Source organism: Semicossyphus pulcher, unplaced genomic scaffold (assembly GCF_022749685.1).
Source record: "Semicossyphus pulcher isolate SPU_LCO1_2020_fin unplaced genomic scaffold, fSemPul1.0.p SCAF_5, whole genome shotgun sequence".
NCBI classification, from domain to species: Eukaryota; Metazoa; Chordata; class Actinopteri; order Labriformes; family Labridae; genus Semicossyphus; species Semicossyphus pulcher.
Window position 1 is genome coordinate 10,347,974 of NW_027211726.1, and position 53,126 is coordinate 10,401,099.

Genomic DNA, 53,126 nt, shown 5'->3' on the forward strand with positions numbered 1-53,126 from the left:
AGAGGGTCCCTTCAAGACGCGGCGTCGTGTCAGCGTTTGATTCCAGGACTCGAAGCTTCTGTGTGTGTGAGGAGAAAGAGGAGGGGTGTGTGTGCTGACGGTTCAGCTGCCTCGTCTGCTATAACCAGCTAATAAATATGAAAACAGCAGGTTAAAACTTTTTTATTCGTCCCGTGCCTGAAAGGATTATCGCCTTCTATAGAGTCCCGTGAAAAATCCCCCAAACCTCATAAAGCCCGATGTTGTCCCATAAAACTGTGTCGGACAAAAGGCTGAGAAAGGGGGCTTTTTCACGCATAAGGGGTTTTCTCAAGAGCTCATTGAGTGGGAGCCCCGGCCGGGACCCGCCCATAGATTATCTGGCTGTCGGTGAAAGCGGCAGGTGCGTGTGCCAGGCACGGGGGGTCGCAGGGGGGGAGGGAGGGGAACCCGGCGGTGACCATGCAGAATGCTACGCAGCTGCCGGCAGGAATGTTTGCAGATTGTCACTTCCATTTAACTTGCTCTTTTTCTTTTTTCCTCTCCTCCCTCCCCTCCTGACCTAAAGATGGAGCCCGTATCCCCCCCTCGGTTTTCCCTCCCACTTCCAAGCAGGGCAGAGATACGGGGCTAAACGGTGACACCCTGTCCACAAAAGCGGCAAGCGGCGCAGGTCGCACCCGCCTCTGCGCCGTGAAATTGTGGATTAAACTGATAAGCAGCAACGACGATGCAGATCCCACATTTTTCGAGGGACTGAATGAACGCCGAGTAACTCATAAGGCCGGGTTAACACACTCTTTAATTCCGTCTCACTTTGGTCCCCAGGGGCTTCTTTCATACAGGTTATTGGATTTCAGGTTTTTGAAGCGCACACATCAACATATGGCGCTCTGAACGCGAAGAAGAAGCCGTTTAATAATGCAGCTCATGAATTTATCAACGCAACTTTGCCAAAAATTAATCAAATAAGACAAAGAATGCAAATTGTACGCTGACTCAATTCACAAACTATCTTTTGTCATCATGCGGCCTCTTACAGGAGCATCACCTCTTATCTTAAATTTCATGCATTCACAATAAAGTCTCCCTATTATTAGCAGAACCTGTTTATCAGAGAAGATCCCCCATGTTGACCCACGCAGGCTGCTGCCTGGAAGTGGCCTCTTTGCAGCGTACCTTAATGTCTAATCTCTGCCGTCCAAACTGTGTCCGCTTCCAAACTGTGGCCCGAGGCGATGTGTGGGTCCGCGACATAATCCCCCCCTCAGAACTCCAAAGTCCCCGTGATTCCACTGGGGGTTTGGCAAAAGTGCTACACGTCGACGCGGCTTTTTCACACCATCTTCTAGCGAAAAGGGATTAATGTCCGCACCATTATGAATAATGGGAATGAATAACAAACAGGCGTCTGTTTATCCCGCACGGTTAAATAAAGGAAAGAGTGTCCTTTAACCTCATGTTGAACTGTGTTTGTTGGAGTGAAATCAGTGAGTTTAGTTACCATCTGATGCTTTAAGCCAAACTATTGGCACTGATTTCATCTCTTAATTAATGTCAAAGCGACTGTTTGTTTTTTATATGCAAAAAAAAAAAGATTTCTACCATACTACAATACTGAGGTCATGCACTCCGAAAATGTGCGTTTATCTTGAAATTGGGGTCTACAGTAGGCTATTAAAATACATAAAGGGTATTTTATGAATTATTCTGGTTACTTTTTGAGTACTTTAATACTTAAAACAGTGCGGAGAAGCATCATTTAGCCCTTCATGTTAGGAAATAAAATTCACAACAGTATAAATACACAGTTAGCTGAATAATTATTGTCTGAAAGTTGTGTCGGGGGGTCATGAGGGAACCGTAGGGTTTCTAAAAATCCTAGATACGGCCCTGCTCACTGGCTCCTTTTAAATTGCTCTTACAAGGCCGAATCAACATCTAAGCTAAGTAACACTAAAAAGGGACACCTGTGCTTTTAGGTAAAGATTAAAAGTCCTCTCATTAAAGCGACATTGGCTGAATCCAAGCGTCCACCCTCTGGACTTGTTGACTGTCGGTCTGTGAGGGCTCGACACTGCAAGGCTACATTAGCCGCTGACAGGCAGGCCTAAAGACTACAAAAATAAAATGCATTTGGTCACCTCTGCAGCCGATGCTTCAGACTATTTCTGTATCATGATATATACGTTTACACATTGAAGTTATTGTTGCCCATACTGCAGTGAATTGTGGGTTGTTAAATAAGTGGAATTTGGTGACGTTTACAACCAATGTGGACTCTCCGGAAGTCTGCAAAAAGTTAGCTTGAGGTCCCTTGTGGTCTGGGTGAACTGTGGGTTAATAATCTGATTATGTATGAGAGAGACAAATAGACTTTAAAGTGATGGTTAATGGGACTACATCCACCAAAATATCACCAAAATTAAGTCTCCTTTGGGCACTAAGTGTTTACACAACTTCCATTCTGCATCTCATTCATTTGCCCCCCCTGAATTTCTCCTCCGTGCATCTTTTCTTCTTTCTTTGTGCGATATTTTTTACTAACATTCACTTCATAATAAACCATTCCACAGTTGCCAAAATGGACAATGCTCCCGGCAACGACAATAACCTCAAGTGAACGATTGATGGGGTAAAATTGCTCCTACAAATAAATCATGATTCATATGACTGAACCAGAAAGACCAAAAAATGAGGAATAGACACTTTTGGACCAAAGTGTTAATAAAATATCCTTTATATGTGTCCTCTGTGCATCTTGTCCTCTTTTTGTTTGGTAGTTTGCAAAATACACACATGGACGATACCACAATGAGAACGTGAATGAGCTACTTTGCTCTTTGCAGAAATAACAGAAAGTCAATGTGACAAAATCCCATAAAATATGAGATAAGTGTTGACAAAATGTCCCATCTTAATCTCCCTAAAGTGTCATCTACGTATCACCTTTAACATTTCTCTTTTCCCCATCCTTTCCCTCCTCTTTGCTTCGTACACACCCTGACTGGATCCTAAACCCTGTATCCACAGCTGCCAAAACGGACAATGCAGCTGGGAACGAGAATGTGAAAATGAAATATGAAACAGTAGTGTGATAAACTGGTAGATAATCATCTTTTCATTAAACTTTCATCCCCAGTGACTTAAATATTCAAGAGCCCAATTACAGAGCTTGTATCTCTCCTTCTCTCTCATATTCTCCCTTTTCTTAACAAGAGCAGTCAGAGAGAAGAGGGGGGGAGAGGAGTGAGTGGCTTAAGGGTAGAGTGAGAGCATCATTATGGAGTGGTCACGGGTTAGAGGGAGAAAGAGATGACCCGTAGTCTCCCCTCATTGACCGTATTCACACAGTGGCCGTTTTCCTCTGCCATCACGCTGAGGGTGGGAAGCTGAAATGCTGTTTTAATGTCGTACTGCTGTGTTCCAGGATATAAATTGTATAGATAACGGGTATCTGACAATAGTTATCAGACATTAAGCAGTGAAAATCAAGGAATTCAGGCCATATTTCATGTTAAAACAACATAGTTTGTAACCCAAGGTTAGCATCCAGGCACTTACTAGAAGCTGTGTCTCAATCCAGGGGCTGCATCCTTTGAAGGCGGTATTTGAAGGCTGATTGCGTCACAGTGGCGCATCGAAGGCTGTCCCATTTCAAAGGCTCCTTCAGATGCGGCCGACAAATGCGTCCTCCTTTTCCCGGGCCATCGGGTGCATCTTTCACAGCCAAACGTGTCAGATGGCAGACTCTTACACGGCCGAGGAAAATGTTTTGGGGTTTCGATCGAATATTTAGCGTTACACATGTTAAGAAAAGGGCCCTTTGAACAAAAATTTGTTAAAATAATAGGTTAAGTTACGTGACGTTAGTCATGCTAGCTAGTTAGCCCGCTAGCTACCTGTTGCTAAGCGACAGGACGACAGGAGCGGCATTTAGTGACGCAAGGGTAAGGGCAGGAACAGGTAGCGCAAACAGGAAATACTCTGTAGACCAGACAGAGTCTTTAACGGTCTACACAGGCTATGAATGGCAAATCCTCAGTAGACCGCCTCCTTCAAAGGCTGCAGCCCCTGGATTGGGACACAGCTAACATTACCGATAGCTAAAAAAGTTGCTGAAAGATAATGTTACCGTTTGATAGAGTTACACAATACAAACGGAAAGGCAAAATGTTTGATAGCCTGTTAGACAACAGCCAACGAAAGCATTCAGACACTTACTAGATAATATTACAATAAGCTTGGAAATTGCTGAAAAATAAATCTGGTTGTGTGACACAATAAACAAAGAAGGCAACATTTTTGATAACCGATAAGAAAACAAATGTTAGCATCCAGCCGCTTACTAGATAATGTAACCGTTAGCCAGAAAAAGTCTGAAAGGTAGAATTATCATTTGGAAGTGTTACAAACAAAAAGGCAACATGATAACCCATTATACAGAAGCTAACGTTAGCATCTAAGCTACAAACTAGATAGTATTGCTGATGGCTAGGAAGTGGCTAAAGGTAATACTACTGAGTAACAGTGTTACAGAATACAAAAGGAAGGCACAAATTCCTAGTTAACATAGGCCTAATGATAGGAAACAATGACGTACTTCAGAGGTAGGCTAATGTTATGTTAGCATTCAAACAACAGAAAAAGTGTTAAAAACGATACAAAAAGTAAATCAACATAGTACATAAACAGACAGACAGCAGCTAATAATCCAGCTACTTACTAGAAATATGTACCCATAACTCGGAAGCTTATTTGTATTAGTTTCGTATTTGCTAGCAAAAAAATGACTAGCTAACGGCTTCCAAGCTAACATAATGTTAAGAGGCTACGGTGAGATTGAAGGTAAAAAAGAGAGTAAAAAGCAGGGAGGAGAATGTGACACATGAATCTGAGTGTATATTCAACCTAACCTAAAAAAAAATCAACATGAACAGACTCAGAAGCAAGCACCTAAAGCAACAGCGGCTTACAAAACACGCATCTGCTTTTATTGCTAGTCACAAGCAGACATGAATACCTTGTTAAAAACATACAAAAGACATGAAGCTATATGTTGTGCTATGTTAAGAAAGGGAGGAAAAGTAACGTTATCTAAGAATTGGCTGAAAGGTTATATTACCTTTTGGAAGTGGTACACAATGCAAAAAGATATAAATTCCTATCTGACAAATTTGCTACGAAAAGAGGAATAGCTAACGTACTTCCTAGCTAACATAATGTAAGCTAGGAAGTGGTTGAAAGCTAGCTATAGCTGTTTTGTATACATAGCTAAGACGTTATCAAATGTGTTGTTTTAACTTAAAAAATGCTAACTATTGTCAATTACCTGACATGTACAACTGAGAACCTAGAATAAAGAAATACAACATTATGACAGCGTTTAAGCTTCCCACCCTGACCGTGACAACAGAGGAAAATGTTTGCCATGTGAATAAGCCGAATGGAGGACAGGGAGAAGCAGGCCTGTCCGAAAAGTGGGAAAAGAGGGAGAGGAAAAGGGGAGGAAGAGGAGGCAGATAGATGTGTGCAGGATGGAGGGATGATGGAGACAGAAAGAGAGACAAGCTGAGAGAGAGGAGTATAGATTTTCCAGGCAGATTGTGGAAAGATGTGTGCATCCTGATGAGTGCCACAAACAGGGCGCATGACTCTCTCTCTTGTCTGCCTGTGTCTGTTATGTTTTGTATGTGTGTGTGTGTGTGTGTGTGTCAGTGTATTAGCAGTCAGAGCACTGAAGCCCACGGGCGATTCCTGTGTGTGCTTGCGATAAAGGGAAAAAAGGGAGGAAGTATAACGGGGGTGTAGAGCAGAGGAGGGAGGTGGGGGTGAGAGGAGAGATGAGGAAGTTGGTTGGGGAGGAGGGGGAGGTTTTTGGAGGGTGTATGTGGGGAGAAAGAGAAAAAAAAGAGAGGAAAGAGCATCCAGCAGAGCAGGGAGCTTCCTCTGTGCTGTCAAAGCCTCTGGATCATGTCCCCATTGGTCTTTTTCTCTTTCACACACACACATGTTCCCTCACCCAATTGCTCTCTTCTCCCTCAAACCAACCCTCCCCTCTCCTCCCCCCTACCTCCCCTCCCTCCCTCTCATGAAAAGAGTGTCTTGGCAGGGTAATTAAGAATGGCCTCTAAACACAGGAGTATGGCAGGAACGCTCCAGATGAAAGTAAATGATTAAAATAATTACAGGCTGAGAGCTGACGAGCCGGAGTGTGGGGTGGCCGCCGGACATTTGTCGGTAATTAGATAATTAATCTGAATGCAAATGATGAGCCCTAACGAAGCAGTCAAGCTGAACCAGCGACAACTGCCGTGAGTGAAATGTGGGAGGGTGGGGTGAGGTGAGGGAGGGGGGGGGGGGGGGGGGAGAAAAGAGAGGAAAAAGAAGAGAGGAGCAAGGAGAGGAAAGAAAAACACATGAATATGAGTGTAAAATATCCAAGCTAACCCACAAAATCAGCATGAACAAACTCAAAAAGTAACAAGCGAGCACAAGAAGACGCAGCTGCAGCTTGAAAAAAACACCCACCTACTTCACACTGTCTGTAACTTTCAGTCGAAGTGACAAGCAGACACGGATGTCTTGTTAAAAATATACAAAAGCAAAGCTGCCGTGTATTGGGCTCTGTTGAAAAAAAGGGGGGAAATCACTGCTAGCACACAGAAAGGTAATGTAACTGTTTGGTAGTGATAGAAAAGGAAAGGCAGAAATTCCTAGCTAGCATAATTCTAGCTAAGAAAAAAGCTAGCTAATTAAAACAACACATTTGATAACAGCTAACGTTCACATCCAGCCACTTACTTGATAATATGACAGTTAGCTAGGAGCTAACGCGCTTCCTAGCTAATGTAATGTTAGCTAAGAAGTAGCTGAATGCTAGCTTTAGCTGTTGTGTCGGTAGCAAACAGGTTAGCCTATCAAATGAGTTGATTTAATTTGAATCCAACCTTCGTCTTTGAGTTGCTCATTAAACAAGAAGTGTTAAAATGATAAGCATTGTCAGATATCCTTCATTTATATGTTTATATATCCGACTTACAGCCTACAATAGAGTAATACAACATTTAACGCTCAAAACCGCAAAAAGCAAGCACAGGATGAGGCGGCAGCAGCTCGTAAAACAACACCCTTCTTCACTCTCTCTGTAACTTTCAGCCAAAGTGACAAGCAGGCAAGAATACCTTGTTAAAAATATACAAAAGCAAAGCTGCCATGTGTTGTTGCTCTGCTTAAAAAAAAAAAAAGTTTAAAAAATGTCTTCTCTCCCAGGGAGCTGAAACGCCAAATGAAGGGTATGAACATGAAATGGCACCTGAGGAGGAAAACAGAGTGCGCTTTGCACACCCTAAAATGCGTGAGCAAATTGTGGATTTACCCACTCGGTGCAACACACTCACACACACTCACACACACACACACAGTCATTATCTCTCCTCTCTTTCTCCTTCCACGCTCACACAAATACTATCAGCATGTGTACGTGCTCCCAGCAGATGTAAATAACAGACTTCACAGCTTATTCAGACAAGGTTGGTATAACAGGTGAAGACATACTTGTCAGAATTCACTCCATCGCTGTGGATCACCTCTTTAACTCTAAAATAAAGATCTTTAGGGTTAATTTATGATGATTTAATCTCATGTTATACTGCTGTGAAAGCCATGGCAGCCCTCTCTGTATGTTAATTGGGTACTATAAAAAAAAAGGTAAAACAGTAGTGGTACCTGCAAGCAAAAATGTAGCTGCTCTGAGCTGCAGTGCTGGTTTTCAGGATGACAAATTAAAGTAAAAAGCAACATATACCTTTTAACGTCAGGCCACCATGATGCTCAAAATCAGCTTCAACATGGCATGACATTGATTCTCCAACACTGGGTGCCAAACCCCATACTTTTTTCTTTAAACTATAGCACATACTGCAGCTGCTTGCAAAATGTTCCCACTTTGCGTGAAGTATGCATAAGATTTAACATACTGCTTTGTCTTAACAATGTGCCTTGAACTTTGACCCTCTATCTCACATTGGTCACAGTCAGATGTGAGCTATAATTTGATGCATTGTGGGTCAGGATAGCCAAAAAATGCAACTGGATGTAGTGCGATGTTTTGGTATTTTTGGCATACAGCATTTGACGTACATGTTTTGGGACATGCTTAATCTTTTTTTCTGGCATATTAAATATACTCAAGAAAATTCAAAGCACACCTGGTCTATCATAAAAGTTAGATTTTGTAAAGTAAGTAGGTTTTCTGTAAAGATGTTATTTTGACCATAGGATTTCGGGAATAAAAACATTTAAGAAAAAGAAGACAAAGAAGACAAGCCTGCACACTTGCTCAATATAAAAAGCTTAATAGGTCAATAGGTGCTATTCTTGTTCTTGTAGTTCTCAAAGACCTAGCACCTGAAGACCAGTGTCAAAACATTATGATTAGCCTATTAAACTTTTTGTGGCATTGAGCATGCATGCGGGCTCGTCTTCTCTTACTTGCTGCTGTTGATTGCCCTGCGCCTACGTGATGTGCGTATAACAACCCTTTAACAACATTTAAACCATGCTCTGTTCCTGCTCCTTGCTCCTCGCAGACCAAGTCTTTAACACTTTGGGATAGATTCACAGGATCCTTTTAAAATATATCGACTCTTTAGGTATTGTGAGGTTGGTTTTGGAGGTCATTGACACAGTGATTATAAACCCAAATTACATTAGACATTGGACTGAGATCTGGTTGTGTAGGCCTTAACACTCGATTCACATAACTTTCATGTTATGAAATGACTCACTGAGCTCTTGTGTCCGATATTTTTTTTTCATGAATTATTCAGGTTTTTCTCTTCTGGGTTACCGTGTGCTTAAAACAATTTAAATTCTTTGTCATCTTAAGCCAAATTAATTGATGCTTCCAACTGTTTATCTAAGCTAGAAGGCTGAGCTGTTAGAGACAGGCATGAAGATGTATCACATCCCCCCTTGTTAGTACAAATTATGCAACATATCCACTTACACCTTTAAGAGCCTCTAGAGGAAAACGTTTTACCTGTCCGGCATTCTCATTAAATCCAGACACATCGCCCACTCACTCCTTCAGTCTGCCTCATCACAATCACTGGAGACCAATGCTGTTGATAGGAATGTGTTGTTAGCCATCATGTTTGCCTAGGACCTTATTAAAACCTCGGCATGTAAACATTAACACGTACTGCCGTCCCAAAAATCTCAGCTGTGGACATCAAACACATGTTTTATAGCTCATAATACTATTGGCTAATAATAGAAGCCTTTTGTGTACATAAACCTGTTGATAATTGTTACATTATGATGTAAGCTTGGACGTAACTTGAGATCTTGTTGAAACATAACAAGATTAACATTCAGATATGTTGGTTATGTTGCTGAGCACAGGTTGAGTCGATAACAGTCATTTTTAAGAAGGTTGCCAGACATTTTAATTGCTAAACAAAATCCCTGATAATATAAAAAAAAAATGAGATGGCAACATAAGAGATATCTGTAAAAGTGTGACTAAAAGAGCCTCTAAATCTTGATTTTTATTTACATGTACAGGCAAGAAAATATAAGTGAATTTGCATGTTTAAAAAAAGGACAGATGTTGCACACACGTTATTGCTAAGAATATTGAGAGGTGCTGTCTTACAGTCTCAAATGTACTATCATTTAAAGTTGTTGTAAAATAGCATGTAAGGGTGGCATCCTAGATACAGACCGTTGAACTCCTGCCCACATTTCTGCTGTTTTTAAGTGATTAAAAATTTGAACAATAAAAACAAAATGACAATTAAACCTTTTATAGAATAAAATATTTTGAAAGTTGGGTGTAAAATTTTGCAATCTACATCTTCCACCTGTCTTTAAATTCTGTTTACTGTCACATTATTTATCATACGCGAAGTCAACTTACTAAACAGCCAATTAAAACAATCAAAAGTTCACCTAAAAACAAAGAAAAAGATATAAGATCACAGGAAACCAATCTGTATGAAAGTTTATATAACAACCAAATCAAAGAAAATGCTTCACTGTTCTAACTTCTAGTCATATTCAATTCAAACTAAAGCTCATAGGATACCATTATATTTTGTTATGACCAAAACAATCACATTACGAGCATTTAAATGAACAACCAAACATATAAACAAAATAATCAAGATATACAATATATTGAGCTGAAGATATTCAAAAACGTATTTTTTTAGTATGAAGCACACAGTCAAGTGTTGTCCCAACAGAGTCAGTGTGTTTTTCAGCATGTCAGTGATAAAATTAACATGCTTTAAAAAGTCTTTTGGTCACAGTATTCACTCCACGACCAACTCAAACACCTCTGCCTCGTCAAACTCAGAGTTCATCTTTGCAGCCAGTGCGTCCAGCTCTGTGGAGTCTATCTGCTGGACCTTCCTCCTCCTCCTCTTCTCCTTCACCACAGCCACTCCAGGGATGTTTGTGTCCACCTCAGGTGCACAGTCATCCGCCTCGAGCAACGATGTAAACGAATTCAGTCCACTCAAGGATCCAGAAACCTCCAAAACTGGCTTGGATCGCCTGACCCTCTGGAACACCTCTGGGGTATTAAGCTTCTCAAAGCCGAAAAAGGTCTCTTTGGAGTCGGGGCTGTTGAAGGACTTTTCGCTGAGCCTGCTGTAGGACCGGCGCACTTTCTGTGACCACACCGCGTCCTCTTGATCCGCTGCTGGCTGTGGAGGACGGGAAGCGGGCGGCGGTGAAGAGGGGAGGATCGGTGAGGGCATAGCGGCCTTCTTCTTTTTGCTCGAGGAGGAACCTCCACGACCCGGGATAGCATCTGGGGTGGAGACCTTCGGCTTCTTCTGCTGGATGACGTTTGACCCCGATCGCCTCGGTGTGTTTTCTTTGTTGTTCTCCGACGGTGCAACTGTTTTCCTGGGTGCTATTTTCCTCACGGTGATGGAGCGTTTAACCAGCGCCATTTTTGTCGTAGCCTGAGGAGGAGAACTCAACCGCGGTGACCGTCTCCGCTGCGAGCCATTAATGTCATTTAATTCCGCCATGTTGTTTTTACGATCCAGTTCGTTCATACTGACCTTCTTTTCCCGGTGAAATGTTCAATTCCGTTTGATTTACTTTACAAATGCCAGAGGAGTGTCGCAACACGGGTGCCACAACAACAGCAGCAGCAGCAGTCCGCTCAAATTGCCCGCCCGAGTCGCGCAGAAAGGACGAACGCGTGTTTTCCGGTGACGTCGTCAGTCCGCGCCACGTAGCTCAAACTTTTGCTGTGTAATCTGCACAGACGAAGCATAGAGACGTCCGCATTTCACATAATTGTGTAAATCTTTCCGCTCCTACTTGTTTCACAGAATGGAATATTTAATTGGGATACAGGGACCTGATTTCGTCCTCGTCGCATCGGATAATGTGGCAGCCAGCAGCATCATTCAGATGAAACATGGTATGACAACGCGTTAGCTTAGCAGTTAGCCATTCAGCCGGGTGATTAAGCTACACCTGCTAACAGACCTGATTTCATAGTTCTTGTGCATTCTGTGCAAACTGGCGTTTGTTACTCACGAATAGTGCTTAAAAGTTTGCCTTCGTGTGGTGTAATGGATTTTAATGTGTCACTTCCTCTATTACCAGAATATATCCTCCAATTCTTTATTTTACCCGAGCTAGCAAAGCTAAATGTAGCTGTGAATAATTCGAGGAACTGTTAGCGATTAAACCTTTCTCATTCTGTTTTTGATAAGTTTAGATAATTGTGTTTCCATAACCGAAAACAGTATGTATAACACCATTGTCATGTAGTTTACGAAGTCAATCACATCTTATTTTACTTGTTTGAAAATCCAACTGAAGTTAGCAAAGTTAGCATCAACTGCCCAAACAGGCTTCTTGTCAGTGAAAGTGAAAGTAATAGCTGATGTAACGTAGCTCGTTCTGCTAGTCATCAAATGGCCACTTACAGAATTTATGAAGACACGGATAACAAACAAAATAATGCTCTTTGTTTTTCAGATTATGACAAGATGTTCAAACTCAGTGAGAAGATCTTGCTGTTGTGTGTTGGAGAGGCAGGAGACACGGTACAGTTTGCGGAGTACATCCAGAAGAATGTCCAGCTCTACAAAATGAGAAACGGTAAGGACCTCTAAGATGATCATTGTTCCATAAAACACTCCTCTCTCCTCCTCAGATGCCTCCAGTTTAACTGCAAAATGTCAACTTATTGATAGGGATGGTACTCTGAAGGAAAACTGCATTTGTTGAATACGCTTGTGTCTTTTTATTTCATTAGGTTATGAACTCAGTCCATCAGCGGCAGCAAACTTCACGCGAAAGAACCTTGCAGACTACCTTCGGAGCAGGGTAACTATCATATCCCGAATCCCCCCACTGGGGATCAATAAAGAATTCTCTTAAGGATCATCTTTATAATACACACAAAATACCAATCCTCTTTTATAACATAGTCTCTGAAATATTTTTTATGTTTATCTATCAACATTAAGTATCAGCTTTTCGCTGCCTGTAGTGTTATTAAGACAAATATCCTGGAGTGTCTCCATTAACTGAGTAGCAAACCGCTTTGAGGGCACTGTGAAGACTACGCATAGTTTACACAACATAACTGTTTGTAATAAAACTGAATTCAGTTTAAATATAACGGCTCAAATTATGAGTTGACAAATTGGTATCATTAACCTATGGAGGCACACTTAAAACTTTAGACCCTGTAGCCTCCAGCATGTAGTAAGTTGTTCACATAAACTGTAGAGATGTATCTGTCTTAAGCTGTTTGTCAGGTCAATACCATACAGTGATGGAATCCATTTGAATTATCGCATAAAAAGTGGATGTAAAAAGATGACCATATCAAGCTCGCATTGCTAAAGCATAAAAAAGCATTGGATGCTTTGTTAAGAATTTAATGTATTTATTTAAGCTTATATTATTTGAGACATCTTTAGAAAGATATTCTTTTATTTCTTCATTTTCTTCTGTTCCTAAACATTTGTCCTGTTGGCTATGATCTAAATGCTAGGGTCTTTTACTTTTAGCTCCTTAAACTGCCATCAGGTTCCCATAAAGCAGTGCTAGTACTTTGTGAGTATTGTTTTCTTATGCCCTGGGAAAATGTTGTAAATTTTAGTGAACAGTTAGAAGAGAGATGTTGCTATAATAATAACCATACCTAAACACTTGTTTGAGTTGATGAGTTCCTTTAAGAAACTTAAAGCTGCACACCATACATAACATAAAGAGACTTTTATGTACTTCTTTATTTTACTTCTTTCAACTTTATTGTACTTCTCCGCACCAGTTTGGGGTCTTCACAGATGATATCCTCTAAAATGAAAGCTTGAGGAATTGATAAAGAAAATACGATTCTTTCCAAAGCTTTCCAAAGGGCAAAGTGGATTTCAACAAACGTAAAAGAAGATAGTCCACACTCCTTAAAGTAACAATCTCAAACTTTTTCATTTAAATAAATGTCTTCTAAGTCAGTATCTATTGCCGAATGAGTTAAGACAATGGTGATTGAGCCTATGGCCCACTGATGAAAGCCTTTGCATTTGCTGTATATTGTATTTTTATGGACTGGGTGTCTGTGGCGACATTTGCAGAAAAAATCACAAGCGGCGCCCAGTTAGTGACGCGTTCTCCATCACCCAGCAGTGGTTGGTCTGCCAGAGAGGGTAGGCGGAGCTAAGGGGCTGCTCTTCCGCTCTCTGCAAGTGTTGCGAGTAAACAGTAATCTACTACGGCTGAACAAACAAAGAAAAGATCGATGACTACAGATACAACTTCAAAAATAAGTGAAAATCCAAAGAAAAAGAAACAAACTCGACGCTCACATTAAGTCGTAGACGTCTGGTTAAATTGGGATTAGTGCACTCGTAATTACCGATTCTCGCCAGTGGGAGGCGCTCAAGAGCACAACATATGAAACCTTCGATATTGTATCTTTAAATTCATTTTGTTTATTTATTCAGAATATCCTTTTTCTTAAAACATTTTATGCGTCACTAAATAAAACCGCTCCCTTGTCTCCGGGTGTGTCTTCAGGTTAGACATGCCAGATTTGATTTCATGTCACAAATATTGCAGCAGGCGTTCTCTGCCACTGTTTGAAATATGTAACTACACTTGCAACTGATTTCGGCTTGTCCTTGCCCTGATTCATACGATTTGAATGAGTTGTAGGGGTGATGTAGTCCGGCTTTTTCTTTGAACGTGTTCTCAGTTACCAACATTTTGCGTCTATTGAATTAATGTTAATTGATTCTCTGCATCACATAACATATTCCGACAACCTGCTTTATATCTATGCTTCTGAAATACCGTACACTATTACCTGTGTGCTTCAGCAACCCTACTGCAAAGACTTCTCGACGCCTGTTATCTTTGTATAATTTCTCAGTAGCTAATTAATCCCTGTACCAGTGGTCATCCTCTGAATTAAGCATATTCATCATGGAGTGATGAGTGAACATACCTATAAGAATTTTAATTCCTATTTTAACTTAATTACATTCCTCTGTAAGCATTTGTAATCTCATTTTGCTCCAGGGAACTAATGATAGAATCACAAATTAATTGTCATAAGTTAAAGTAATACTCGCTTCAAATTGAAGGTTTGGTAACCATATGTGGGAGGTTTACTCGGCCATGTCAAAAAATGTGTTTTAATTTGTGCTTGAAATGATTTCTTTTCAGCCAAAGCAGGAAATGATTCCCCTCCGACATTTACAGAGACCTCGCTCGTCTTCATGACGTATAAGAGATGTCGCATTAGTCTGAAGTTCATGTGGGAATTTATTCTCACTCGCAATTATACCCATGTTTGTGCCGTTCTCAGCTTGAGACATCCAAGCTGAACCAGGTGATGCATTTTGACAGAGCCAGGCACATTTGTCAGCTTGTTGTGAGTGGTGACGGAGGTTTCTCCCCCGCGAGAGTTCAAGGAAACACCTGAGCCTGCAGCACTGCCCCCACCCCCCCACCCCCAGTGCACACTTGCTTTAGGTATATTCTCAAAATATCAGAGTTTCTGACCTTCTACACCAAACATTTAACAAATACAAAAACTGTTAAAAAAACAAGTGAAGGTACAGAATTTTTCCTCAATACTTATGTAAGCTTGGATTTACAACCAGGTAATGTGAGCAGTTAATTCATCAGTTTGTGTGTAAGCGAGTTGGCTTGTTTATTTATGCCGAACACGTCTTGAGAATCTGCAGTGCTTTTTGAAATTATTATGTGTGTCCTTTAGGCGTTGCAGAGACCTGCAGAAGCAAAACACACTTTATACCCGGAAACGCAGCGTGAGACACATGAGCAAGAAGTAGATTTAGGTGCATTTATACTGTACACTGAAACAAGTTTGATACTTGTTAGGTATTTTACTGTTGGAGGACATTTTTCACTTGGATGTAAGTAAGTTGACTGCAACTGCCGATTAAATCCATTACAGATTATTCTGCATATTATTTTCACAATTAAAGTTGTAATCTAAAAGATCTCAGTTTTGTTCTCTTTGGCGCCACCTATGGCGATAAACGGTAATTGCGGGAGCACACTTCCCAGATATCCAGACAGTGCTGCATGCGTGACGTCCACGGTTGGCTCCGGTTGTACCTCTTGATTTTCCTCGCTGACGGTCGCTTTCCTTTTCAGACTGTTTGCTTCATCTGAGCGTCTGAGTTTGTTTCTTTTTCTTTGGATTTTCACTTATTGTTGAAGTTGTATCTGTAGTCATCCATCTTTTGTTTGTTTGTTCAGCCATAGTAGATTACTGTTTACTCGCAACACTTGCAGAGACCGGAAAAGCAGCCGCTTAGCTCCGCCTACCCTCTCTGACAGACCAACCACTGCTGGGTGATGGAAAACGTGTCACTAACTGGGCGCTGCTTGTGATTTGTTTTTCCACGAAGTCGCACCAGTCAGCCAGTCCATAATAATACTATATACTGCAAATGCTAAATCTTTCATCAGTGGGCGATAGGCTCTATCACCATTGTGTTACCTCATTCGGCGATAGATAGTGACTTAACAGACACTTATTAACATGAAAGTCTTCGAGATAATCACTTAAAAAGATTGATCATTTAGCCTCTAACAAATGTCAAGTTATCAAACATGATCATCATTTCCCAGAGCTGAAAGTTACTTCTTTAAATTGCTTTTTTTATTTGTCAAACCAGCAGTCTGAAACTCAAAGACAAGATGCAAATCCTAACATAGAAGAGGCTGGAATCAGGAAATCTTTGACCTTTTGCTTGAAAAATGACTAAATTTGTATTATTAAAATGGTATCAACTAAACAATAAATCAAGTTTTTGTTGCTGCCCTAAAGGTGAAGAATCACCAACTTAATTCTGGTTAAAAAAAATGAGATAATATTTAAATATGTCGAAGGATGTTTAACAATCCAAAAAAACCATGTGATCTGCTAAGGTAAGATAATATTACATTCTTGCTTTAAAAAGTGCTTAAATCCATTATCTAAGTAGTTGCAGATCCATTTTCTCTTGACTGAGTAATCAGTTGAATGACTAATTGTATCAGTCCTGCATGTGTAACATTAGTTTAACTTGTAGTGCACGCTTGCATATGTTTTAAGTCATAACCCCCCTTGCTCAAGTCGCGTCTGCTCCTCGAACCCGCACGTTGTGTCTCTTCCACTAATTTGTTAAGAGCAGTGCAGCCGCTGCTTGTCACAATAGCAGAAGGGTGAAAATAATTACAAAAAACAATTAGTGTGGCAGAGGAGGGAATGTGGGACACATCGAACGGGGGATAGGGGGAGAGCAGGAGAGGAGGGAGGAGGAGGAGGATCGGGGCTCCCAGGGGGGAGAAACAAGCAGGCCCGGTAGACGAGCGTACACAGAGCGGAGTGTGAGAACGAGTAGGAGTCAACATACACACACAAACACAATACGCAGCCCGCTCACAGAGGGACCTATAGGATCAGCATCGTTTTTATTCTGTCAAGGTTGTACGTGTTGGAGGATAACATTTATATTCATGTCTTGCCATAAGCTGCGAGTGTATCGTTATTTTTCGTGCCTCACGGTTATGAATTTGGTTTTATGAGTGCAGGATTTACTAATGCTGCGTCCTCAGGAGTGCTCAGAAAGTGAAGCAATAGCACTTTCTCCTCTGCATCCCACACCTTCCTGCAGCTATGCTCCTCTCACATTCATCAACCTCCAGAGTACGTGGACATTTGCAAATTATGTTGTATAAACAGGTTTTTTTATGGTGGTATTTTTTTTACTTTTTTTTACCCCCAGAACATCTTGAGTATGTAGAATATGTAATGCGAGTTGTCCATTTCAATGTGAGACTGAGAGAAATCTTCTGCTAAAGCCTTGAATCGTTTAATATCAACTACAAGTTGCACTTTTTAGCGGTACGTATCAGCGTCTTGTGTGAGCATTATTTAACTTAAGTATTATTTTCATCATCAGTCTACATACTTAACTACATTATAGAATAATTGTTAAGGTCTACAAAGTTTCAAGAAATACTTCAAAATGGCCAATGTGAATTTCAGAAAGTACTGGAAATTGACTGGACTTATTGTTTAAAACATCACTTAAACCACCGTCCTGATCGCTTTATAAATGTTTTATTATTAAACAATAATGTGTAATATTGCACTTTCTGTATGTTCCATCAACACTTGTGTTGCTGTCTGGCTTGACACGATTAAACTGTCCAAAACAGGTGCGCTGTTTTAGCTCAGTTGGTAAAGCAGGCACCCATATACAGGCTACAGTCCTCGACGCACTGACTGTAGGTTCTACTCACGGTCTGCCGATCATTTGGTGCATGTCTACTCCCCACATTTCCTGTCGATCTTCAGCTATCCTGTCGAATGAAGGCAAAAAGCCAAAGAAATTATCTTTTAAGAATAAAAAAATAACTAAAATAATAGAATAAACAAAATTATTCTTTAAACTCTAAAAATGTCACTACAACCTTCCGTAATCACTTTGCCTCACAGTCTTCAACATTTTTCAAAGCATCGCAGATCAGGCACAAATCTTTCTGTAGTAAAAAAACAATCAAGAAAGTTCCTCTTGCATAAATAAAGACTAAATAATAAAGAAACAATCTATATGAAACACTGTTAGCAAGCTTCTCAATTCTTTTCATCCCTCGCTGTCATTTTAATAAATATAAAGTCTTCCAGAAACCTGATATTCTTTTTGGCTGACTGCCGGGGTCAGCCCTACACACGGGTCTGCATGTGACTGACTGACTGACTGACGGTACTTTCACAGCCGTAGAGACAGAGAGTTGCGACATCGCAATGGCGGATCATGGAGCATATTGGACCTCCACTGACGCGACTCTCTGTCTATACGTCTCTGGATACTTTGTTCAGGGAGTATGCGGGGCTACTCCTCCGCTGCTCGTCCACTGTCCTCACCTACGTCCGCAGCGCGCACCTGCTTTTAAACACGTCGTCATCGGCCTCATAAGGACAGTCCTTGTAACACATTGCCCACAAAAGCGCACATTGACCTGATGTCAACCACATACTAGGTTTTGACCTAGTCTTGTTTTTTATGTATTACATTTTTCAATACAACAGAGGGTACATGAATACAAATCAAGTTTATCCCCATCTCCCCGATTATTACCCTCCCCCTATTAGACTCAGCCCTCCCGAGTACCCCCCCGTCCCCAGAAAACATTCAGGAGAAAGTTTCAATCAAGCTGATCCAAATTGAGCCAGGTAAAGCAAACAAAACAAACACAAAAACACCAACAACCAAAAGCCTGATATTCTAGAATAATCTAATATATTCCATAATGATCACAAACATTCAAAGAATCGATAATAAAACAGTTGTGTTGTTCTGTCTGCAGAACTTTTAAAAACAAAACATTTCCAGCAACATTCAACATGTTCGGCGTAGATAAACTTTGACACCACGAGCAGGTTTCTGAAGCGGAGATGAAGCTCATTTGTTGACTAAAACAAAATGTTTATTTTTTTAAAAAGCGCCTGTAGTCAGAGCTGCGTTCTTTGTCTGGGGGAACTGGCTGCATATGTTTGAGTTCATTTTAATTAATCTGATTAAATCATTGCAGATTAAAGTTTAGCCCAGACAGAGAGGAGAGATAATGATCTGCTTTTGTACATCCAATCTCTTTATTTCTTTCTCTACTATACTTAAATCATCTTCTGAACCCCCCCGACCCCCCGAAAAAATTCATAATGTGATCCCACTGGCATGTCCAGACCCCTAGGTTAAAAACCACTGGCTGATAAATTAATCAGTGGTATATTGTTAATTCTGACGGCCTTATTCCTGCAGGATAAATTACAGATGAGTCCTTTAGTCTGAAAGACGTCATACCCGAGTGGCTGCAGACCTCCGGGAGGTGTAGTTAGCTAAAGTCAGCAGAGCATGTTGGCGCAGAGTGAGCGAAACCCCCCGTTCACATACGACTGTGCGCTGCTTACCAGCCCGCCGTCCACAAAAACAACTCTGTAACCTCTGGAGTACAGCGTTCACTCAGGCTTTAGAGAGGAGAGACAACACAAAAAAAAATCACCTGAGGCCTCGGCTCTGCTGCATGCATATCAGCGATGATACACATGAAATTCACCAATAAGCAGAACAACAACCGCAAAGTTTTAGGGGCATAAAAACTCAGCATCTGCTCTGCTTCTGTTTGTTTTAGCTGACTGACTGATGAGCTGTAATATTGGCTTAAATTGACGATAAATACAGATTAAAATTGATGTTGGATTGACAGGTGTAGCGGGACGAGTAGATGTAGGAGGCATGTCTTTTTTGGATTTAATTAGGAGCTAAAAGCAACCATTAATTTTTGTCTAAAGGTGAATTTCGTGCTCCAAGGTTTGCCAGAGAAGTTGAAATTTTCAGCCTGTAAAGTTTTAGCTGTGTATTTTGGGGTTTCTCTGTAAGTAATGGCAGCAACAGTTAGCCTCTGTGCTGCTGCGTAGATCTACAGCTGGCCCCATATGGGTTTGTAAGATATTTTGTAGCACGGGCACACGATGGGCACAAATAATTACTGGTGCCATATTGCACACGGCTCCCCTGCTCCTGCACAGATGAACAATTAATACAGCAGATTGAGGAGAAATGCCAATAAAGAGAACACGCCCCGGGGCAGGGTGCAAAAATAGGGGGAGGGTAGGAGGGAGGGAGGGAGTGCTGGAACGTGGAAGAGGAGAGTTTGGGGATGAGTTTGTGATGGTTTTCAGCAGCCTGACCTTAATTTGTGTCACAACTAAAGCAGGTTTTTGCTCTGAATTTTGTTCTCTGAACATCTTTTAACGAGTATTGTAACATTTTGGGAAATATACTTATCAACTTTCTTGCCGAGAGTTAGCTGAGAAGATTGATACCACACTCATGTATGTTTACTTAATATGAAGCTAGCACCAGAACCAGTTAGCTTAGCATAATAACTGGAAACAAGGTGAAGCAGTTAGCCTGGCTCTGCCAAAAAAACTGTGAAAAATGTCGATTAGTGTTTCCCAAAGCCCTAGATGACTTGCTTAAATATCTAAGATATTAAATTTACTCAATCAGAGAATTTTTACCTTTTTTTCTAAATATCAAACCTTATCAAAATGCTACTTATTGATAAATTATTGCAGCTCTATTTGTAAGCCTTATTTACGAGTTAAATCCCTCTTTTTAACCAAGCTAACAGTGTAAAAGCTTCACATTGTAGTTTTTTCTGGATGTTATTCCAGACTGAAAAGGGCCAGGCTAGCAGTTTCCCCCTGTTTCCAGTCTTTGTGCTAAGCTAAGCTAAGCGACTGCTGACGCCAGCTAGATTTTACAGAAGACACAACCGTGCTACTGATCTTGTAATCTAGCTCTGTGCAGGGATGCAAAACGAGTACTTATTTATTAATCAGGTTCCACTCCTGAAGGAAAGTAGGTTTGTCTGCTGTAAGGCGATGGTTACAGCACACAGGTGAAGCTTTTGTTTTGTTGCACAGCGGTCGTCTCGTTTGGCTGAGGGCGCAGAATCACAGCGGGGGGACCAAACATATGAAGAAAAAACATATGTGTATTGTTTGCATGTGAACCTGGGTGTGAGTTCAGGTGGCTGGGTTAACAAGCTGCCGGCTTCCCTCTGAGGTGACATGGGAAGGGAAGGTTATTTTGATGCCAAGTCCATATTATTGTTACATTGTAACCAGTGAGACAGGTGTGCGGTGGGTGGGGGTGACGCCACTGGGGCGTTAGCAAGCTCACAGAGGAGTTAAAGCACACACACGTAAACACACACACTAAGATATTCATCCTGAGATTTACGCCTGTTGTGCACATGCACAAACACACTGTTTCTCTTTCTCACGTGTGTGTGTGTGTGTGTGTGTGTGTGTGTGTGCTTCAAACCGTCGTTAACACACAGACTAAAGCCTACTCCACAGGGAGCACACCGATCCTCATTGCCCTTGTGGCAAACGCGGCGCCAACACACACACACACACAAGTCACAGAAATAAGCAGGTCGGCAGAGAGATGAAATGAAATGAGAGGGCAGGTGTAGATCACAACTCTCCTGGCATCATATGAATCATATTTTACTCATTGAAAACACAACATCACATTTTTTTTGTTGCATTTTAATCAAAAACTGCTGCACTTCTTCTACCTCCATCAAGAATTTAGGCCGTAAGTTGTTTTTAAATCCCCCAAAATTGTCTTGCTTTGAAGGGATTTTTTAAAACGGGGGAACAGTGGCGAAGAGAGAAAATTAGTGTTTTGGAGGAAGAGAAGGGAGAAGAGGCTGCGAGCATAAAAGATGTAATTTAAAAAGAGAAGATGAGGGGGGAGGAAGGGGCAAGAGAAACGACTTTAGAAGTTTTTAATGAGCCCTGGCGCTACTCCAGGGCACGGGGTGAAGGCGGAGGAGAGGGGGGAGGGAGTTAAAGAAGGGATGGGGAGGGCGCGATGGAGGGAGCAACAGGGGTGCTGACTCCCGGCAGATGTCACACTGCCTGTGACACCCTGAAACACACACACACCCTCATTTACCTTCTCTGTCCTATGACGCCCTTTCACCTCTCCTCTCCCTCCACTCCTCCTCCTGCTGTCTCATGGCTGTTTATGCTGCGTTAATGTTGCCCCATGTGTGCGTCACCTCATGTCTTTGCCAAATTAGGAGCAATCTATTTGGGCGAAGTTGGGAGAAGTTGTACTTTTCAAGTGCAAAGATTTTTAAGAAGTGGTTAATGAAATTCTTAAAGGGGCCGTATCTTTTGAATGCATATTCTCATGTTTTCATGGGTTTCACATTTTTGGCTGTTTATTGTTCACAGTGAAAAAGTGAAAGCCTCTGAAATGGGCCGTTCAGGACGGCTGCAGGTTTCTACGTAGAACCTTGATTTCACTGAAATCAACCAATCGTCATTCACCTCAGGCTGCCTTCTCGTACGAGCTTGTAGTCGAGTCGTCGTCAAGATTTCAGCTCACCATTCCCATACCTCCTGGCCATTCTGGCTCGTACAGGCCGAATAACCGATACTAGAGCAGCCACGTTTTCTACAACTTTGGACTGACGGTGCAGTGCCGCCACTCCACGACGTGCGGGAGGGGCTATGCGGTCACTCCAAATAGTGTGGCTAAGTTCTGACCTTTTGAATGGCAAAATGGCTCGTTCGTTTCAGGAGGAAGGAGAGACTTTTAAAACGAAGCAACGTGATTAAAAAACACATTAGAATAATAGAAAATTGATTGCATAGCTAAAATATGTCCTCCTTTAAGAGAAGACAATTAAATATGTAAGGTGAAGTCTGCCGTATAAGATGTTGGCACCTCTAACTGGAGAGAAGAAGTAACTATTTAAACGCATAAATCATGCACTGTGACAGCTTACTACTTGAAGCATATTCAGCTTCGGTGATGCTGAGTGAGTCTAGATTTCCTCAGATTCTGGTAAATGGACAATCCTCTATTACACATAAATATCAAGAACACCACTCACTGTGTGAAAACTTCTGATCGTCTGTGATGCTAAAGCAGCTTTCCTTGAGTGAGGCTGGAGTGAGGATTCAGACTAAAACGGCCCCTAGTTTAGATGAGCTGCTCCCAGAGAGGAATATAACATGAATCAGGTCCAGTTGGAGGAACACATTGACACCTGAACACTGCACAACTGCATGTCATAACAACTGCAACTCTCTTGTCATGGTGATCATCAGATTGACAGTAGAAATACTGTCATGTTACAAAGTTATCTACCAGGAATGGTAGCTTCCATGGACGAGATTGAGCGACTTAACAACTTGGCATAGTTCAACCCCGTTTTTGTTTTTGCAAAAATTTAAATGAGCTTCATGAATGTAGCTTGATGATATTTAACTTCATTTGGCAGCTTGTTAGCGTTGAGCACAGTGTCCTCCGTAGTTGCGGTGTGTTGCTACACAATTAATTACGTAGGAGGTACATGTAAACTAAGTGGGCGGTATTATGAAAGTTACTTACTTACTTAGTTATTTTTAATGTTTATTTTTTGAGCCTTTTATGCCTTTTTTTTTTCTTTTTTTTTTAGAGAGAGAGGGCAGTGGATACTTTTGAGAGTGGGGGATGACACGCAGCAAAGGGCCGAGGGTGGAAATTAAACCCGCGGCCGCTGAATCAAGGACTGTGGCCTCTGTATTTTGGACGCATGATTTAACAGCTGAGCTAAACCAAGACCCTCAATGCAGAACTTTAAGTCTGTTTTAATAAAAGACACTATTGCATCATGGGAAATGTAGTGTGTTGAGGGCTTTACCCACACAATGAACTACATTTTTCCTTGACTGCTGCAGCTTTAATTTTTCATCATTTTATTTTTAAACCAGTCTGTTATGTGTCCCTCAATGTTATGGAAGTTCATTAGCTTATCACTGAAGTACCCCTTTAAGAAAGTAAAAGGATTTCACTCTTTGTTGCTTAAGATGGAAATGGTTATATTTATTTATTCTTAGAGGATTGGTTGTAAAGAGGTCGTCCTTTTTTTGGTCTAAAATCTTTTATGTGGATTCTCGTTTAAACATTGGAAGGTTTAAATACATGTGATTTTGTAGCATGTGCTCCACTGTGTACTGATAGCTGATTATCCGTTTCACAATACACAAACCCTCAAAGTGATGGCAAACATTTCTCAAACCCCTTTTAAAACCCTTCTTATACATCTGAATGTTAATCCTCCTCTCTCTCTCCCTCCCTCCCGTCTCCAGACTCCTTATCATGTGAACCTGTTGCTGGCGGGCTACGATGACACAGACGGCCCGGGTCTCTACTACATGGACTACCTGTCTTCCCTGGCCAAGGCCCCCTTCGCTGCCCACGGCTACGGAGCCTTCCTCACTCTCTCCATCCTCGACCGGCACTACAGACCAGGTCAGAGAAATACCTCGCACATGTATTTTTCTGTTTATTGTTCCCGTGAGACGAGCCGGAAAGACAATTGTATTGCCAGTAGAGTGTTAAATATGTTTCCTCTGTTTGTTTGAATCCAGTTTGTCTCTACCAGCACCTTTTTCTGCCATTTCTTGTCAATCTCATTTTTCTCCTGTGTTTTTGTTGTAGATCTGACCCGAGAAGAGGCCATGGATCTGCTGAAGAAGTGCGTCGAGGAAGTGAGTGAAAGAATTTCCTCGTTCATAAGAATAATAAGTATCTTATTTAATTGTTTATTATGTTACTCGGCCGCTCAGATTGCAGCTTAGCTCTGCAAAAGTTTCCTCAAATCTTTTTAAAATTATAAACAAATTAACTCTTACTTGGCTCAAATATTTGCTCTTATAACTCTGAATCCACAGCACATACAATACAAAATATACTATAACCTGCTACTGTTACTGTACTATTAATATATTATTTCTTTATATTTAGTTTCTTTTCTTGCTCTGAGCTTTGCCATAACCTCCCCCACCATTGTTATCTCAACTAATATTCTTAATACTTTTTTAGTACCCTGCTTTTTTTCCAAGTAGTTTTTTATTTCTTTATTTATATATTTAGGTTTTTGAAGAATTGTACAAACCTCACACAGCAACACAAGCCAACAATAGAAATTGCTCACACTACCTAAAGATAACCTGAAGATAAATAAACAGACGATTAAAAATATGCTCAGAGCTTAATTAAAATATATATGTAACTAATTAAAGTAAGTAAAACAAAAATGAGAGAAAGAAATAATAATCATAAATAGACTGGTCTTTAAAGACACTTTTGAGGTGAAATTAGAGAGTTGAAGTGAGAAGAGAGATTCTCCGTGTAATAGATAAAGGGCTGCCATATTTTTAAGGAGAAAACAAGTGTTTTATTCTTTAGTGAGAAAGTTATTCCTTCCGACTAGCCGACTAGCACGATAGATCTATCGTCTCAGTACTTTTAAACCCTTGTTGTGTGACACAGCGGTCTAAAAGAAATGCCATGTCGACCCTTTAATTGTCCCTTAAATATGAAAGAATTGACAATAAGTTGACTTTGACCATGAGCGGTTCTTTAGTTCAGCCTGCAACGTATTTGACCTCCAGAAATAAGCCGACAGGAGAGCTGCCAGCTTTCATAAAAGTGTTTTCATGTAAAGAATTGAACATTTTATTTCTATTTATTCATTGATATTCAATTCAATCTGCTTATAGTCAAACCAGAGTTCTCATAGCAGATCATTACAGATACCTTCTACACTTCTTAAGCCCACCAGAGGAGGAAAAAATTAGACTGTGTAAAAAATCTTGGAATCATTGCGGATCGGTACTTTAGATAGATGAGTGACAAGCTCAAAAAAGCTTGTTAAAGCACTTTCTTTGTGGCTAGGTGTCGAGAGTTAATAGTTGGTATTCCACGTTATATTTTTATTATATATAATCTGATTCTCTGTCTGTATTTAACCTTCTCTGGTTTGTGCATCCATCCTGCTTTCTGTGCCTGTATTTTAATACTTCTCCCTCTGTCTTGTCTCTTTCTCCCTCCCGCAGCTGAGCAAGCGCTTCATCCTCAACCTCCCCTCCTTCAACGTCCGTTTGATTGACAAGGAGGGCATCCATGACCTGGAGAAGCTCACCTCTGGCGCCAAGTGACCGCTCACTGCTTGACTACCAACCCTCACGCCCTCGATTCTCTCTCTCTCCTCTTTTTTTTTTTTTTGTACCGTTGACCTCCTTGCTCTTTCTGTTCCAATAAAAAGTGACACACAGTTGAGATACAAGCTCTTTGTCCCTGTGGTGCTTTCTGGTTGCTCTCTAGTCTGCTCATCTGCACATCGAAAGAGAACAGCCTCCTGGCTGTGTACTTTTGCACTTGTACTCAGTGAGTGTGCGTAATGTACACACTGCTCATGCTTGTACACGTGTAACAAAACACGCATGCACATATAGTGTTACTTTATAAATGGAAGAGTTTTCTTGTAGAATTTTATTTCCCTGATTGACCAAACTCCATAGAAATATTTGCCATTTTTGCTGTAAAGTCAAGAAAATCTAGTTAGTTTAAATCCTGTTGGAGGACACTGTGCGTTTAAGATGTTGTATTGTTTTAGAGGAATACAGCTGCATGACTTACAAATTTGACTCCATATCTAAATGAATATATGCTCGCTACTGTATGTTCAAAACAAGGTAATTGTTTTCTAACTTTTTAGCAAAAAATCTGACTTGTAGCATCGATGCTAATAATAGCAGTGTTTCCTTGTAGTCAATTAAAACATGACAAAATGTGGCCTGAAAAAAAATTACCATAAAGTAGTATCAACACCTCTGACGCAGTGTCGGTAAATGAATAAACATAACCTGCGCAGAGTTGGCATCAGCTGCACATCTAATGAAGCAGGTTAGGTTGTGCAGGTGTTCTGATTGTGATTCAGTCTGTGTGCCTCAGCCGGGTTCTCAGAAACTAATCCAGGTTTGCCTCGGGAAATATATATATTTTAAATAGTGTACTTGTTATTTTTTTTTTAGAGCCTGTTTATTTCACCACCAACTGATACACAACACAGCCTGAATATGAATAAATCTGAGCTATAACCTGCACGCCAAACTGGGAAAGCTGAATTATGTACCAATGTGAATTATTTAGGTACATCATCAGATATCTGTTCTCCTAACAAGAGGGCCAACAAGCTAAAGATTCAGACGATAAGAGCGTTCTTGCTTGTTTTACAGCTGTAAATAATCCTGACTCAAGGTCCACCTACAGAAAGCTCCAGAAAAACACTTAAGTGGACCTTGAGCTAACAATTTTCATTAATCATTTTAGTCTTGTACTAATCATAACATCCTAAAGTCAGAAAATTATGATGAACAGTTTTTTTCTTGAAGAGAGTACAACATACAACAAACAACAACAAACAACATAAATACACTCCATCCTATGTAGTGGACTTAAATATATAAAACAAGACAAAACTCTGTAAACTGACCATGGCAAAATAAATAAGTACAGTACAGGTCTTTGTCCATGCACACAGTGAATTAAGGTACTAAACACAAAACATGCACCTTCCTACAGAGACTGATCCACATCTAGCACCCTCCAAAAAGGTTAAATATTTGCCCCATTTTCTAATGTATACATCCCGTCTACCAAACAGTTTATATGACATCTTTTCAAATGCTGCCACTCTTGTTATTTCAGCGGCCCATTCCTGGACTGAAGGCACCCCCCACAGTTTTCCATCGTCTGAGGAGAATCCAGAAAATGTTATTTAAAGTTATAATGATTAGGATTTTCCTAGAAAATTAAAATCTATTTATCTATTCTGTTGTTTTGCTTTGCACGGGACGTTTTCAGGAGGGCCGCTGGTGTAGTTCCCTGAGCCAATCACAGCTTACAGGTGAGTGTGGGAGTGGTTCGAATTCGCAACTGAGCCCCATTCAGACCGGCGAACATGGCGAACGAGCGGTGCAGAGTTGGCCTTCTTTCTGTTGGACAGGTAGGTGCCTCAAACCGGTTAGGACAAGTTAAAGCTCAGCTCAAAGCCCAACCTCTTTTCATTGGCCTTTGAAAATACTCAAAGCCAATGAAGAAGTTTTGAAATGGTTAATGAGTATTTTGTATTTATGGGTGTATTTACGTGTGTGTATGCATGTGAAATTGTATACTGTGGTGTATTATATTCATAATCTGTTGTATCTCTTGCACTGTTTTATCTGCCACTGTTCTGTAAAGCACTTTGGTCAGCTTACGTTGTTTTAAATGTGCTATATAAATAAATTTGACTTGACTAAACGGCGGTTAGCATGCTAGCGCAACGGTAATCGGCGATTAGCATGCTAGCGCAAAGCTAGCCGTGATGCTGTCAGTGTTAGCTCGGCGGGGTGGGCGTGTTGTCGCACGAGAGAGTGAGAGTGAGCCTCTGGTGACGAAGAGCCCAGGAGGAGGGCCCAGTTTGAATGTGTTGTTGACAAAATGCAAGGAAAAATCCTACTTATAATGCTCTTTTGAGATTATTAGAAATGTCAATTTTTTTACGGACAGAGATGCCATAAAGAAAGAACATAAGCATCTTAGATTCAAGACAGTTGAACTTCCTGAAATCCACTTTTTCCCTTCACATTACAGTTGCTCCTGAACAGTTTAAGATGCTCCCAAGAATAAACTGCCAAGTTTGTTAATGTGCATACTTACATGAGACCCACAATACACATCTTTAATGCTGCTTTATTTAAAGGAATAAAGGGTCAGTAATCATGTTTAAAAACAAGCAAATGTAATCAAAATTTGTCATAAAAATTGAAAAGGATGTGCACATTTAAGTGACATAATACAAAAGGAATGCATTGAATACCTGCACACTGCGACTAATGATTGAAAATACAACTTGTAGCATTCAAGACATTTTACTGGGCATCAAATTAATAAAATTTCCACCTTAGTAACTGTATTATAATAAATATAGTATGTTTTGGTTATTTAATTGACTTTAATACACTTTTTTCTGTTGATTATTAAGCTTAACAATAAACTAAGTTGTGCATCTTTCAGTAAGAATAAGTATTCAGTACCTTGCAAAACAAAGTTTAAGCATTCGATGCAATAATTATTTATTATAATTTACTGCAGTTTCTTTATTAAAATATTTATATGTGTACAATTTAAGTTGCTATGTCAGGCCCCCTTTTTCAAAGTAATTTAAGGTCTGAACTGTCATTGATTTATGAGGGACAGTTTTGAGTGTAACATCTGGGAACATTTGGCGGTGGGAGTACACTGTCTTGCTGTATTGTTGCTGAAAAAAAATCAGAGAAAATGTAGTCAATTTATTGCCTTAAAACGCCCAGAGGGATTGTGGGTAATAGGCCACAGGCTGCATGGTGTCCAAGCTCAACCTCTGACTCTTTAACATAAATTTAACACTTTATTTTCACTGTATTTATTGGTGAACTTGGTTTTGAAAGTGTCTGCAGGAGGATCATAAATGGTTTTCTTAAAAGTAGCTGCTGAAATAAATATATTTTGACTGCATGAAAAGAGTGTTACAGTAAATGAGCGTACTTACACACAGCTGTAAACAGAGAAACCAGGCCAAGCTGCTAACATCACATCTGAATGTGTGTGTGAAGTGAGACAGCCTGTGTGTACGTTTGAGAGGGCGTGAGACAGGGTGTGTGTGGCTCTATCATCACCGTATCCTCTCTCCAGCACAGACAGGTGATTAATAAACATTAAACAATCCCTCCTCTCTCAAACACACCGGAATCTGACGGGAAGAGCAGCATATGTTTGCCTGGAGGCACGAGGAGAGATGGAGAGCGGCCCCGCTGAGTGTCAGATAGAGGGAGAGAATAAGGGAGAGGGGGGGTGAGGAGGAGGAGGGGGAGGGTGAGGGGGGGTTGACACAGGAGGGTAATGAGATAGGAGGAGAGAAAGGGACATACGGCAGGTAGAGATGAGTGATGTTTGAGAGTGTTGGAGCAGGCGACACGTGTATGTGTGCGGTCCCTGGAAAGCAGCGATTGTGTTGAGTATCTCGTCCTGGTTAAATAAAGTGAAGGACGGTGCAGCGGAGGTGAGGGGGGGGGGTCTTTGGAAGAGATGCAGAACAGATGGGCCGAGCGGGGAACAGAGGTGTGTGGTTGTGTTGGGGCGCTGGGGGTCGCACCACTGCCGCGGTTCTCCGAGGTACAGTGTTTTCTGTTCAGGGCTGCGGCTGTAAGGGTCCTGTCTCCCTGGGCCCCTGAGTGCATAAGGGGCCATGTTTGGGGTGCACACGGAAAACATGTGTCCTAAGATTGACACGTGTAAGGGCGCTAATTTGGGCTCCTGTGTTGCCCTGCTACAGTTGCTACATTCTATTAAGCTAGGCTAAACTAGCGCTAGACAAGAGCTAAAACAATTACTCAATTTATCGTTTAATAAATTGACACATTTTTTATTAAACAATATACATTTTAGCTCAATACCTGAAGTCATTTATCAAGCAACACGAGTCTACACTCGTGCTAGCAGCTCTCTGCTTTATCCCCTGTGTTCAGGCTTTGAGCTTCAAGCTAACATGCTAATGTTTAGCATGGCTGTGTCCAAAATCCCTTACTACTCACTATACAGTTTGTTATAAAGTGAGTTAGCCCTTTTGTAGCACCTTTAGTGAAAATAATTACACCCTATAGTGGACTCATGGTATGCTGTAGTATAGAGAGACAGACGGTCTCTAGCACTGCACTGTTTACCATCATCTATGTGTGTAGAAAACAAAACAGTAATGACATAAGAGTAGGGTCAAAAGTGTTTTTAATTTTTTTTTTTTTTCTATATAGTCCTCTATGTAGAGTTACCTTCATAATGAGTCGGCAGTAGTGGATAATTCAATGATTTCAGACACGGTCCACGTTTATCAACTTGTTAGCATGCTAAAGAGTGTTAGCATGCTAACAGCTAAACACAAATTACAGCTGAGACTTATGGGAAATGGGGAATGTCATTAGTTTTACAGATCTTTGGTCATGAATAAAAAGTAAATTAACCTTAAACTGGTGTGAGAGCCAGATTAAATGTGCGGTTTAAGCACTGCTCATGGTGGATTCATGTTGGGTCTCTCTCTAAATAATATTAAAAAAACGAGTACGGTCTAGACCTGCTCTTTTTGTAAAGTGTCTCGAGATTTGGTGCTACACAATTATTATTTGATTAAAATTTGATGAGTTCATCCAGAGGGGAGTTTTTATTTTGTAGCAAATTTAATGGCAATCCATCCGGTTGTTGTTGTAGAGGCATATCTCTCTAAACCTCTCCTTCAGCAGAACAAGTCAAAGAATTATCAAATTTATTGTCCATCCTCTGGAAACCATGTTGTTAAATTTTGTCCCGTTAATCAAGAAAATTATGAGAACTTTCAGGGGATCAATTGGTTACATTGTAACCTTGGTTCTCTGAGTGAAGAGACTATCTCGTCAGCTTCCCGTACATATGGAATATGTAATGGAGTGGGGAGATAGTCTCAATACAAGAGAGAACATCAGGTCGGTAGGAGTAAGCCCCTAGGGACCAGAGAAATAACAGTTAATCTAATCGTGGTTGATATATTTTAGTCTGGGCCAAAGTGGTGGACAGACTAACATTGCCATCCCTTGGCAGCAGTTACAGAACATTTACTGCTTTTTAGCTTCTTACTTCTGTACAAAAAAGTGTTAATGGTCTCCATTGAAACCAATTCAAATATTAGTTTTAAGACACCGTCACTTTTGGGTTTTGAGAAGCTGTAACATTTGATAGGCCGAGCATTTAATGGAAGATACATTAAAACTTTCCCAGATCGATCAATAAAGTGTTAGTTTCAGCCCACGATGTGACTTTCCTGTTCATGTCACAATAGCCTCTGCCTATAGGGATCAATAAAAAGTGATAGTTTTGCTCCAAAGGAAAAGAAAGCGAAAACAATAATGGCACAATAAAAGCCCGCTATCAGCCGTGAATGTAAAAGTAAGCTGTAGTGGGCAGTGTCATTTAAAGCAACCTGAAGGTGCCATTACTTTTATTGTCTTGATATCCTGGTGTAAAACATAAAAACACACTTGAAACTCGACCCGTCGGTTCTTAATTGTTTAATAATATATTACATTTATGCCGTAATACAATAATAATAACAACAGTAATAACATTAATAATAAACATACACAGAAAGTACAAAATGATTTGTGTTTTTTTCTTAAGTTACCAACACGCAGCACTTCAAAATAAAAGAAAACAAATCTCCTGTAGCTGCCTTTGACTCCTCCTTTACCCCAATGCAAGAGAACTCAATTTCCCATGACCACCACTTTAGGAGAACTACAAATGGAAGCTGTGCTCGTCCAATCAGGTGGAGTTAAAAGTCTCCCAAAAGTTCCAAAGGAGCAAAGAGCAGGTTTGTTGTCTCGGATATGGCTTACGACAAATTCCAGATGAGTTCAGTCCAAAAAAATGTGTGTATGTGAGTGTGACTGATGAACGCAGGGGTTTCTAAAACACAGATTAAGGTGACATGTTCACCAGAATTTAAGAAAACAAAGGTAGGAGCGGTGGATAAATAAAAGTATACAGCCATATGTAGGAACCCATCCTGAAGAAATGTTTTGTAGACGCCATCATGACACAAACCAGCTACTGAGAAGAGAGGTCCATGCGTCATGTCGAGTGAGGTGGACACACATTACAGTACAGATATCATCATAAACCCCGCCTCCTTGACCAGAGGGGCCGCAAGGGGTTCTGGGAGGTAAAAGTTTTTATCCTGAAAGATTCAGAGGGGCTCCAGTCAGTCTTTCCCCCTCCTTTCTCTTCCTTTCCGCTTCTCGTTCCTTTAACACATCACGTCCGTCCTCCGTCTATTTGCGGTGCTTCATCTCCTTCTCGTGGTGGCTCTTCCCTCCACCCTCGCCTTTGTCCAGCATTTTGATCGCCTCCATCAGGTAGCTCTGGAAGGCGGAGAGGGCAGCGCAGATGGCGGGGGTGCCGAAGCCGTGCGTGAGCAGGCTGAAGTGGGTGAGGCTGCCCTGGACGCCGGGTTCCAAGCAGGGGGTGGGTCGACTGCCGCCCAGAGGAGAGCGGTCCTGGGACATGAGGTCCACAAACTCCTTGCAGATCTCCCTGAGAGGACAAAGGATGATGCATTCGTTTGTTATTATAGCTTAGATTATTAACTAGATTCAGTGTTGTGTAGTGTATTCAGTGTATAACAATTGAAGCACCAGAAGACAATGTATCCTGACTCTAACGCCTAAGAATTGTTAAAGCTCCAAGAACCCTGGATCCTACACTTCCCATGAGGCAGCTTGATCTTAGATCCTGCCTATAGCATGCCCCTCACAGGCTTTCTGTTATCAACTTCTCCAGGCCAATCAAGGGATGAATCTTCTCCAACCTCCTCCTGAAACAATGGACTGCTTCTTTAAAAGACACAGTAAATGTCTATTACTGTGCAGAGATGTGGAGGGAGCACTCACTTGGTGGCGAGCAGCATGCTGCGCCGTGTTGGGAGCTGGTCCGGCTCGCTCTGCCTGCACAGATACTCAGCTGTGGCTCTGGCTGGAAACTCTGTCTCACACACGTAACCGAAGTCCCGCGCCAGATGGACGGCCTCACCTGCAGGAGGAGGAGGAGGAGGAGGAAGAGAGAGAGAGTCTATTGAAACTGTACAAAAAGGAAGAGTCTGTTGGCTTCAGTTTAGATTCAAATCATCATCCGTATAAACGCTTTTTAACGACACAATCGACTTCTGTGCCTGCTCGGGTCGGGCCGGGTCACGAGACAAACTCTGCAGACGTTTTTCTCACTTTCACCACTCAAACAGTTCACTGCTCTTTGGCTCTGTGAGGCAGACGCAGCGCTGGCTTTACAAACGACACCCTGCGCTTGTGTGTGGCCCCGCACGCATGCAGCCACCCGTGCTCTGACTGTTTATTCATGTGTGCTCATGCGAAGATATTTCTATGTGAATATGTGTCTGTTTCTGTCAGCATATATGCAGGTCACTGTGTGTGTGTGTGTGTGTGTGTGTGTGTGTGTGTGTTTTTCCTACCCTCCACCAGAGATGTTAGCAGAGTGACGTTGGCGGCCTTGCGTCGCCCGGCGGGCAGGTTGAGGCCAATCTTCTCCAGACGCTCTCTCAGACAGCGGCCACCATTCTTTGACTTCGCCCTGAGGGGGGACAGAGAGACAGAGAGAGCAGTTTTAGGAGATGCTCCTTCTGTGTGTGTGTGTGTGTGTGTGTGTGTGTCCCAGTCCTGTGTCTGTTTGTCTTTATGAGATTTGTCATGCTGTGTGCGTTCAGAGTTTGTGTGCGTTAATGTAAGTGAATGTGAAGCTGAAATCTCCGCTCAGTATGTTCCCCGTCATCGCGGATAGTGTCTTGAATTTTTGGTGTTTTCTTGCAGTTGTTGCTCGGCTTTCCCCGCCTGCTTTGATCCTTTCCTTTATTCTTAAATATCTAAGTTAAAGAACATTTTCAACAGTTTACTGTACAGAAATATTTTAAGGTATATTTATATAATAAGCAGCAGCGGCAGAAGAAATATTCGCACACTTTAGTTGGTTTAGGTAGTGCTAATTTTATCGACTTTCTGTGCTTTTATTTGTTTAGTTCATATAAATTAATTGTACTTTTCTTAAGTAACTGTAAACTGTAGCTGTTACATACTTGTAGTGGAGTAAAAGTAGTAGTAGACGTGGGGAAGCTTAATTTAATAACCTCAAACTGACAGACAGTGATGTGTTATTATCAGCGGAGTAGCTCCGTCTCTCCGCTGAGCAGGGTTTATAATACTTACTACCCTTCAGATCTTTTAATGATGTCCTTTTAAAGTATTTCAGCCCTGCAACCCAAATCATAAACTTGTTCTCTCTTTGCCCCGAGGCTGTGGTTCATTAAAACACGTTGCTCCTCTTGTGATTTAGTCCCATGACCCATTTTGGGTCCTCAGCTGAGGCCTCGTCGTTAAAGTTAAAGCGCTTTATTCTGAAAAGCTTCGGGAAAATAGAGGACATGGCTGACGTCGAAGGATGTTTACACCAAGAGCCGCTGTCATGTGGTTTTACTACACAAAAATACGACTGCAATCCATTCTCATGAATCCAATACAAGGAGGAAGTCTGTGCTCGTGTTTGAAGGTGTAATGTGTGCTCAGTTTATCTTAAATTACTGTTAAACTAGGATGTTTACCAAGAACAAAAATGTGCTTAAGATGTTCTCGCTCATGTTTGATTTTTTTCTTCCTCGTTTTCAGGCCAATCTCAACAATATTTCTTATCTTCGGCGAGTTTTGAGCTGTATAGGAATTTTTGTAAACAATCAAGATGGCCGCCGCTGATGTGGAATGTTCTGAATCTGCTAAAGCGGCACTGTACGGTGGTTGACATTAAGAAAAACCATGCCTGGCCAGATGTCTGTGTATTAAGTTGAACTAGTAGCCCATTAGTGTCTTGAAGCCGAGCAGCTCACATCACTTGTTTCACTGCTCCGATTGGTTGTGGATTCCAGAAGCATTTTGATTATGCTCCTTGGAAAAGCTCCTGGTCAGTAAGATCAGATCTGACTCTGTAAAAGGGCCTTGTCGGAGATCTTTGCACTCCTTCAAGTCTACTTTTGGGTTTGTTAGATGGTAAAATAAAAGCAGCCCCATTAGAGCTATTTGAACTTGAATTCCCAACATCTATTTTCAGCCGGTTACCAAGGAGGACAAGAGAACTTCCTTCCCGGCTAAATAAAATAACCAACGGCAGTTTTTATCTGAAATGAAAGGAAAAGTTCGCCCCTGGAAAAAGCCGCTGTCAGCCAAAGCTGCTGTTCTCTGTGATCGATAGAATATTTGAAATTGGCGCCATAGCTGTGGAGAAAGTTGTACAAACCGCTCGTGGTTTCACCCAGTCTACATTCCTACAACACCCAACGTGCATTGTGCCCCTCCCTCTGTAAGGAACGGCCCAGCGAGAGACGCTGGAGTGAAATACTACCGTTTCGCTGCAGGCAACGGCTCAGAGCGGTACAGAATCTGAAATACGAAGGAATATACCGCTGGATCGTCTAAAAAATCTTCAGGTCTGCAGTCTACATTTCAAGCCTGACGATTTTGAACGAGACATGACATCAGAGGCGGGCGTCCTAGATTGAGGAAGTGTAGTTTAGCGAGCTCCCTGGCCTCCACCAGATGACGCATTTTATGTAGTCTGGCGGAGGATTTCCAGGGCCCATTTGAGAAGCGGATAGCGTCCTCCAAAGGCACAGAGCCAAATTGCATTTTTTTCTACCATAAATGCATTAGCTCCCCATAATAGCATGATAGGACTGAGGTTGAAAATCAGCAGGTGATTTAAGGTGTGTTTATCTCTTTGACTGCAGGCCAGGCTTGAATCCCATAAAAAGAACTCTAAAGCTACACCACATCCTCCTCTCACCTGCGGAGGACTCCACCCAGCAGAGAGGCGTTGAGGCACTCAGGCGGGGAGAGGCGCCGCTGCACCTCCCCGACCGTCACCTTGTACTTGGAGGTGGAGCTGAGCAGCGAGAGGCGACCGGGGACCGAACAGAAGACCTCAGCCGGGTTGGACACGGCTCCCATCCCGAGGCCCTCCTTACCGAGGGACAAGGCCGACAGGGACGACCCGTTCAGCTTGGATGGGATGGGAACTGTAGGGCAGAAATGAATGGAGAAAAAGAAAGTAAGTAAACAAAGTTTGATGAGACAAAATGTCAAAAGAAAGCAACACAATCAGGATGCAAGGTGGTGAAAAGAGATGAAATATGAATAAAACTCATCAATCTAAACGTATGTCGTCCTCAGTGACAGCCTTGTTGTGTGAATGAGTGTGTGACAGCACTCCTCCTCCCCCTGATTAATCTATTCAGTGTAATGTTCTCCCCCCCGCGTCGACAGCTCTAATTCTGGAGCGCTGCTTGTTGATTCTGTTGTTTAAACTGCAGGTGGTTACATTTAAGCTACGCATTCTCAAATAGCTTCAGTTCACACCTCCAGGAGCTCGATTCACACTCTCTTTTCTGCACTGCGGTAAACTTTTCAGACTCGGATCAGCTCTTGCCTTGTTTTGGAGGAGGAAAAGGAGCATCAAAGTCGATCGTGTGAAGTCAATTTAGGGGTTCAAATTTGGGTTTAGGAATCTTCCTGGTTTGTTAGTTGTCTTTTCTCTATTATTTTTATTTCTGATTAATCTGTTGATGTTTGGTCTTTAAGATCCCTAAAAAACGTGGATCAGTGTTTCCAAAAGACTGAAAATACCTCCTTTAAATGTCTTTACGTCTTTTTAAATGTTTCGGTGGTTACCCAAAGAAATGCCTTTTATTTTTAGAACTAAAAATATTCACATTTAAGAAGCTGAAATCAGATAATGTAGACTTTTTAACAGTTTAATCGATAACCAAAACAGTTTGGGACTTACTTCTTATAATAATTTCTGTTGGCATTGACACCAATGTATATTTGACCTTTCGCTCCCTCTATGCTCATGGTTCTCAACTGGTGGGTCGGGACCCAAAAGTGGGCTGTGGAGCTGTTTCTAGCAGGTCGGGGGTGTGTGCTTGTTCTGACAAAAGGTCTGTGCTGCGCTTTTATTGTGAAGGACACGGGTTTCATGCATATGACATGCACGCTATGGTAGTATTCACACTCCATGTATCCTCTGATTGGGTAATCCCAGCTGCAGCTACATTCTTGAAGCTTAATGAGCCCGACAGAAGTTGCACTTATGTTGGAACTGAACTCTTAACGCACATAAGCTGGATAATTGTGCAATAATTCAACTGTGCAGTATGTTGACATAATACTGTTCATTTGTAACTTTTAGGTATATAACTTTTCTCTTATTTTATTGTGTATATATATAATGCACATATTTGACATTTTTCTTAATTATATTAGATTATATATTTGTCAATGCTTCTCTGTGTCAGAGCAACGAACGCCCAAATTTCCCCGCGGGGATTAATAAAGTATTTCTGATTCTGATAAACACGGCTAATTGAATGAATTGTAGATTAGATATTTTCCTCATACTGCTACCTGCTGCTCCTTTTGTTGACTATTACACTGTTGTGTTTTGTGATGTCGACATACTGTGATGTTTCCATCTCAGGTCAAATTTGCCTAATTTCTATGAAACAAATTTGAGTGTTTGAGGAAGTTCAGACACTTTCGTTGCGATTTGTCGTTAAGGAGATGGTGGTGTGTCCTGAGGTGAGACCAGCTGAGAACCACGGCCCATCGGTGTAGTTGAAATAAGCTTAAATACTAAAGCCAGTAAATCTACAGTTGTGTGGGCGGAAATCCTCCAAACTGAGAGGGCTGAAAGGAATCACCCTCTTTGAGTGTGTGTGTTAATCTACACTTATGAGGAGTTATTTTTTGGGGGTTTATAGTCGTGCAAATTTACCTTCTGTCATGGTTTTAACCCGTGTTGTAAATTTCTGCTCTCCAAAAACAATGGAGGTGAATGGGAATTTTGTTTGTGGTGTCACAACACAATGTCTGTTTAGAAACACGTCACAAACCTCTCTGAGAACAGTTGGATCTACTTTTGGCTTCGCGCTGATTAAAAAAACTGTTGACTTGGTTTTCCAGAACTTATTGGGACACTGTGTTTTTTGCTGTTGTATATTATTCATGTGATTTGGCAATGCTGTGAGCACCACAGAACAAAAACACCACTCACCTCCATTGTATTTGCTGTGGAGGCAGGCGACTGGAGGTTAAAAGGAGAGAAGAAATATGCATGAGAAACAATGCAAGTCAACAGCAGTGACAGAACAGGACCGAGAACAGACGTGCAGTAAAAATACTCCCAAAAATACGGACTACTTCTTTCGGGAGAATCAGCCCAGTTTAATTTCAAGAACATGCAACATGTGTTTCCTCTCTCTCTGCTGTCTCTCTGTGTTTTCCTTTTTCTCTCTACTGTTTTTCAAGAATTCTCATCTGTATATTAGTTCACTGGGACCCCGGCTCCCCCCTCACACTCTGTGGGCGACTGGCTGTCTCTTTACGACTCCACGGATCCCCCAAACTGAAACAAATCCCCTCACTCAGGAGCGGCGTGATGAGGCAGCCGGCGAGGCCAGCAGAGTCTCTCTCTCCTTTGTCATCCCTCTGCCCCTCCCTCTCTTCCTCTCCTTCTCTTATCATCTTCCTCGACTCCTTCTCCTGCCTCCCTCTCTTTATCCCCCCCCCCTGCCCATCCTTGTCTCTCTCTCTCTCCCCCCTCCCCTCTATATTCTGTCTTGTTCTCCCTGTTGGATTTTCTTATTCATGAGGGCTTTAGGTTCGCTCTGCTATCAGCTGTAAGTGCTCGCCGGGGAGAGTCTCGCTGCGGTAATGGATCAATTCTGAGCGTTTGGCAAACAAGTGGAATCGCTGTCACTTTATCAAATGACTGCTGGTCTGCAGCAGGCGGTTTGAAGCGAGCTGAGAGCTTACAGTCGAGTGTCCTCCTCCTTTTTCGGGGCCTGATTTGGAGAATTACATCCTTGTTTTTGTGAGAACTTAACGGCACAAAGGAGTTAAGAACAGTGAGGAGTTTAAATCACTAAAATTGGTTAATCAATTGGTCTTTTTTGGTCTATATAATGCCAATAAACTGTAAATGTAATGACCAAAATAACTTAAGATGTTCAGACCAGTGAGGCTTTGTTTGACACAATTATTTGGATTAAGAAGGCAGCGATATATAGAAATGTGGGGTTAAGTTTAAATTTTAAATTTACTCATTTTAAATGAGTGCATTTAATTAAACCGAAAAGCAAAATATTTATATATTTTTTTATGATTTTCTGTATTTTTTTTCAAGGAAAAAATACGAATAGCCATTCTCCAAAATATAAGTCCTCCCCTATGTAAAAGTGTCAAACTGTCAGAAGAGTTACATTCAATTTTCAGTCTTTTATACCAACATTTTTATAATTTTCTTTCATTTTTAAGAAGAAAAACTTATAAGTCAAAATAACATTTTCTGAAATACAAAGCCTCCCCTATGTAAAAGCTCTAATCCATCAGTACATTATGATTTAAAAGGATTTCTCTAAAAGAGAAAGTGTGTGCAGAAGTCCATTCACTTTTCAGTCGTTTTTCGACCACAGCAGGTGTCATTTTCCACTCGTTTCCAGCATACCTTCACTTTTATTTCTCGTAGCTCTACGCCCCGAAACAGGCCTCTATCAGTTTTGTTTTTTTGCCTGAGTGAGGTTTCTTCACATCAGTATCGCACTCCACCAGCAACAAATCCAACTTGAACTTCCTAATCGTGCCCCAGTGTCTCCCGCACACTCCGAGTCGGTAATATTAGAGTGATCGTACTCTGCAAAATTTCCCCACAACTCCTCTTTTATCACGTTCCCCTCCCTTTTCTTCTCTGCCCCACTTCTCTCTCCTCTTCTTCACTCTAATCCACCCCCCCCTCTCACTCACACACACACACACACACACACACACACACACACACACACACACACACACACACACTCTCATATGACCATGAACAGTTCATTAAGAATGTGTGCCTTTGGGGTGAAGTCTGCAGCTGAGTATTAGAGGACTTCTTGACTTCAAATGAAATAGCAAAACAGAATTATTTATAGTGTGTGTGTGTGTGTGTGTGTGTGTGTGTGAGGCAGTGAGAGAGAGAGAGAGAGAGAGAGAGAGAGAGAGAGGGAGACTGGTGTTGGAGGGCCCCTAAACACAAAACCCCCTTCAGCATGTATAGCACAATTATATAGGTGCACACTTAGACACAAATGCACAAGTACACACTCAATCTTTCTCCTCTCTCTCTCTCTCCGTCTCACACACACACACACACCTGTGCGCACACACACACACACACACACACAGAGCTCTCCCACCTCTTACCTTTTTTAATGACAGAGTGGTCGAGGATGCCCAAGGCTGATCCTTCCTCCATTCCCTGTGTCAGACAGACAGACAGTCACTATCATTTATCCACCGGCCTCACACACACACACACACACACTTTTACACACTCTTATATACACAGACAGACACACACAGCTTTTCGCTCTCAGGCCAAAGCAAGATGGAAGGTCCAGCGTTAGCTTTCCCCTCACAGCACATAAAAACACTCTCTGTGTACAAGTGAGGAATAAAATGTCTTCTTGATTTAGTTTCTTTGCACAAAATGGAAAACAGACGTTAAATGATGAAAGTTATTACAGATAATTTAACATGTTCAACTGTTTATTTCTGCACAAATCTAATCAAATCTGTTGCTCTTATTTTTTCAACACGTTTCTTTGTGCAAAAATATAAAGCAGGTGATAAATGAAGGATGATTTCATGGATTATTTCCCTTTAATTTCGTATTTCACACATTAAATTAAAGGATTTTAATGTTTTAAATTTGTAGACTCATATAAATGTGTATTTTAATGTTATAAACAAGCTTCCTGTGGTGAAAATATTGTGTTTATAAATATACTTTTTAAGACAAGTTGCAACAAAATTTTCTTATACACTAAAATTAAATTAAATTCTGAATTGAAAAACAGTGTTTGAAGTCACTGATTCAAATAACAAAAGAGCGGTTTATTTCTATTTCTGCACAGATACGAACGTATTCATTTCCATTTTTTAAAAATAAAAAACTGCTGGTATTTCTTTCACTGCAGGCGTTTTTATAAAAACCTGACATGTAAAAAGAAAAAAAGAAAAGAGAACCAGCCACAGTTTCTCTCCGATTCACAGAATAAATTAAACCTTTACGTTTTATTTGATCTTTTCATTCACTGTGCGTAAAATAGTCTCGCAGGGCGATCCTCGGATGTCTCCTTTGTGCTGGATTTATAAGAGGCTTCAAACGCGGAGGATATAATCCATTAATCAAATAAAGGTCCTTGTCATGTGGGAGCGTTTAGCAGCAACATGCGCGCGCTGACTCCTCGCCTCGCGCTCCTCTCAAACGTTTCTTTTCTATTAATGACCGTAAACATCAATTGGTCTCGGTGTGTTTTTTTTAAAACTGCGAAGGAGGCAACAAACAGCGTCTGCAGCTGCACCTGCTGCAGGGAGCGGACTGCTCAATAAGGCACGCAAACTATTCTTCTCACACAATATGAGAAAAGTGCAGAAGGCGAGAGGCTGCGGAGCGAGCGGAGACACTTTGTCTGCGCGCGAGACAACACAGCAGGACTGTGGCGAAGAATAAGACGGACAAATGGCTTTTTTTTGTTTGTTTTTACAACTTAAATCACAAGAGTATTTAACGTTTTCATGCTGTCTATAAAACATGAAAACATTTTGTATGCCTTTACTTTCAGTCATTTAGCTCAACTATGGTTAAAACGACACATCATGCTAAAATGAAACGAACGTGTTCAATAGGACATCACAATTCACACTTAACAATACTGATATTAATTATTAAATATATTCTATTTATTAATTTATGGACGAATTTTAACGATAAAAAAAACTATTTCCGGTTCGAAAATTCCTATTTCAGACCTTGCATCTCAATTTAACAGCAATGGGATGATTTATTATATACAGCTTTTTAAAAGGCCCATTTATTATAGTGTCGAGAAGGAAACGCACAACTGTATTATTTCCAGTTTTGATATGAGACGCTAAAACAGCTTCTGTAAAATATTCAGATTAAATAAGCGAGAAGTCTGCAGGAAGTTTAGAAAGAAAGAAAGCCAATCAAAATTAATGCAAATTATTATTAAAATGTGGTCGTTTTTAATTAAAAGTGTTTACTTAAAAATCTATTTAATTCATGTGGAACATGAAGTCATGAATTTTGTCTTTTGAAGGAGAAGAGGAGATGTAAGATATTTTGCCTTCAGGCCTTGTTGCCAACATTCACGTATTTTTTAATATAGGAGACATTTTTGCACTTAATATTAATGATGATCTGTAAATATAATTATATCCAATCATTGGAATAGTGACGAATTATAGAACTAAAGCGGCCCAGAAGAAATTTTGTTCATGTTTGTGCACACTGATTTGTATTGAGTGACTTTTACGCACAGTCTTCTCAGTGCGCAGCGTAAGAACGCCAACGCAACCAGAGCTTAACAAATAAACAAACTCACCTGAAGATCCTCCAGGCCGTGATGTCCCAGGTGCATCCCGAGAGGACCGTCCCCGAGCGCGGCAGCACCTTCCCCGAGACCGTGCAGCAGCCGAGGGACAGCTGGGTACTCCCGCCGGGGGTCGAGGCTCAGAGCCCGGTGCGACTGTGAAAGAAGCCCCCCCTCCTCGGAGCGCGACCTCTGCGAGTGCCATGCCGCCTGCTGATGCTGATGGATGGAGTTGATGGAGGGGTAGGGGTCTGACAGGTGGGAATAGGCTGAGTCCTGACTCTGGGAGTATGGCAGGGAGGACTGGGGGTAAGGGGGAGGGAAGTACGGAGGCTGGAAGTCAGAGGCCGGAGTGTGGCAGAGCGGGGGAGCCGTGGAGTAGGCGGCCTGGTTCAGGGAGGAGAGCTGGGAGAGGCGCCCACTCGGCGAAGAGCCGCTTAGTCCGTCTGCACGGTCCTGAGGAAAATTAAAAAGTTTGCTTCATATTTAATAGCCCCAAAAATGAAAAACAGCAACATTTAAACAAAACTCAGATAGATTCCAAAAGTTTTCACCTCAAGAAAAATGTCTTATTTCTAAAAAATGAAGCGTAAATCTTAGCTGTATTCTCCTACAGACAGAGTCACAAAAAACACAAACTAACGATGAATAAACATGGTTTTAATCTGACATATAACAACATTAAACCATGAATAAATATATCTCCATTTTTATGAGATGGTTGGAAATAGCAGCTTGGCTTGAAGTGATGCGCACTGGCAGAAGACGCCCTTGGCATCGCTGCTGAACAGTGTCAGAAAGGTCACGGCCACCAAGAAGCTGCACAAAGGGACAGGTATAACGCGCAGCAACAACACGCTGCAGCTGCTGGAGGAGGAGGAGGAGGAGGAGGCGAGGGGTGCATTTGTAAATAAACTGTCACAGTGTCAACAAAACCGCAAGTGAAAATTAAAGAATAAAAGCTTCATTCAGGCTGACAACAAGGCGCTGAAAATTTGATTTGGATTTTACAAGTTTAACCCCTCATGTCAGGGAGATGCCATGTACTCCACTAGCCTACATTTCTGCCCACACACATCCTGGTGAAATTGGATTTTTGCAAAAGCTGGGTCACCCAAATCAATGCTGTTGTGCTGGAACAATGTCCATTATGTGCCAGCCAGAGAGGTTAAAAGCACACATGAATAATCTGTCATACATCCACCTCTCTGCGCCTGTTTGCGCTCATTATTTCCCTCCAACAAAGTTTATACTCCGAGCTGTAAAACGCCGTAACACTCCTCCGTCTTTTCTCCCGGCATGTCACAGTGTGTGGACTGAGTGGACACTTCACTGTCAGCCGGTCTCACGCGCTGTGACACTGCACAGACAAAGAGCATCTCTGCGGACAGATGCGCGGCGCCGCAGCTCTAAACTCGGTGTCAGAACGGCTCATTTTGGAGGAATGGGCACTTGACATTCTAATGGAGAGCAGAAAACAAGGAATATTTCTGCGGGAATGTGTTTAATCATCAGCCAAAAAAGCACCGAGGATGATTCTACTCTGGAAGCCGACAATTTAAGTCTAAAAATGCAACGAATTTAACCTAAAAATGAGCTGTTTTTAAGTGATTATAGCACACTTTGCGCACGTTCTTTCAAGTGTAGTTCACTGACACTGCAAAAAAAATCACTTCTTTTTGCGTAAGTAATTAACAAATATCCGGAATACAAAAACTAAGTAAAAAGAACTCTATCAAACTCACCATAGCCGAATAGGTGTGGATTAACATCTGGACCTCTCTGAATGCTCCCAAATTTGAAAACTCAACCGCACGCGCAGGCTTCCAACGTCTGACAGATGTCACCAAATGCTCCGAGATGTAATCCAGGCTGTTTTTACCGCTCCATGAAACTCAAACGTGTTATTTACTTTCCTTTATCTCTCTGTTTGACGGAGCTCTTTTTTTTTACGCACAGATGAAAAGCTGCTGCCAGATATATACACACACACACACGCGCGCACAACATACACAGAGTCCTCCAGTCTCTCCATGAGCGCAGTACTTATAGGTCTGTGCGCGCGCCCGGCAGAATGAGTAGGGGAGGGGTCGACAGGGTCCACTTCTCTTAAAGAGATATATTCATTCAATTACAGAGAGTTAACTCAGACGCTCTGGGAGGACTTTGACATTTATTGTTCGGTTCGTTTGTAAAATGGCACAGAACTGTTTTCTGGATTTTACGCACAAACTGAGACTTTTAAAATCTATTTTTTTCCCAACAAAAAAATATATTTAAACATGAAACTCTCATATTTTTAACCTCAAAGTCACTCGCACGGATATCCAGGTCCTTAAAGACATACTTCATATATCGCGAGTTTCTACAAACATTCACTGAATCGTCTAAGCGTAAAATAATCGACAAGTGCATTTTCTGGATGCAGCTTCTCTTAAAAAAAAACAAGCCAACAGGCCCTCTATAAGCAGCATTTTACACAAAAAAGATGGACTTCTATAAAGCTGCCAAAAGAAAAGAAACACACCAATATAACAGATTAAAACTCTGGTGTTTCTTTTACCTGCAAACCGTCAGTCTTGCTTCGGGATTTCCAGAGCATGGTGGTGCTGGTGGCTCTCGGTCTGGGTGTCAGGCTGCAGCTGAGGGGGTTAATGTGACGCGCTGGATGGATGGAGAGGAGACGGGCTGAAGGTACAGAGAGGAGTGAGTTAGTTTGAGAGACGATGCAGGAGTTTGTATGGATGGGTGCTGCTGGGGAGGGGGGTGGGGGGTAAAGAAGAGGGCGGGAGGTGACAGGAGTCGCGGATGGGGTGGCTGAAAAGTTTTCACGGTTGGTGCTTGGACTGGAGGTGTGAATATGAAGAATGGCTGTCCGATATTAGACAGATAGTTACAAAAACGTTATTTTCTACCTTTGTATTTTAAAATAAATCATTAGAATATTCCAACAGAGAAAATAACACATGTATCCAAATATAATCATAGATTTAATACTTTATTGAGATAAGTGTCTCACCTTTCTACAACTTCCGGTTACTCTTCAACGAAAGCACTTTATTAATATCTGAAAAAAGTACCACTGTGGCCAATCTCCATTTGTCTTTAGTTCCTTAATCATTTACTTTCTGTAACATTTCATGGTAGAAAATGAAAGTTATAAACTAAGGCGATAAAACAAGGAAAAGTCTCTATAAAATCCTGCTTGCATCTCCCTCCACAAAATGTATAAACATAAAGAAACAGAGTTATCAAAAACTTCAAGGCACTTTAGAGCCAAACAAGTCTCAGTGCGCCATCTTGTGGCGCTTCATGAAAAAGGACTCTTAGAAACAGTTACTCACCTTTAGAGAAGCCGGCAGTCACATCCTGGTTTGAGATTGTAACAGCTGTATTATTATATTTCTATAAAAGTTGGTAAAAATACAGTTTAAGAATTGTTACACAAGACTTGGACTTAAATAAGTCAGTTGTTGTCCATGAAGCCTGATAACTGGGCTTTAGTTACTTGAGATTTAAAAACATTAAAATCCAAAAGTTTGGCCTGATATATTCTAAGAAAAATAAGATGACAGGCTAGAAGCATAATTTGTAGACATACATGTGTCAGCTATGACAAACCACTCATTCTAATGCTCAGGAAAACACTAATATGTTGACGCTATAAGCTGCTTATAAAGACTTGTAACATTAAGTACAGGGCTGCATTTCTTATATTGTTAAATTCTTAATTGCAAGACCGCATGTTGATACAGATGTCAGATTCCCTTCAAGATTATTTCCCATCCTACTGTCGAGCAGCGGAGCAGAAGCAGAGGCAGCTTTTTGCTACAGCTCCTCTTGTGTGTGCGATGTTTGTTTCTGGAAAACAATGAAAAAAACAAGAGAGCCCAAGGTTGTTGGCATTGTTCACATGGTTGAATGTTACTTTTTGGACGAGCTAAACCAGTGGTTCTCAACTCGTGGGTCGTGGCAAAAAGTCAATGCTGCGCTTTTATTTTGAAGGACGTGGGTTTCCTCTGGCCTGCATGCAATAGTAGCATAGTTAAGTCAAACCTCATGTATCCACTGATTGGGTAATGCCAGCTACAGTTACTTTCTTGAGACTTGATGAGCCCGACAGTAGTTGCATTTATGTTGCAGTTTTCAGCATATTTCTGTGGAGGGAGTGTTTTCCTCTTATGCACTGCTACCATTTTGGTTGACTATTACACTGTTGTGTTTTGTGAAGCTGACATACTGATGTTATGTTGGGTCTTAAGTGGTTGAATAAAATCTGTTTGCGATTTGTCACTAAGAAGGTGGTGGTGGGTCCTGAGGCAAGACCAGATGAAAACCACTGAGCTAAACAAACCTCAGACACGTAACATGTTTTGTTTCATCAGATTGCAACAACATGAGATAAAGACTGACTTAAAGCGGCTTGGACAAACTTTTATGACCACCTTACACCAAAAGGTCGAGATGACGGGGGCGCAGCACAACTCTATAAAAGTCAGTGACATTGCTTAAAGTGTAGAGACGGCATAAAAAGCAGCTTTGCTTAAGGTGGAAATAATAATAAGTCGGTGGTTAAAAAGTAAATGTCATCAAAGCTATAGGAAAAAAGAAGAAACATAACAGTCGAGGTTCTGGTTGTTTTTTCTACCAAAATAGCTCTTTATTAAAGGCATTAACATTTCACATTTGACATGTAAGGAGCAGCTTGAGTCTCTTCAGAGCTCAGCTGTATTAACATTATATTACACTTAAAAAATATACATATTCATAATTTAATGTTTTCGACACAAGCTAATTTTCAAATCAGGGGGCTTTCTTCTTTTACCTACAAGAAGGTCTGTAACAGCTGGTCACACGTGATCTGTGTCTGATGGGTACAAAGTAATAAACACAAGTTTGGCTTCAGTACAGCCTTCCTTTTTTTACTTTATTTTTAACTCTGCAAATTTAAAATACTTCATTAAAGAGCTCATTGTTGGTTTCACTTCCCTCCTACTGACTTCTTCAGGTTCTTCATGGAGCTCAAAGCTCCTTTACCGTTTCTCATTACGTCTCCAATCTCCCGTTTGCACACCGGACACTGGTCTGCCATGGCGCACAGAGCCTCCTCTAGCGCCCCCTGTGTGTGCTGGTCAGGTAGAGCGCTGCACTGACCCAGCATGGTGAGTGTGTGTTTGAGCCAACCTTCCTCTCTGACCAGGGTGGCGATCCAGGGCTGAGCGCGGATGCAGCCTCCCAGAGCCTGCAGGCCGAGCCTCCAGAGCTCCGCCACCTCGTCCCAGCTCTCCTCCCAGCTCAGGCTCACCTTAACCGGACCGGAGCTGGAGCCAGAGTCCAGGGCACCGCGGAGGAAGCGGAGAGCTGAGGAGAAGAAGCGCCTCTGGCTGGCTTCAGCTGAGCCTGGAGGATAAAAAATGTGTGCGTTAGTAACATGTCTGAATTGACGCTACCAAAAAGAGGTGCTCAGAAATGATAACCAGCCGCCATGTATGATTGTCCGTTAATTTCCTGCCTTGCATTAAAAGGCTGATGAGAGGCTGAAAGAGTGAACAGACTGACTGAGGTAACATAAAGTAGAGTTTTAAGAGTAACAGGAATGATTAAAACAGGTGTTGTGTGTTTTGTATGGCAGCATTTTTTGCCAAATTTACCGCTCACATGATTACAAAGCAGTTACAGAAGAAACACACAAGGGTAACTAATTCCATCAGTGATGGTTGTTTTCCATCTCGGGTTGTGTCCTCACTCCCCTTTTTTGCTGAACATGATATGTAGCAAGAGACCTGTCTAGATGCAGTGTTCTGTTTCAGGGTCCTGGTATTGTGAGTTTTGGCTGACTGTTACAGAACTTACAGTTTTTACAGTTATTGGTAACACTTGTTATTATCCTACTATGGCTTGTGCTGCAAAAAGGCAGATTTACAAGCACTGGAACTTGAAACATTCAATAGAAAAATACAAAATAAGCACTTAAAATAGATTGTATGTTTGCTGTATTGCATTGTAGAATAACTGAAAGAAGGTAACTGGTACCAAGTGTCTCATTCTCACCTGAAGGAGCTGATTTGAGTCTGCCGATCATTAGTCCCAATGTGCAGTAATTGGCTGCCAGGACCAGCAGGCGGGGCTTATGCACCAAAACAGGAAGTGCTTCGCTCAGGAGGGCCTCCAGCTTTCTGAAGCATGGGTCCTTCCTACACAACAAACAGATAAAGTTTAAGTCCATTCAGCAATAACAGAGAATTGCTGAACACGAATGAAACATGTTTGGTAATCACTTAAAAACAAGAATATGCAGGTTTGACATTTCACTAAAACCTACCTGACTCTCTCTGGCTCAGTGACGGCGAAGTTAAGGAGGGCGGAGCAGGCGGTCTCCATGCTAGGATTGCTTGCTGTCGCCGCCCCACTTTTCCCCTTCAGGGAAGTCCAGCACTGTGACAGGAAGTCCACCAGCAGGGCCGGGGTGTCGAGGGTGAGCAGCACCTTCCTGGGACCTTCTTCTGCTGACAGGTGGCACAGAGCAGGGAGGAGATACCTGGGGAACGGGAGGAGGATGCAAGAGAAGAAGGGAAAATACAATCAGAGGATTGCAGAATAAACTATTAAGTATTTTATTCCCTCTGGTGTTTAACCGTATTTCTACCTCAGAGCTTCTTTGCCCGTCCACGCCTCTCTTTCCCCTCTGACCGTCATCTCCGACATCCAGTCAGAGAGGCCCTGCTCTGGGGTTTCACCCTGCAAGTGGCTCCGGGAGTAGCCGATCAAGAAAGGCAACAGTCCAGTCACTTCTTCCTTCAGACAGGAAGTCTCCTCGGCCAGCCACGAGCAAAGAGAACGGAACGTGGCGAAAATAAAAGGGTCGCCATATCGACTTGGATCAACCTACGAGAACAAGAAGACACATGGAAGGAATGAGGAGTGTTTCAGAAGGAGAATCCGTGTTGAACAAATTACTATTATTACAGAACTTAAATAAACAGAAGCTTTATTCTCTCACCTGCTGCAGGTGGTACATTAACGCAGAGAAGGCTTCCTCCAGCACGCCTAGGACCTGCCTGCTCTGCTGCAGACTGAGTGAAGAGGTGGAGCGCGTAGGAGGAGGCGTAGGGGTCTCAGACACTCCTTGACAGCAGGCTTGCTCTATGGCAGCCTCCATGATCCTGTAACAGCCTGGGAAGAAGAAGGAGAAGAAGAAGAAGAAGAAGAAGGAGACTCGGTCTAAGTAATGAAGGATGGTAATTATGTGTAAATCTTACCAACATGGTTGCACTACATTTTTTATCATGTGTTGCATGAATTGGTCAACAAGAAACACAGGACAAGGCAGTGGTTTCCACTTTCTTAAATCAGACTTCTACCTGTGAGTGTGTGCTGCAGCTCTGGACTCAGGTCGCTACCAGGCGGTTCCTCCAAACCCATCCTGACTTCCACACAGGCCCGGTTCACCAGCAGGCAGCAGAACTTTGGTGGTCCCACCAGCTCCCACCCATACAAATCCAGCAGACAAGCACTGAGGACCAGGATCGGCCCGATCTGTCTTGGCGTCAACTTAGCCTGCATCATGGGCCTCAGTACCTCCCATACACGGGCCACGACTTCCTTCATGTCTTCACTCTCTATTTCCACTCCTGCTGGCGGGAGAAATTTAACCAACTGGGCACACATGTCCAGCCTGTTCTGGTCTTTGGCTTGGGAGAAGTCTTTGGAGAGCCTGACTAGCAGAGAGAGGAGTTCTGCAGGGTGTTTACTCCAAGCTTTGTCTTTGGTTTTACCTGAGAGGAGGCAACCAAGCAAGGCCAGCCCCTTCTCACGGCTGAAAGTCTGGTTTTGTTCCACTGCCTGGCACAGAGCAGGGATGCCCCCCCTGCTCAGCAGCTGGTCTGGACCTCTGGGTAAGGCACACACAGCTGTTAGGATCTGGTAGCAGTCAGCAGCCATGGCCTCATCGAGCTTGGAGGAGGGGGAGTTTCCTTGGGATATTGATTCTCCATTTGCTTCACTGCTGTCATCACCCTTTTGCTTGCTGTTCTTGCCCTCATCTGCTGATTTATCCAAATTAGCAGGATTACTTTCCGTGTCTGCAGTCTTTGCTGATTTGACATTACAGTCTGGACTAGGCCCCATCTCTCCATCTTGGTTCTGTTCCTGGGCTTCCTGTTTCTGCTGGTTCACAGGACTGTTTGCTAAAATACCCAGCAGGAGAGGGACGGTGGTGAGGAGCTGGGGATGGGAAGCCATGTCTGGATCTGTGCTCAGTGCAGCCAGCAAAGCCGTGCCCAGTGAAAGGAGTTCGTTCGGGGGTATGCCAGAAGTCTCACTCCCTCTAACCGCCGTCACCAAAAGCCGAGCTGGAAGGTTCAGGCCCACTGCCTCAAAGATACGCCTCAATGTGGGTTTGTTTAGTTGGCTTGCTGGGCACAAGCGAGTTATCTGAAGACGGGGACAAGAGACAACACAGACCTGTCAGTGCAGAGGTCTGAACAAGCAACCCATCAATGCTTTGTCTCTATGTATGCAGTTGTCTGTTGTTACATCTAGATACAATTGAAATGAAAAAAAACTGTCCAATAAAGAACCTCTGCTATGAATCCTAGTTTTGTTAAAGTTATATTTTTATGTTCTTTTTACAAGGTGTGTCTCTTAATATATATATTAATTGGCTACAATAAATTAAGAGGTGTTTGTTATATTTTGTCCAGTATCGGTGGAAATAGTGTGTACTGTGCACTCGTTTCAGGGTAATATTACACATAGAGAATCACTTACCAGCAGAAGAGCAGCCAATGTGTGACTGTCATTTTTAGCATGTTTGAGCGTATGAAGACACCTCTCCAATACCTCAGTCTGGGAATCAGTCAAACCACCTCCTGCATCCATCTCTGAGCCGCCTCCACCTCCGCCTCCACCTTCTCCTCCTCCCTGCTCCTCTTTTACAGGAGACTGGCTGCTCAGGACAGTTGCAGCGTTAACCTCGGCACTGTCAGCCATTGTAACCTGCGTAACTATTCAACCAAGAGAGGAATAAATTGTAAGCAAAAAATGAATTAAAAATTAAACTGACAACCATGCTATCAGCCCCAGACCGTTGAAAGCAACAACGGTGGCCTAATTTAATGTTTTTCGATTTGTTTGCAGAGTATTTTCAAGTAACAGTTGCCAATGATAATTAATTTAAAATCTGAATTCGTTAACGTTCGTAAAATAACTTACTTTGTTGACAGCCCTCTCGCGCGCTTCCACAGCTCGTGAGTACTTTCCGGAAGTGAATCATCACCATAACGCTGCAAGTAACCAATGAAAACGGGCCGACAATGTCAAACAACCAATTGCGAGAGGGATAGTTGAAAGGCGGAGACGCCATTTTGGTCCATCTTGTAAACGTAGGATAAGCGAAGCTGCGTTTTTTTCGAGGTCATGCAATATTTTTTTCTTTGTATTTAATTTCTAGCATCAATTGTACAAATTAAAAGATGAAATTGCAACAGGTTAATTGTAAATGCTGAACTAAATCGGTTCGCTGTTGATATTTGCTCGGCAGGTGGCGCTTGGCGGAAGTAGTCGGATTAATTGTAACCGTTTTCAATATAATTGAAGATGGAATACAGGCGAAACTAGGATCTGAGCACGAGTCTGTATAATATTACCTGTGGCTAATTTAAATTTGATAGTTTTTACTAGACAGAACTACTGTGAATTACAATATATATATATAATATGTGCCTATAACGACCAAAGAACGTTCAAACTGTTGTGTCAGTAGGTGCTTTATTTTGAAAATCCAGTGACCGGAAGCATTATTTATCACTCTGCTTGGCTTGACATTGGTGGCACAGGCATATCAGCTGTACAAGCGAGAGGAATACTGACCTAATTAACTGTACAGGGGACAACAATAACGACGACACAACACACCGCAGCGACCGGCCGAAGAAACCCGTTGCCATTTTATTATAACTGCAAGTCTTTCTACTTGTTTCTATCTTTAGTTTTGTCGTGACAAATGCAATTAAAACGCTAAGGATGAATCCGTGTCCCTGCACGGTGTGTAGTGAAAGCGAGTGCCAGCAGCTGTTAGCCTCAAGGTGCCTCAAACTGGGGTGATCCCGGAT

At 41.8% G+C, this 53,126-nt stretch overlaps 4 protein-coding genes across 7 annotated transcripts; 1 reads left to right on the forward strand and 3 right to left on the reverse strand.

Annotated features, from left to right (window-relative positions):
* Positions 1-9,505: 9,505 nt before the first annotated feature.
* cdca5 (cell division cycle associated 5) lies at positions 9,506-11,139 on the reverse strand. Its single transcript, XM_069681892.1, has one exon. It carries the CDS (start codon positions 11,055-11,057, stop codon positions 10,302-10,304), a length of 756 nt encoding a protein of 251 aa, XP_069537993.1. The 5' UTR covers positions 11,058-11,139; the 3' UTR covers positions 9,506-10,301.
* A 102-nt stretch (positions 11,140-11,241) lies between these two features.
* On the forward strand, positions 11,242-26,205 carry psmb2 (proteasome 20S subunit beta 2). Its single transcript, XM_069681499.1, has 6 exons — positions 11,242-11,431; positions 11,998-12,120; positions 12,278-12,348; positions 24,224-24,386; positions 24,576-24,625; positions 25,976-26,205. Exons 1-6 carry the CDS (start codon positions 11,341-11,343, stop codon positions 26,075-26,077), a joined length of 600 nt encoding a protein of 199 aa, XP_069537600.1. The 5' UTR covers positions 11,242-11,340; the 3' UTR covers positions 26,078-26,205.
* Positions 26,206-32,115: 5,910 nt separating this feature from the next.
* tfap2e (transcription factor AP-2 epsilon) lies at positions 32,116-45,643 on the reverse strand. Of its 4 annotated transcripts, none has more exons than XM_069681417.1 (8): positions 45,578-45,643; positions 43,027-43,470; positions 40,820-40,874; positions 38,631-38,660; positions 36,363-36,594; positions 33,991-34,109; positions 33,416-33,554; positions 32,116-33,059 (listed from the first exon to the last, which is right to left on the reverse strand). In XM_069681417.1, the coding sequence occupies exons 1-8, from the start codon at positions 45,614-45,616 to the stop codon at positions 32,798-32,800; spliced, it is 1,320 nt and encodes a 439-aa protein (XP_069537518.1). In that variant the 5' UTR covers positions 45,617-45,643; the 3' UTR covers positions 32,116-32,797. The 4 variants fall into 4 exon arrangements, with proteins under 4 accessions (XP_069537518.1, XP_069537519.1, XP_069537520.1 ...); XM_069681418.1 differs by lacking the exon at positions 45,578-45,643 and adding an exon at positions 44,760-45,016; XM_069681419.1 differs by lacking the exon at positions 38,631-38,660.
* A 2,022-nt stretch (positions 45,644-47,665) lies between these two features.
* ncdn (neurochondrin) lies at positions 47,666-52,264 on the reverse strand. The gene is made up of 8 exons (XM_069681701.1): positions 52,228-52,264; positions 51,784-52,019; positions 50,376-51,447; positions 50,015-50,187; positions 49,661-49,899; positions 49,337-49,552; positions 49,066-49,208; positions 47,666-48,414 (listed from the first exon to the last, which is right to left on the reverse strand). The coding sequence occupies exons 2-8, from the start codon at positions 52,003-52,005 to the stop codon at positions 47,996-47,998; spliced, it is 2,484 nt and encodes an 827-aa protein (XP_069537802.1). The 5' UTR covers positions 52,006-52,019; positions 52,228-52,264; the 3' UTR covers positions 47,666-47,995.
* Between the last annotated feature and the right edge of the window lie 862 nt (positions 52,265-53,126).

Coding starts and splice junctions, on each gene's coding strand:
- cdca5 (XM_069681892.1), bottom strand. CDS start 11,057: ATGAACGAACTGGATCGTAAAAACAACATGGCGGAATTAAATGACATT.
- psmb2 (XM_069681499.1), top strand. CDS start 11,341: ATGGAATATTTAATTGGGATACAGGGACCTGATTTCGTCCTCGTCGCA. Junction 11,432..11,997: donor CATCATTCAGATGAAACATG/GTATGACAACGC, acceptor TTTGTTTTTCAG/ATTATGACAAGATGTTCAAA. Junction 12,121..12,277: donor GCTCTACAAAATGAGAAACG/GTAAGGACCTCT, acceptor TTATTTCATTAG/GTTATGAACTCAGTCCATCA.
- tfap2e (XM_069681417.1), bottom strand. CDS start 45,616: ATGCTCTGGAAATCCCGAAGCAAGACTGACGGTTTGCAG. Junction 40,875..43,026: donor ACGGCCTGGAGGATCTTCAG/GTGAGTTTGTTT, acceptor TGTCTGACACAG/GGAATGGAGGAAGGATCAGC. Junction 34,110..36,362: donor CTGGGTGGAGTCCTCCGCAG/GTGAGAGGAGGA, acceptor GTCCCCCCTCAG/GGCGAAGTCAAAGAATGGTG.
- ncdn (XM_069681701.1), bottom strand. CDS start 52,005: ATGGCTGACAGTGCCGAGGTTAACGCTGCAACTGTCCTGAGCAGCCAG. Junction 50,188..50,375: donor GCTGCAGCACACACTCACAG/GTAGAAGTCTGA, acceptor TCTTCTTCCCAG/GCTGTTACAGGATCATGGAG. Junction 49,553..49,660: donor ACGGGCAAAGAAGCTCTGAG/GTAGAAATACGG, acceptor CCCGTTCCCCAG/GTATCTCCTCCCTGCTCTGT.